General features: G+C 47.9%; 1 protein-coding gene across 1 annotated transcript; it reads right to left on the bottom strand.

The window, feature by feature from the left end:
* Positions 1-3550: 3550 nt before the first annotated feature.
* Positions 3551-31606, bottom strand: lrfn5a (leucine rich repeat and fibronectin type III domain containing 5a). Its single transcript, XM_023828745.2, has 3 exons — positions 29951-31606; positions 9770-11177; positions 3551-5035 (listed from the first exon to the last, which is right to left on the bottom strand). The coding sequence occupies exons 2-3, from the start codon at positions 11155-11157 to the stop codon at positions 4141-4143; spliced, it is 2283 nt and encodes a 760-aa protein (XP_023684513.2). The 5' UTR covers positions 11158-11177; positions 29951-31606; the 3' UTR covers positions 3551-4140.
* Between the last annotated feature and the right edge of the window lie 29342 nt (positions 31607-60948).

The following is a 60948-nucleotide window of genomic DNA, read 5'->3' as shown; positions in this document are numbered from 1 at the left end:
GTGAGTGTGGATGCAGAAACAGTCATTTCCCTGTTGGGGTGGGGGGCTGGTTTATCGGTGCTATGCTGCCTGAAACTGGGGCTCTTACTCTGCCTTCAGAGCAGTATCCCCCCCCTGCTCTGGCCTGCTTAAAGGCCTTGCATTGCCCCACCTGCTTACATTTAAAGGGATTATCATTTGCCATCAAAAATAACTTGACATTTGAAACCATATAAGCAGGTAGCTTTCATAACATCCGCATAAAGGTCATTTTGCCACAGATCCCTCTAAAAGACATCAGTAATTGTAACATATTAGTTATTTTTGGCTCTTCTGCACTGTCTCGCTATGAGGGTGGAGGAAGGGGGTGGGTGAGGGTGAGCTTTCAGCGCTAGTTGTGATACATCGCCGCGGTAACCTCTGTACAGTCCTTCAGCGCGCACGGAGAGGGGGCTGGATGGTGAGATCGTCTGGGGAATAAGAAAGTGAAAGTCGAGCCACCAGTCACAGCTCGTCCTGTCATTATCAGCCCGCTCCTCCGACGCTCCGGGCTGAGAGCGGGAACGCCTCGTTCTGCTGATGGAGGGAAATAGGGGAAGGCGTCCTGCCGATCGACTGGCGCTGCCGCTGTTTGGGACGGGCTGGGGCCACCAGAAGGCCTGTCACACGAAGCCTAGCCTGGCCACCACCTCCCAGGCTGACGAAGCCAAAGCTAAACACCATCAGGCGAAGCCCAGGACCGGCTGGGCGCCGCACCTGTTCCGCAGCCATCCTGGAAGGGAGTGTCACTGAGCTGTGTTTACAGGTGCTGCTCGCTGCCTCCTCTGTCTAATGAGGAGGATTGGCTTTACATCGTCTACCAGGCCGGATGCTTCACATCGCCTTTCACTCTGACATCACTCATTCAAAATAGCGCCATGTGTGTGTAAAAGACATCCCACCTTAGCTATATTGGTTTCAGGAAAGCAGATGAAGGACAACTGGGAAGGGGGGGGGGTGTTGGCTTGGCTTGGGAGGTATTAAGGTAATATTGTTTTTTTGTTCAAAATTATCCCTCCTCAGCAAATTTTACCTGGTTAATACCAGAATAGCATTGCTTTCTAAAATACTGCCAAAATACTATATACCGTGGTATAATATCTGGATGGTATGATGGTACTAAGATGACAAGACCACAGTTTCGCGGGAGTAAGGGACCCCCAGTCGATTTTGGGGGGGAATTCTCGGAACTTCCGGAGGTAGGAAGTCTGCCTGGTGACAGTGAGCGGAAGGAGAGCAGCTGTGAAACACATTGGGGTGTGGACAGTGAAAGTCGGGGGGGGGTGAGGAGTGGCAATGGTAGAAATTGCCACCCATGAAGGAAGCGACCTGATGTTTTTTACCATCTTCGGGTGATTATTTTTGCGGGGGCGATGGCACCAACACTGCATGGTCATTTCATTTATTTCTTCCTCTGCCATCCCGTTCCAGAATTTCATGACACTGACATTCAAGGCCTAAGGCGATCAGGAATCCGACATACGTGGATGTGCTTTTTAAAAATATCCAGAGTAGCAAATCTGACGTAGGCATTCAGCCCCCAATCTGAACCCTCCCTGTGGAGATGGGATAGTGGGGGCATGTGACAGGTGTATCTCTAAACCAGATGTGGGCGTCTTACGCCGTTAGCTGCCAAGATGGCGTCCCGTTAATCTGCCTCCTCTTTGATCAGACGCTGCCCTTCTGCTGTTGTTTGTCAGGCGGGTCGCAGAAACTAAATGTTCCTGCTGTCTCGCGTTGTCGTCTGTTAGCCCAGCGCGTCGGGCTGAAGCTGCCGAACGCTGGGGAGCCAAGACACTCGGTGTCAGATTCGAGCGAGATCATTCGGAAGTCCCGCTAATCTCTGCTCTTACTCCACTGTACCCGAGCCGGTCTCTGGCCCCCCACGTTAAGCTGCAGGCCAGCGTGCTGAATTACCAAGCCTGACCGTCTACATTATCGCTCTCTCATTCTGTCACTCGGGCTGAAGCACTTCGGGCTGCACAACGCCCTCCTGCCTCCTCCTCTATGCGACTGCATCGGCAGGATAAGGCTGTTTGGAGTGAAATCCAGCCTGGCTGAAAATCGGGGGGGGGGGGGGGCGTGGCATACAGGTAAAGCACTGGATCATTTCAGGAAAAGCTCTCTTCCGTCTTAGGGCAGGGGAACCGGTGGGGGGGCATTTATCCAGGGTTGGGGGGGGATACCGACGATAGCTAAAAGGAGAGATGGACAGTCTGACCCAAGCGGGTGCAGAAATGGGGCCAGATGGCTAGAGAAACACGAGTGTCAGGCAGTAGCCGTCTGTCTTATGTGTTAATAGGATAATTGTCTATAAATAGGCGCCTTGCTGAACTGGTGAGCTCCGGCCTGCCGAGGCCTTCCAGTGTGGGCGGGACCCGGGCTGCCGGCTCTGCGTCGGGGGGCTCCGGAGGCACCTGCAGGGGCTGCTGTCGGGCGTGGCTTTGAATGGGCGTCCTGGATCGGCCCTGAGCCGCTGGGCGATTTAAGGGGGAGGCGTCCTGTGTGCATCAATGGCTTCCCCAAAGTGAGAGGGCCACGCACTAATTAAAACAGAACTTCCACGATGGAGCCGCCGTATTCGAGTCTGAGGAATTCTGTCAGGACGAACGACGGGGCTGGTGTTCTCAAAACCGATTAATTAAATAATCATTTCATATCTGGGGGGGGGGACTTAATTAGGAACGATTTCCCCAGAGAATTTCTCAGTACATCATGTCAAAACCTTCTGTTTGTCCTCTGGTGTGTTGTGAGGGATGAAGAGAGCCAGCAGTGATGGCAGTGGATGGTCTCCTTAATTTTCTCTGGAGGGGACTGTCAGAATTTGGACACTGGGGGGTGGGGGAGTGCTACTCATTAACGAGCCGTTTCACAATAGCTGTTAAAGACTCTACTGTCACCCGCTGTAATCTGGCAGCGAGGTTGTCTGAATGGCTAGACTGTGAGTGCTTTATGTGCCACACGGGTTGACGGACACATTCATAGCCCTGTCATGTGGTAGAGAGGGCGGGACCTCAATCTACCCAGAGCAGAAAGAGGTCATAACACTCAAGGGTGACAAAGAACAGTGTGCATCTCTTTTGCTCTGAAGGCAGGTGCTCATTTGAGCTTCTTAATATTCTGGGTGAGGGTCTCAGAATATTTAAATCATTCTTAAAAAATAAGTAGCCTGAAATAGTGACGGTGAACTGAATGGAAACCATTATCTCAACAAAGCAGATGTTTTTTAAGCAGCACAAAAATGTAAAGCCTGCGAGAACATCATGGAGATACCCTCAGGACTCATTTTCACAGCGACCACCATCGGGACTCGAATGGCCAGCGCGAACCCCCCCCCCACGGGAATCCTTCTTTGGAAGTGGAATGAATAGAACGGACTTTAGAGCAGGCAGGATGTTTGCTGGGTGATCGGCTCCCCCCTCCTCCCCTCGACGGCTCTGTTTACCTGTCTGAATCATTGGCGAGGGGCCACACACGGATCTTGGTGTGGGGGGGTGCTCATCATGCACATTCACCACCATTACAGCATGTCCGTATTTGTATTTCATGTTTTATTTTACACAACATAACAACACAGCAGATGTTGTCTTCCTGTACAGCTTTTTTTGTTTACGCTGCCTTAAAAGAAAGGCAATTCCAATGTCATTGAAAAGAAGGCTTGAATTTTCCTTTAAAAAATATCAATTTTATACGAGGTCCAGTAACAAGTTTTAGTGTTTTTTTTTCCCGTTTTTGATTCTTTGTCTGTATATATGCAGGAAAAGGGTATTTCCTCGTTAAGAATGCTTTGTGTGAAATTGTGCCAGATCCCACACCCCCGGCAGAGGGGTTGGCCGTCCGGAGATGCCAATTGAAGGCACCAGATTGACTAAACTGACCAAATGAGCATACTGTAGTCCAAGCGGCTGGGTCCATTTCCTCTCTTGCTTGCTTTGTGTCATGAAATGATGGCAATGCCGTGTGACATCCGTGCTATTTCTCAGGGAGACCGCTTTCCACAGGAGGCTGAAGGTATCCATCCAAATCCTGGCCCGCACTGAGGCAGGCCCCCGTCTCCCTGGCAGCTCCCTGGGACAGAACGGAAACAAAATGGGGGATAGATCCAATGGAGGCAGTGAATAGTCACACAGTGCTTTCCAGTATCCACTCGGAGCTGGAAAAACCCTTCCCGCCATCCTGCCCCTCCAGCGGAATGAGCATCCCGTTCATGGACAGACTCCGCCTGTACCACATGCTTCCCAACTTCTGAGAGCCGATGTAGCAGTGATATTTGGACAAGTCCTCGTTTAGGGAGTATCTGCGTTTGGCCCGGACTCCCTCTGCTGGCAGAGTCAGGTACTTGGGAGAGCCCTTGGAGTGCGCTCTTCTGAAGACCGGCGTGTCCTTGATGCGGGCCACGGGCAGGGCCGTCAACTGCTGCAAAGCCGTGGAATTATTCCGGTTTGTGTTCTGCAGCTCGGCGTCGGTCAGGGAGTCCGCCGCAGCTTGGCGCTTTGGCTTCGAGGAGCCCGACAGTCCGGGTGTCCTACCTTGACTGGCCGCCGCACTTTCCGGCTGAGAAGTCTCGAACGAATGCGTCAGCGTGTCTGGCGGCCCCGGCGCCCCCTTGTGGCACATGTCATCCTCATGGGCCATGGCCTGCTTGGACGAGGAGGGCGTGACGGAGCATCCCTGGGATCCGTTGGTCTGAGAGTGCACGTTGGTCACCATGGCGCCCTTGCCGGCCTCGCCGTTGTTGCACACCTTGTAGCGAATCATGAGGATGATGATGAAGACCAGCACGGAGGCCACAATGATGCCACCGATAATAATGATCATGGTGCCGCCCAGGAACTGCGACTGCATGAAGTGGCAGCGGAGGTACTCGGACTCAGTGGTGAACTGGACGCAGCCCACAACCCGAGTGGCCGTCAGCGACGTCACCACGTCGTCATAGATGGCTAGGACGCACAGGTCATACTGAGTGCCCGCTGCCAGGTTGTTCACCAGGAAGTTCTTGCTGGTAGGAGGGATCATCCTGCAAGGAAGCACAAAGAGGCTGAACATCAGCATCCAGGACAGTGGTGCCGACCCTCTCAAGCTCTCTTTGTTATGTTTGAGTTGTCAGTAGCAGGGGTCTGACACAGGGGGGGTGCTACTCACCACCTGTGATTAACAGCCCCAGATTCCACTTCTGTGCCCCACAAAGCCAAATGTGATTCCCTAACAGCTCTGACATACCGTAACAGTCCAATGGCAGCAAGCCTGTCTGAATGGCTAGACTGTGAGTGCTGTAGCTGTTTAGCTGTTGGAGCTGTTTTTATCAGCCGATCTTATAAGGACTTTATGGGCACCTTAGGCAGCCGCTCGCTGTGGATCTTCTCCACCTGTGTGGAAATAGGCGGAGCTCTGCCAGGTCTGGCACGGTCTGGCTCTTACCGCGTCCTGCCACATAGACACCCACCCGCTCTCTCACCCGTGGAGAGGAGAATGACCAGCACACTCCGGAAGGAGCCCAAAAAGCGTCTTCCTCTCAAGACAGCTACGTGAACCCCATGCTTCCAGATTATTCTGCAGCACTTTGAAACTGGGGCTCCAAAGAAGGAGTGTAGAATTTAAAAGAGGGGGGCTACAAACGAAAAGTGGGAGGAGGCCATGAGCTGCTCGCTTTCTGGAAGAACGGCATCACAGAGTGACAGACCTGAAATCTGCTCTTATCCCTGCAAGACCAGGTCCTGAAACTTGACTTACTGAGGCAAACTTTCATCGTTTAATTTGTCTGTTTCACCAAACTTGTTCAATTGTGGCACCACATTCTCCTTTCTTATGCTTCCAGCATTAAAATGTGTGTAACTGAGAACTATGAATATTTTCACAGCAGTGAGGTACCATGTTTAAGGGAGCAGATCAGATCAGGGATCGGCTCCACTGCACAGCCTCTCTGCAGCTCTGAAGGAAGGAGGAGCTGAGGCTGACTTTGCTGGGTTATGATCTGCACATCATCCTGCCCATTTGGGTAAGTAGAGTTTAACTACCCTACATGTGTGCTACATATCTAATAGTACATACATGTGTGCTATATGTGCAATAGTACATACATGGTGTTACCTCCTCTACATGTGTGTTATATGTGTAATAATATATACATGGTGTTTACTTTTGCAACATATGTGTTACATGTGTAACAGTGCATATGTGGTGTTCACCTCCTATACATGTGGTTTTGTGTAATAATACATACATGGTGTTTACCTCCTGTACATGTGTGTTATATGTGTAATACTACATGCATGGTGTTTACCTCCTCTACATGTGTGTTATATGTGTAATAGTACATGCATGGTGTTTACCTCCTCTACATGTGTGTTATATGTGTAATGTGTGTTATATGTGTAATACTACATGCATGGTGTTTACCTCCTCTACATGTCTGTTATATGTGTAATGTGTGTTATATGTGTAATACTACATGCATGGTGTTTACCTCCTCTACATGTCTGTTATATGTGTAATAGTACATACATGGTGTTTACCTCCTCTACATGTCTGTTATATGTGTAATAGTACATACATGGTGTTTACCTCCTCTACATGTCTGTTATATGTGTAATAGTACATACATGGTGTTTACCTCCTCTACATGTCTGTTATATGTGTAATAGTACATGCATGGTGTTTACCTCCTCTACATGTGTGTTATATGTGTAATAGTACATGCATGGTGTTTACCTCCTCTACATGTCTGTTATATGTGTAATAGTACATACATGGTGTTTACCTCCTCTACATGTCTGTTATATGTGTAATAGTACATACATGGTGTTTACCTCCTCTACATGTCTGTTATATGTGTAATGTGTGTTATATGTGTAATAGTACATGCATGGTGTTTACCTCCTCTACATGTCTGTTATATGTGTAATAGTACATACATGGTGTTTACCTCCTCTACATGTCTGTTATATGTGTAATAGTACATACATGGTGTTTACCTCCTCTACATGTCTGTTATATGTGTAATAGTACATGCATGGTGTTTACCTCCTCTACATGTGTGTTATATGTGTAATAGTACATACATGGTGTTTACCTCCTCTACATGTCTGTTATATGTGTAATAGTACATACATGGTGTTTACCTCCTCTACATGTGTGTTATATGTGTAATGTGTGTTATATGTGTAATAGTACATGCATGGTATTTACCTCCTCTACATGTGTGTTATATGTGTAATAGTACATGCATGGTGTGTACCTCTGGTATGTTTGTGTTATGTATTTGTCTGAACTGCCATGTTACTGACGGCTCGGCCCGTTCCCATGATTCATGCATTCATCTTGCTGTTTCTGTCAGCCGGTCAGAGTTGCCCTTTGTTCAAACGTGGGAAAAATATCATTCCACTTATAAAATGACCTGGCTGACCCCAGTGACTAAAGACTTGTAATGAGCAGTGGTGCCGAGTATCCATCTCTCTGCCTTGCATGCGGGAGCCGCGGAGGAATCGTGCATGCTGCTGGGGGTTTATAAGAGAGAACACGTCAGCTGACATTCACACGCCGACACCCCCGCTGCACCGCTGTATGTGCCCTCTGCCACCTCCTGCTGGTGGGAAATTGTCAGTTTGCTGAATGCTCACTTTCCGCCACAGTGAGGTTGTGTTTCTATGACGTAGCGCGCCAGTGTCATCCGAGGTCGTTCAGCGGCCTCTCCCATCCCGAACAGTACAGTTATGGCGTCTAATGATGATGTCTAACGATGGATCTACGCCTGGCTAAACCATATGACAATGACTCGGATTCAATTAAGGCCAAGCACCCGACTGCAAGGTTTCTCGGCTACACCGTGGCCTGGCAAATCAGCTGAGGAGGTCTCAGCTGAGGAGGTCTTAGCTGTCTGTGAATTTTAGCCCTCTTTGCTTTTTAATACTCTGTAGGCACAGCACATGAAAAGGGGGCGGAGCCCTGACAGCCCCAAAGGGCATGCTCGCTAATGGGCATGGCTTTTCCTCTTTTGCGATAAGTTATTAGTCTTATAAGCAGTTTCTGTTCACTGTCGCCCCCACCCCCCACTCCACAGTAATGCTTCTCCCACCAGTACATCTCTCTCCTCTGGTAAGGAGGAGAAGGTGAACTATGACACATTTTAAGACCAGACGTTCCCTCATCAGAGCCTGAGAAATGGATTTCATTTCCCCGTGGCTTCCAGCCGCCCCAAGGCCGGGGGCTCATCCTGTCACAATAACCGCCCAGCCTGTCATGCGCAGGCAGATGCTGCCGCATGAACTGTGATACATCGACAAAGGGAGTCATTTGTCATGTGCATTATTTATAAACATTTAGCATTTTAACCGGTACAGGCTGCAACCAAGTGTCCTTCAGGGGCTACGCACTTGTTCGACTGCCTGTTTTTAAAAATCTTTGATTTAATAATTTTCGATTGCCGGGAGTGAGGGGTAGGTCTTTTTCTTTCATTAATAACTGATGATGGTAAATAAGATTCAGGTTCATTGTAATGAAGATGATCGTTATCGCCGTAATTCACACACTTTTTACAGGCCAAAAAACAGGGAGTTGATTCTGTGCATGTCGGACCAGGACCTGGGGCTGCTAAAAGATTGGGGGCAGTGTGCAGCTCAGCAGGTCAGGACGCTGTGCCTCTGATGGCAAAATCACCAGTCCAAATCCCAGGGTGGGCAGAGGGATTTCACCATTGGGCTCCTGAACAAGTCCCTTAACTCCCAAATGCTCCAGGGACCGTCTGACCCGGTATGTTGCTTTTGATAAGTGTCAGCTAAAACAAATGATAATAAAGCACTACATTGCCATGCATGTGTGAATTTGCTGACTGATGGCTATCCCTTTCTTAATGCATGGGTTAAAAAAAAAAATTAAATGACGATATCTGTGTGAATATTTTCCCTGCTTCTCAGCATCCTCTGTCACTATGCGGTTTCTTTCGCTTGTTCTGGCATCCTTATGTAAAGGGGTCAGCCTTCAACGACAGGCAGAACAGCATTTAAAGGAGGTGCTACTATGATTGTCTCCTCTGCCGCTCACAGCTAGCTTATTCCGCTTATTAGCTCACCTCTTACTGCTGGGAGTTAACATGTTTTATTGTGCTGCACCCATTGGATCATTCCATTATTACTAGCCAGTATCTTTCTTGCTTGATTAGAGCAGGATAATGCCTTGTATAGCATGAGGCTAATCAGGCCATACTCATCTGGGACCTTGATTTGAGCTGCATGACTCTGGAGACTCACTTTATTATGGTGAAAATAAAACGATAAAAATGAATTGGACTCAGGATTATGTTTCGAGCCATATGTTTGTGCCAGGTAGGAGTGATGGATTAAGGGGCATTTAAATATATCTTGTAACACCATGGAATCAGTAATTTTTTTTGGCTGGATTCCATTCATTGCTGCACCAGCAGCGTAAAAAGTGCACAGCTGACTGCTTGCAGATGGACATTAGTGTCACTTTGTGGTGCTACGCTAATTCAGATATGCTTTTATTGCTTAAATAGTAACCTTTCCTTTATAGCTCTTTAAAAGTGTGCAGTACAGCATAGTGTGTACAGCATCTGTAAGCTTAAGAGAAAGTGTTCTGCTTTCTTAATGTTTACCTGATGGGTGTTTATCTGTAGATAAGAGCAAACAAGTATCAAAAGTACATCCAATGTAATCCTTCGATTCAGTGCATCTGACAGTAGAAACTTTTAAGAAGAAAATCACTTAAGAATTTGTGGGCAAATGGTAAGGTTGCCTACCTGTAAACGAGAGAGTCATCGTAGGTGCCGTTGTACTGGATCTGGAACATTCGGATACCTGGAATATTCCTCTGGAAGTTGAACTTGACGAGGGCTGTGGAGGCTGTCACCTCAGCTATCACGACCCGCTTATCGGGGCTGGTCTTGGTCTCAGCTGTGTGGTTGCTGCCATTGGCACCGCCTTTGGTAGAGGTGGAGATGTCAGAGGAGCCAGGGTCAGGCTCCTGGATGTTGTTGGTGCTGTTGGTGATGTGAGGCAGCTTGATAATGACGAGGTCCACGGTCTGGTGGGCCTCGCCAGCAGGGTTGGAGGAGATGCAGGTGAACGAGCCTGAATCCTTGACCGTGCTGATCAGGATGTCCAACGTGCCGTTGGAGTACACCACAGTCCGTGTTGAGTTGGACACCAACTTTCCCTCTGGTGAGATCCAGTGGATGATAGGCTCAGGGTCACCCCGGGCCTTACACCGTAGGGTGGTTCGCTGGCCCTCAAGTACCCGCATCTCGTGGGAATACCTCGTGATTAGGGGTGGCTCACAGAGGAACTCCTCTTCAGGGATGGACCAGAAGTAGCGTCCGGACAGGTGGGAGGGCGTGGCGCAGGTCTCTAGGTCATCGTCACGGCTAAGTCGCCGCAGCCAGAGCAGCTCGCAGTTGCAGTGCAGAGGGTTTCCCCCGAAGCTTAACGCGAAGGAGGTGGGGCTGATAATCCCTGCGGTGGCCAGAACCTGAGCTCTCTGGAAGAGTGGGTCTGGTGGCAGCTTTTGGAGTTTGTTGGAGGTCACATCCAGGCGGTTGAGCTTCTGCATGAGGGAAAATGTGCCCTCTGGGATGAAGTCAATCATATTGTGGTCCAAACTGAGAGTGTGCAAGCTGATCATCTTCTGAATGGCCTCCCATGGTACCGTCTCCAGGTTGTTGTAGGACAAGTCCAGTTCCTCTAGAGCCAGGAGGTCATTGAAGGCCCCCAGGTGGATGTTGGTGAGCTGGTTGTTGTTCAGGATCAGGTGGTGCAGCTTGGACATACCGCTGAAGGTATCGTTGGATATCCGTGTCAGACGGTTGCTGTTGAGGTGCAAGGCGCGCAGATTCTCCAGGTCTGTAAAAGCGTGAGGTGTAATGAAGCTTATCGTGTTCCTGGAAAGGGTAAGGTCCACGAGCCTGGTCATGTTGGCAAAGTCTTTTCGCTTCACGCTTGTGACGAAGTTATCGGCCAGCCGTAGCTCCACAGTGTGCCGGTCGATGTTTGGGGGGACAAAGAGTAGCCCTTTTTTGGCACAGAGGGTCGCAAGGTTGGGGGACAATATCTGACAGACGCAACGCTTCGGACAAATCTGGGCTTTGACTGCCATGCTGATAACCAACAGATAGACCAGCAGGTTTTCCATTGTAAGTCAGGTTCAAACACCTGCAAGACAAAATAAAGAGGAAGGTCACATTTTGTGAAGGCTTCTTTGTTTTATTAACAATGCAAAACTGTGCATAATCATTTGACAAGTTGTGGTCATTCCTATAACACCACCAAGTAATTGATTATTTAACTATGTGCTGATTAGCATCTGTGCCTCTGTATTTTCTTCAATTCCGGAATTCCATTGCTTGTAGATAACCGTATTCTGTGGTCCAGCAGGATCAAAATGGAGTACAGTATACTGAAAACATGGCTCATTCCTAAAGAAAAATGATCTCATCTTAAAAATCTGTCAGAAATTAACAAAAGAAATCACTGTGTACTCCAGCCAGAAAAGGCCGTATGACAACAGCAGCCCTTCCAGGAACTCTGATGTTGAGCTTGCCTGTTTTAAGGTTCAGCCTCAGCTTGCTGGCAGGCCATCTGACAGCTTGTCTGTGCATCTAATTTGAGTCCAACTTGTCGGTCACTGAGAGTCACGCCTGGTTGCCTCGGCACCACATCACAAGATCTGCCACCTTTTCCTGATACGGACGCTGTATTCCTTCCCACCACACGCAAGCTGCCTGCATCTACGGACTGCACACTTCCATCTTGGAAAGGGACACTCTCCCCAATAGTTCCTCCCATTTGTTAGACATATATTGGTTCCTTGAACGAATTGCATTGGGTCATTCATTCCTGCATAGTTCCTAAGATGATTTCTGACGGCTGCTGTGACTTATACTTTCTTAAGCCTCTAAACAGCTGGCCTCTCCCCTTTCATTCATTTTAAAACTGTAATGTGCCCAGATTCATGAAGTCCATGTTCTGAACAATAGACTTATTCTATGGCAGTACTGGCATCACAGAAATGATGCAGAGGAACAGCTGATCATTTTCTCTTCTTAATATACCATCACAACAGCCCGAGTCAGACATGAATTAATAAATGAAAATGCAGTCATCTGGGATAAGTAATCAGCAGCGTAATGCATGAGGAATCTTCTTTGTAAGACACGACTCGTGGCTGCATATAGTAATTCCCTTCTTTGTCAAACTCTCTCCTTCATTCTGTCCAGAGCTATACTTTTGCATGCATGTGTCTTGGTGTTAATCCTAACGTATAATACACGTACATAACTATGTTGGTGCAATAAGCACGACTCCCCTGGATGGTATTTAGACCTTATCAGCAATCAGCAGTTGACAGAGTTTCTGTCCTGGGCAGAATGTTTTTGAATTGGGTTGACATTTATGCTTTCCTAATCTTACATTTAAATTCAGAAAATAATATGGTCTGTCTCTTTATTTGGGAGTTCCATGATAAGACAAAAATACAATTATGAAAGATCATAGATAAGATGTAACAAGACTCTCGCTGTCTCGTTGGCTTTCTTGGTGTGAGGATCATCTCAAGCAATACAACGTTTCAGAGCCCACGAGTCAGATTTCAGACAAAATGTGGCCCCAGATGACATGGAAGCAAGCTCCTTCAGCTTCCTCTCTCCTCGGCCAGATCTCTGTTGTGCGCTCTGTGCACGTGGAGTTAGCACACTGCTGCTAATCATCAGGGAGCCGCATCTGCTCATCGTGTCTGCCATAAGAATCAACAGAAATGAATACAGCCACACTGCCTACTGCTTGACATAGAGTGTGACATCCCCATTGACAGGAAGAACATCTGCAAGGAGCGTGGACAAAGATCCCTAATACTAGAACACATTTACACAATGTCTTCTGAGATGTTCTCCGTTAGTTTAGGCTTGTCTCCTGTCCATCCAGTCCAATTTAGTAGGGCTTCTTCAGTTTTCATTTTATATAAGACAATGTAAAGATGTTCACCTCTTAGAAGTCAGTGAATCCTGAGCCCACATGACAGGGGTCTGGCTCGATTCTAAAACGAGCCACTGATGTTTGTAGGAACATTCAAAGTCACGTGGTGGAATGGACATCTCCACATGGCCGCTAGCCACAGAGATGCGGAGTGGACTTCCATTACCTGCTCGTAATTCTTCACCATTGATTTTAGTTTTTTCCCTCGTTTCCGGGCTACGCTGCTGTTTATGTGAAGTGAAACATAATGGTCCAGTGAAAGATGAGATTATAATGGCTTGTATACTAGATGGTTGTGTGCTTTAATACAAGGGCTTCATTGGAATATTAAACATGTTTGTCTGAGCATCAGACTCGTTCTCCCCATTTTTCCCATGTGTCAGAGCACCCGCCCTGAAATTTACGACATTGAAGGCATCGGCTTTGCCATTGCTTATGAGTCCCAGCCAAAATATTCATCATCCCCCTGAAATGACGCTGTCGCAAAGGCTACGAGCTACATGCTAAGGGCCTCGACTACATGATATGTTTACAGTGGCGCAGATTGCTCAGATACAATGAGGGTGTTGGTGCAGTGCAGCCTAGATTTATTAGACCTTCCGTGTAGCCTTTTCAGTAAATCCACATGACAGACATGCGGAAATGAGTCTTCTCGGGAGTGTAACTCTGAGATGTTTATTGGAAAGCCGATAGGTGCATATGCCTTGGTTGTTTTACCATGAATTCTGGTGATTTTAGATATTTCGTGTGTCAGAAAGCTCAAAAGCGGCAGCGTTGGATTTCACTGAATACGTTGAGATCGACCATGCGTGAAATCCAGGGGAGGATAAGCTGTTTGTGTTTGTTTTCCGGTGAAGGCTGCTGGGTTTGCTCAGAACACTCAATGGGAAATCGAGTATGGAAACAATGGGGTGATAACATGCTTGAATTCAAGCTCAAAAGATGTAACATCTTGCAAGCATTTTAAATCAGTCCCATCAAGCCAGCTTATGTGGACAGAATATGAAGATGCCCCCCCCCCCCCCCCCCCCACGTGGGCTGTTAACAGGTGACCAGACAATGGGTACAGCCAGGTATCTGTAGACCTCCTGGAATTTTACTTGCATGGATGTGCCCAGTGAGCGTTGCCGTTCCTACCAGCAGTTTCAGAATAAATTGAAGGTTGAGCCATAACTGCTCTCTCTGCTCTTAACGATGGCGAACGTGGCGAAGACGGCAGGCCGTGTGATGCGAGAGCGTTTTTGTGATTCACTGTTAGGCGCTCTTCAAATGAATGTAGAGCGGAACGCAAGACACTTGCGGTATTTGTTTTACTTCAGAGTTAATTATACATCTTCAGAGCTTTAAATAGCAATTTGCACCAACAGTGTTTTCTTTGTTAGTCAAATGCAAGTTAAAAAAGTACAGCATCTGACTCTGTAATTAAACTAGAGTGCCGCAGATGTAACGTGTCCCCGAAGTTCTGAGGCTCTGCGCGTCCGTTTATCTAACCTGAAATTATACCTCGTCAGCGGGCTCAGCTTTCATTAAAAGGTGGCACGGAGGGCACCCATGAACATAACTTGGACTGTGAGAGCAGGCACGTCAACAGGCACAATCGCAACTGCCTTTGTCCTTATCGTGCTTGTGCCAACATTCTGCCTGTCCACGGCACTTCACCGCACCTGTGTTGACAGCAGCATATGACAGCAAACTGATTTTGTTTGAGAACGGCTCTGTGAAATGTTGGGTGGTGATTTGGGGTGGACCTGTGTAGCTGAGTCCTGCCTCTTTTGTTCTTCTATTTGATTTTGATTTTTAAACACGCACTGCTTGTGAATCTTTTACACTTCCATCAACTGCAAAAACGCCGCTATCAATCCTTACAATGTGTCAGCTTCACCCAATCTCACATCACGCCCCTGGAGTATGGAGCTGAAAGGAGACAGGGGGAGCGGGAACATGCATTTAACTGGAGGTTTCATTGGATGACTTAAATTCAAGGGCAAAACAGCAGGACCCCCAATGGGTCCAACTAAAGTACCACGTGACCCGCTGCCCTTATTCCACCCCTGTAAGAAGTCTAAACCTCACTTGCAAAGGAGAGCCGTGGTCAGTCTCTATCCAGTCATGAGCTCTCCTGAATGGCAGGTGCTTCCACACAGGGCCAAAGGCACGAATAGCCAGCCTTCAGAATTCATCACGCTGCATATAGCAGTAAACGCTGGCCTATGCGATCTTTAAACCTGTCTGTTTATGTGGAGAGACTCAGACCGTAAAAATCAGAACACAGGGAAAAAAGGAATGGTGATGAATCGTGATTGATGGGTGTTTCGTGGTCACATCAGGGAATCTACTCAAGGTCTATATGATGGTGCTTGGATATCAGACGGGGAGACGATGGCAGTGCTTTGGATCAAGGGAGAATAAAGACCCTCTGTTTCTCTGGGAGGAGGTCTGCTTACTGGGATGATCCAGACCCACAGAAACACCCAGAATGACTGTGCTCCCCACATCCTGCCCTCGGTGACTGTTGGGGGAACTCGAGTGGCGTTTAATATTAAGAAAATCCATAAGTCTCTTTCCGATGTGGGGCCAATCGAGGCTGATCTGGTGACAAGTGGGATAAAATGGCATTTCCCATTCCAAGTGGGTGGTTTTGTTTCCAGAAATCGGCGTCTTACGGAGAAACAAAATCTCCAGGCGCATTGTGTGTGTGTGTGTGTGTGTGTGTGTGTATGTGGGGGGGGGGTCCACAGATAGGGGGCGCTCTAGAGCACATCACTAGCCATATGCGGGAAATGCTCACTTGAGACAAAGCTGGGATGCAGCCTTAAAAGCCTCACTCCCCACGGCCAAACAATGGCTCTTAGGAAATCTTTTAAACTATAATTAGAAACTCTGAAGCAAACAGATGCTTTCTGCTGCCTCTTATTCAACACCAAAGAGCCACATAGCTTGCGGTTGTAAGCTAAGTGCAGCCCAGTCCCTCACTCAAGTTTCATGCCATTAAATGGCTGGAAAGCAATGACAAAGTGGACCATGTCACTCCTGTCTCCCAACTGCACAGTTAGAACCTGCATCTGCCCCTCTGCCCCTCCTAGCAGTATAACTCCCGTTCCCTAACTGAACAGTTAACTGAATACCTCCCTCACTTAGTAGTATAACTCCTATCCCCTGATTGGACGGTTAGGCCTGTTGTCTGACGTTCATAGCAGCATAACTCCTGTCCTCTGATTGGATAGTTAGGACCTGTTATTGGCTTTTCATACAGACTCTTAGAAGATTGATGTCACTCTATCTTAAGTGACAATGCTGCGTTTTCTGTCATTATTTATAACAAAGCTCTATACCCTGATACACTTACACCCCCCCACACACCAGACCCGTCAGCTCACTGTTGCCTGTGGGGGGGGGGGGGGAGTCTGCACACACCAGGGACTGTGCTGGCAGTCGGGAGGCACCGAGAAGCCAGGGCCATATGCAGTGATGGGGGGGCAACACGGCTCCACGCGGCTGACTAACATGGAGTGGGCTGCGCTCCTGTAGTCAGGGGAGGCAACTCCCTGCCACGCGTCAGAAAAAGTCGCCGCATTCGTGCCACGTCGGATTCCACCGTCTGCCCGGTTTCAGCCTGTCTGCCACCGGGATGACAAATGCCAGGCGCGGGCTGATGACCTCACACGCCGGCGCCGGAGCCCTAAAGAGTACCATAGGCACGTGAAGGAGCAAACACCGTAAATAGCTGCTTAATCGCTCCCACGAGGATCTGGATATGAATTATAACATCCAAAGGCCTTGGGATGGAGCTTATTATTAATAAAGGCTCATGGGAGCAGTGATGCCGCATTCTAAACAGCAAGGAACGGTGCATGTTGATAACCTCATTTTCTGTAGTTTTGAGGGTCAGTCTTGAAGCACATGGTGATGACCTCATTCCCCGTAGTGTCGCGGCCCAGTGCTGAGGCACACAGTGATGACCTCTTTCCCCTTAGTGTTGCAGCACACGGTGATGACCTCACGTGTAGCCAGATGGTTCTTCCCTGCTCTGTCAGAGACAAGGTTTGTGATGATTCTTTGATGGAAACTCTGTGGTTTGCCCTCAAGGTCCCTCCCAACCACGGGCAGAGGCATCTGAGCCATACTGAAAGCAGCCCCCGAGATCCCACCCCCCCCCCACCCCCCATTATCGAGCATCAGATACATTTTCAACAGAGAGCATTTCACTGAAATGCCTGCCTGTCTTCTCAGACTGCTGGCTGCTGAATCCTTCTGGAAAAATCCGTGGTGGTGAGGGGGGGGGGGGGGTTGCAGCTGAAGGAGGACGGCTTGTCACCAGCCCGCCGCACGCTCACACCCCTGTATGTCACTCGTCCTGTATGTCACTCGTCCTGTATGTCACTCGTCCTGTATGTCACTCGTCCTGTGCTCCATTGGAATCGCAGCTGCGAAACACCTAGCTGTATAAATATGCACAGGTCACATGATGCCATGGTTGCCATGGGTAATGATGTCCCTCCAGCACTAAGAATACTGATGAAGGTGAGCAGACGATGGAGAGGCCGCAGAAGCGGAAGGACGCCCCAACGCCACACTTCACGTGGCTGAACATGCGTGAGTCTGCAGCACTGAATTATTAATACTCTGGTATACGCACCAAAGGGTCTGCATCAAGAAATCAGACGGAAATAAATAATTTACCAAGTGAAACCATCATCAGAGAGTGAAACCTTCATGCCGAGTCTTTACGTGTGGCAATCACGAGTTCCTGCGTCAGGTTCGGGGTCCTTGCTGGGTGATGGGAGACGCTGATTTGTGGTGTGAGTAGTAAGGCAATTTGGGCCCTGGAGACTGGAGATGCGGGTAAAACCAGGGGTCCCTCCCACCTCACTGGAGTCTCCAACACGTCTTAAGGAATGAACTTGCCATACAGGGTTGGTTAGAGTAACAGTAGTGCTCTGAGGTCCTCTCTCACCCACAGAACCATACAGTACGGGGGCAGAGCCCAGATTATGAGCAGAAACAGACACTGTTTTCAGACTACTAGACTCTCCAGAGGGAGAAACTACGGACTAGGCAGGGCTCACTCACCAAGAATAGTTTTGGCATCCCTAAAAATTTTGGGATTGTCGGGTGGTTTGATGGGGGTGCCTTGCCCTGAGTGGGCAGCAGGGGGTGCCCGGGCGGAGCTGATTGGCCGCCTCTCCCAGACTGCCCCGCCAGCAGATCTGCCTTTAAGATTACACAGTATCTCTCTTCCTGTTTCCCCCTCGTTCTGCACTCACCGCACTCTGAACTTATCGTCTTACTGAGCTGCGGCTGCTCCTCGGATGCCTCTATCGATTCGGCGTTTACAGATTGATACGAACCTTTAATGGACCATCAGTTTAAATGACGCCCCATCGCCGGCCTGCGTGCCAGTCAGATATATTATTCATTTTAGTCTAACGACTAAATAAAATATAAATGCGTTATGCTCCTTTAAGAAAGTGAATTTTGTGGAGGGGACGTGAGAAAATCGTGCAAAAATGAGGGGGTCAAAATCGTGAACTCACTGTCACCCAGTGTGAGCAGGAGCCAAGCACAGCGGCCCAGACCTCCAGGGCGGGATGCAGGCCGCTGCCCGGGGCCCGATCAGCACAAGGAAGCCAGGCAAGTCATGAAATAAAAAATTATTCTCATATATAATTTAAAAACAAGAATATTTACACAAAATTCATCATAATACAAATATAAATCCATACACATCAAATTTAAATGTTTATGTGCAGGCAGAAACACGGCCAGCTCTAGCTGTAGGCAGAATCGGCCTAGGCCCCCAGAATTATGTGAAATGAACAACAATTTTCTTGGTGCAGGGGGTGCGCCCAAGTCAAGTTTGGCCTAAAGCCCCCAAAGAGGTAGATCCAGCCCTGCAGGCCTCATCGCGGGGCATTGGATCTGCCACACGTTACACCTGCGTTTCAACAGAGCGGTACGGAGCCGCAACGGAATCGACGACTGACGCATTTTTAAAATGCAGCCAGACAGTCGTGTCATACAGACGCAGGGAAATGGTGAGACGGAAGGAAGCTTTCAGGTGTCCTGCGCTCGTTTTAAAAATGTTAAACCCAGACGTTGCCTCATTAGTCTGACGGAAAGGTAAACAGGACTCAAACAACAGCTTGACGAGATTCATAAGTTTTATCGATCCGCAAGAGAGCACTTTAATTCCGAGTTCTCACTGAATATTAAATCAGGGTGCAGGCCTAGAACTCCTGGGGACGACGCTTATGATTAATCGCGTGACTGTTTTCCAGTGGCTGCTGGTCAGCGCTGATGTATGATGCACGTCCATTTTGATATATTCCCCTGGAGATGCATAAATGGATGGGGAATGTAGGGCCAGGTTTTAATTCCTCCTGTGATGTTTCCGTGTCCCCAAATGGCAGCCCTACATCCCATCATACGCCCATCAAAGCTCCTCCAATAGCGTGACGGCAGGTCCATCACACGTCTTTAAAGCGGGTGGTGATGCTCGCCTCAGCAAGTTTGTGCCTGTGATTGGAAGGTCACTGGTTTGAATCCCAGGGTCACCAGAATGACTTCATCATCGGGCTACTAAGCAAGTCTCTTAAGCCCCAATTGCACCTGGAATTGTCTGACCTTGCCTCCTCAAAGATGTGTGCCACGCCGAATAAAAGTGTCTATTAAATAAATTAAATGTGAAAACTGATTGTGCACTGCGCCTGGGCATTAGGCCGGGAGTGCGATGTATGGGCTGTCCTTTTGCTGGCACCGCTTCTAGTCTGATCATCTCCATCTTTTTCCTGTCTGCTGGTTGCTGTGGCCTCCTTGCACCTCCCCTGACCTCTGAGCTCAGGGCCCGGTGCGCGTCGCTGGGCAGCAGGCACCCGCCATGGAGAAAACTGTAAACACAACGGCAGCGGGGCTCTGGGAACAGCCGGTCACAGCCTCGCTGCTCCCGGACGATTGCCCTCCACGGAAGGTCAGCCAAACAGCCCACACGGGAACGGCAATGGATGTGTCAGGATGTCCCTGCTGTCTTATTCGCTCGGGCCCATCAGCCTCGCGGGTCACCGGGCTCCTTCGTACGTGAGAATCTCTGAATGCGGCTCCGACACGCAGCAGGAGACCCTGCCGGGCTTGATACTGGCTGGAGGTGCGCAGTGTCAGGGAGGAGCAGCTCCTGGCTGGATACCGCGGGGTGCCTCTGTAGCTCGCAGTAATTTGGAAGGTGTTAGTCCCTGAGCTTCTCTGCGTGCTGCGCGACTGCAGCATGATCTCTGGCCTCTGAAACTCTCTGAAAGGTCTGGGGTTAGCAGAAGTTACCCTGTACCAGGCGATTGGCCTAGTATTGCCACGCCCCCCTACGCCTGGTCTCTGAGTCGATCAGATACACTGGCACCAGCATCAGTAATGACACTGTGCGGCTGTGATATGGAGAGCTCTGAAGAACTACAATGAAGTTAGATTCATCCCCTGGCTTCTGTCTCTGCTCCTCAGCTGTGCATTAATCTCACTTGTTTGAGGAGGCAGTGGTTGAGCTGGTGGCAGAGGCTGGCATCCTGGCAGAGGCTGGCATCCTGGCATCAGCGGCGCTCGCGTCTGTGATGAACTAAGTGATGATGAGCGGCAGCCCCTTTGGCCCCGCCCCCTTCACTATGATTGGACATCCTCTCAGAATCATGGCAACATGACTCAGCAGAGTGCGGTCCGCTAACTTGGACTTGGAGATGATCAGAGGGATGCAGCAGGCAGGCAAGGGGGCCAACACTGACCTGATCCATGGAAGGGGGTCGGGGGGGGGCTTATGTGGTCAACCCATCCCTGTGTGTCGGGCACGTTCTCTCATCGCGGCGTATTTGGCTCTGGGTTCAGCCTGTTTTCTCCTCCTAGCACTGTAGAGGGCACCAGTTAGCAGTTAGCATGGCAGATAGCACTGCTGATCTGCCTGGGACCACTAATCACCCAGCTGTGTAAGTGGATCAGACTAAGTAGTATTATTATCATCATTACTAATTACCACCGCTGCTGCTTGCTGGCCACGCCTGTGGCTTCCTCCCTAACAAGTTTATGCTGCTGCTCCCTCTGTAGCACCTCCTGATGCTCCGATGCCTGCGACTGCGTAGCCTAGCCTCAGTCAATCATTTTAACAGTGTGTCCTGTCAGTCTGACCCTCCCCCCCCCCCCAGTAATACATGGCTCGCTGAAGGATAGCGGGCCAGCGGGAGACCGCGTCACGCCGTGTCCACGCGCGGCCACCTCTGGAATAATGACCTATTTCACGCCTGCGTCATGCCCGCGGCTCTTTGGCGTTTTCAAAATGCATGTTTTTTAAAAAACTCCTTAGATCCTGACCTGTAAAGGTTCATTATCAGCACTTGCAGTGATTTCGAAAAGTGGGATTTAACAAGCATTTGCTGCTATGATGTATCAGGGCCAGCTGTTGTACCTTTAGACAGTGAGAAAATATCAAAATACAATACAATAATAATACAATACAATAATAATCATAGTCAACTTATGCTACGTGCATAATACGTGCATATAGCCTTAATATTCCACTGATTTGAAAGAAACGCACTGTCAACCTCTAATGTCTCTTTTGTACAGTAGATGTTCAAAAATTAGCGTGCTATTGTTGAGGCTGCTTCAGCATGATGTACTGATTGTGCAGGATGGATGGACCGATTGTTTATAATCCAGATTTTACTGTGTATGCACATGCAGCAAATCAGCTGGGCCCTAGTGGGGGGGAAGGGGGGGGGTCTGGGTGGGCAGGCACCCAGAGGTGCATCATATCGGGCCACCAATCCAATTACGTTCCAAATTTTTTAGGGCCCTCTTGGAATCGTCCTTACTCTCTCCCCCTCCCCATTCACGGTGCCCTGTGGGCTATGAACACTTCTTCCAACGTTCCCATCACCTGCCCTGATCGACAGCCCCAGACTCGATTCGATTTCACGGCCCCCAAGGTGAAAACACGGCCCTCACCCAAAAAACAAAAAAACCAACTATCATCATAACAGAAGGCACACTAATAGTTTACGTAAACGCAGGGATTACCGTCATATTAAGGGGTTTAAGCGTGCATTTGCTATGACCTTCCACCTCTGGCCAGTGCTGGTAGCAACGCTGTCAGCTTATCGCGGCTCAGAGGAGGGACCCACAGGGGGCGTCTTTCAGAAGTGAACTCCCAGCCCGCTCTGCGTCAGTAACCTGGACCGCGTCCAAACAGGACACAACAGCCCTGCCTCTCAGAATGAGGAACACATCCACTGTATTCACTCGCTGAGCCAAAGTCCGGGGACCAACCAGAAATAACACAGACTGGACTGTAAGAGCACAAAGGCTGGTGCTAATGGAGGCGGGGCAGTGTGTTCAAATGGCGGCTGTCTATTGGCTGCCTGAAGATATGACATCATAACATCATGTGGAATGGAAAGCTCTCCCTAGTGCTGGAGCTTTTAAACTTCAGGAGTACTGAACCAAGCCTGCGGCTTTCCACTGCCAAACTATCAGCCTGTACCAGACGTGAGTGTTTATCTAAGAAACATCGTGCGTTAAGTCTCATAGCAAATCTTATATTTTTCGCGCAATAATCAGCATACAATAAAATCCATTATCATCCCAGGCCAGGATAGCAGGGAAAACAGATGCAAATGATCCCTGCATTACACGTGGACGTATGGATTAGCCGGCTTGCTTTCTGGTGCATTCCTGAGCATCTCACTCCTTCCTTGCTCTTATTGATTCCATTAGATCTCGATAGGCAGCAAATCATACAAAATCACTCATGAAAATGCACATAAACCCAATGACCCTAACCAGGATATGCAGGTAGAAGATGAGTGGATGTAAATCCACGTTGTAAAAACATTCATTCCAAATTTTATAGCAGTACAGTTATGTGACTCTAACTGGGATACAGGCAGTTGCTGATACGATGTACATTTACAGTTCATTTAATTTATTTATAGCCAAATTAATATATTTGTCATGAACTTGGTTATATAAGGATTTATTCGTAGCTGTGAACAGAGCAGAGTAATTATATCTCGGTATTAAACAATATATTATTCTTATTCTGGGTCGATTTTGTCACAGAATCTCTGTGCTCTTGTGCCACGGTAAACCATGACGGCATCTAGCTTGTTCGTGATGTCAGCAGTGAGTGGTGATGACATCGCTGCTCCACTGGAGATGGGGTCAGAGCCCTGAAGCTCCACTGAATACTGATCGACTAGGAAGGGCCCACAGAAGACTCATGAAAAGCTCCTAACTGAACATCCATCATGTCTCTGAGACACATGTGACCCTTTTAAGTGCCTCATGAATTCTGGATGTAAAAGCGTGTTTACATTTTCAGGGGCTAGGGTGGTAAGTGGGGGGGCGGGGGAGAGAACAGCCTGTGGGCTTGTGCGTCCAGAGACCCTACAAACTGCTCCCCTACTCCAGTGCAGGATGTCTGATCCTCACACGAAGGCTGTTGGACCTGACTTTCTGAACTCCTCGGGATATAAACATGCGTGTTTGGTGCATGCGCTCGTGCGTCATGTTAACATAACCGTACAGAGAAAGGCTGCTGGTAACCACAGAGGAGTCCATCTGGTCAACGCAGATCCAGGTCTGTAGGTCACATGGCAGACAGACAGACAGACAGGAGACAGACAACAGGCAGGAGACAGACAGACAGACAGACAGGAGACAGACAGGAGACAGACAGATAACAGGCAGGAGACAGACAGACAGACAGGAGACAGACAGACAGACAGGAGACAGACAGATAACAGGCAGGAGACAGACAGACAGACAAACAGAAGACAGACAGACAGGAGACAGACAGACAACAGGCAGGAGACAGACAGACAGGAGACAGACAGGAGACAGACAGACAGACTGACAGGAGACAGACAGACTGACAGGAGACAGACAGACAGACAGGAGACAGACAGACAGACAACAGGCAGGAGACAGACAGACACACAGGAGACAGACAGACAGACTGACAGGAGACAGACAGGAGACAGACAGGGGACAGACAGACAGACAAACAGGAGACAGACAGACAGACAGACAGGAATGCAGGGAGCCCATTCTTGCCCCTAACCCCCACATGATTGTGCCCCAAAAATAATCACCCAAAGATGCTAAGAAAGATTAGCCCATTAGCCCGTTTTCTCCCAGGGGTGTGGCTATGGATCATCCGCCCACCCAATGGTTCGTGTCCCCCTCCCCAATGAAAATATTATGCAGATTTGTACAGGCACCAACACTGAGGAACCTGCTCATTACTGTGATATGGATCAAAGATGCTGTCAGAATGGTTGCTGGTCCTGGGATTTCACTTGGTGAAACACAGACTCCACGCCGACCCGTGCCATCAGCCATGGAACTGCACAGCACGGCCGCCTGGCTGCTGTCACTGCAGGTGACCCTGACAGTGCGCCTCCTTCAGGTGATCAATAGTCCGACAGCCAGCGGTGCCACTAGACATTTTGGGCCCTATGAAAGCATATCATATTGGCCCCCAAACCCAGACCAATCCAATTCTCTTCCAAACTTTTAGAGCCTCTGTCACTCAGGGGCCGTTGGAATTACCCTAACACACCCCCCCTTATGTCGCCCCTCCCTACAGCTATGGAGAGGCTAATCTAATCTAATCCCATTAAGGGGCACTGGGTTGATGTGTAGAGCACATTGTGCACTTGGAGGGGTATGGAGCGGCCATTAATGATGTCCCCTCGTGGCTGACGTGACACACTTTCAAGATGGTTCCTGCCGTCTGAGGCGCTTTCATCTTCTGATGTCACCTGAAGGTGACCTGTTTCCATGTCGTTATGCAAGAGGTCCCCCTCCTGGAGGGTGGCCCAAATGGTGCCTGCCTGATCTATGATCTGTGACGTCAGTCACGTGACCAGACCGTACCCCTGCCGACCGCCTTGCATTAGCCCTCTAAATTGTAATCTCATTTCCCCGTTTTGCCACTCGGCTGGTTTGGCAGCCCAGAAATCTATGCTTTGAGCTGCCGCGGTCAGCAGCTTTACCTGCATGTCACCCTATGATCCCGTGTAGAACAGCTGGTTGTCGTTAACTAATTGGCTAACTCTGCCTCTCAAACGGCTAATTAGTACGGGCCCGAGCAGCATGATAAACTCCCTAATAATGAGCGTCGAAATGAATTTGTCTGCTTCAAACAGGATGGAATTCTTTGATTTCAGTATTGCCTGCATTTGCCCAAAAGCTAATATAACCAGTGAGAGAAAAATGGCTTTTCCAGTCGGCAGCGTACAGGGCAGGGCAGAGGCTTATGCCGATTGGCAGACGGGTAGCTGCCGGGCTCTAGCTGGTCTTCTCTCACTGAGCCGGGCGTTGAACCTGCCCCTCTCCCACAGCTCCATTTTGGAGATTTTTCACTCTGCATGTGTGTCAGCTGACTATTGTTGCTGGTTTGTAACCATACAGACAGTGCAACCTTTCATCCGGAGTCATTTTGCAGTTGTATCAGGCTTTTCTCCCTTCCCCGGTCTTTTATGTATATCGTTAACCCAGATCAAAATAGGGCAATTAAACTACTCCAGCTGCATCACAAAAGTGATCCATTAGCACACGGCACCGAGCCCGTTCCTGTCAGTTTCTCGGGGCCTCTGGGAGGGGCAGCCATCTTGCTGCTATCTCTGACATCACTATGCAATATAGACTCTCAGTGTTATCTGTAGCACCACTGTCCTATGAGTCTCAATGCTATTTCTGCCATCACTATCCTGTGTGAGTCTTAGCGCTATCTCTACAATCATTATCCTGTGTGAGTCTTAGCACTATCTCTACAATCACTATCCTGTGTGAGTCTTAGCGTTATCTCTACAATCATTATCCTGTGTGAGTCTTAGCGTTATCTCTACAATCATTATCCTGTGTGAGTCTTAGCACTATCTCTACAATCACTATCCTGTGTGAGTCTTAGCGTTATCTCTACAATCATTATCCTGTGTGAGTCTTAGCACTATCTCTACAATCATTATCCTGTGTGAGTCTTAGCGCTATTTCTACAATCACTATCCTGTGTGAGTCTTAGCGCTATCTCTACCATCATTATCCTGTGTGAGTCTTAGCGCTATCTCTACAATCATTATCCTGTGTGAGTCTTAGCGCTATCTCTACCATCATTATCCTGTGTGAGTCTTAGCGCTATCTCTACAATCACTATCCTGTGTGAGTCTTAGCGCTATCTCTACCATCATTATCCTGTGTGAGTCTTAGCGCTATCTCTACAATCATTATCCTGTGTGAGTCTTAGCGCTATCTCTACAATCATTATCCTGTGTGAGTCTTAGCGCTATCTCTACAATCACTATCCTGTGTGAGTCTTAGCACTATCTCTGCCATCACTGTCATGTGACAGTCTCAGTACTATCTGTGAAATCACTGTTCTGTGAGTGCTGTCACTGTGATGTTAGTGCTGTCTCTGCCTTCATTGTCCTGTGATGGTCTAAATGCTTTCTGTGACATCACAGTTCTGTGACAGTCACACTGCAATCTCTGCCATCACTGTATTGTGAGAGTCTCAGTGTTATCTGTCCTGCAACAGCCTTACTGATATTTGACATCACTGTACTATGATGGTCTCAATGCCAGCTTGTCACACTGTTATGTATGAGATCAGTGCTCTCAAGCGGGGTCTGCCCAAAATCCTGAAATGGACCAATTATCTGTCAAGCAGAGCTGCCCCTTTTCCTGAAGCCAGGTTGTCACTCTTGACTGATGTTCCCCAATTCCAGTATTGGTGGACCAGAAAACAACACAGTTTGTGGATTTCCCTGCTCAAACACACCTTAATCAGCTCATTAGCAGGTTTAGTAGGTGTGTTTGAGAAGGGAAATCTGCAAAATGTGTGGGATTCTATCCCTCCAGGACCGGAACTTGGGATCCCTGCTCTGACTATGTGGTTTCAAACAGTGCTGCCCATGGTCCTGAAACAAACCATCTTCGTGAGAGCTCTCAGAAGCGTGCCCTGGCTGTGCTGTCCATGGTCCTAAAACCAGCCTATCACAGTCTATACAGCTGAAAGTACTATCTTAAGCCTATCTGTGGTATTTCTGCTCCCTGGAGGGGCTGTCACTGGTCCTGAAACCTGTAACTTATGGAGCTGCATGTCTCAGTGAGTTAGGAATCTGTATCCATGCCCAGGAGGTTGTGGGTTCAAATCCCCACAGCCAGCAGAGTAATAATTAGACCATTAGGAACTTGAGCACGGCCCTTAACTCTAACTGACCCCATTCTCAGATCCAAAGCTTTTTTGGACGAAAGCATTTGCTAAATATAAAATGTTAATGTAAACCCGTGTCCTGCCACTGTCACTGTCACTGCCACTGTCACTGTCACTGCCACAATCCCTGGCAAAGCCATCCATGCAGGGGCGTGGGAACCAGGCTTCATTTGGCTTCATTTATCCCAATAAACAGAGCACTGTATTTATATCCACCACCCCCCAATATAAAACTCTCTCTTACACCATTGCGTGCATGTGATCGTGCCGCTACTCGCTGCCACAACCCTGTACGAGCCAGTGAAACACCTGACTGCAGTATTCCACACCCTGGCAATCTGAAGGCACATGGACGGCATTCATGCTAATCAAGGGGGACCTGCTTAATCACTGTGCATAGGTTCCACGATGAACACACAGTGAACATTACCCAGAATACACTGCATTTGGTTACTGTCTAAGTACAGGTGATCCGATCCTTGTGTGTCTGTGTGAGAATGTCAGCACCCGTTAATATTTGCCAACTGGAACTGTCAACTGTCACCTCCCAGACACATCGCTGCTGCCATGGCAACTCGAGCAGAAGTACGACAGGGATGGCGCTGGGGCCTTTCAGTGTGCATCTGGTATGTGCCCCTGTCTCAGCACTGAGATGTGAGCAGAGGACATTTGCATCCCACATGTATGACTCTCTTATGTTTTGATCCCTGCCCCGTCCCCATTTCAGACACAGGAGGCTTTTAAAATGCTGTTCTGTTTCCCTAACACCAAACTGGGCCACCATTTTCTTCCATTTTCTCAGTTAAATGCTGCTCCGAAAGCAGGGATGGGGTGATTCCAGTCAAGCTGCTGTTTTCCGTATCGGTTCGGCTAATTAAATGACCCCGTAGTTCCAGTGTTACAGCTGGACGACCCAGAGCAACTTCAGTCTCCTTGAACCGAACCGGACCCGATGCACGGTGGGGTTGCTTCCCGCGGTTCCCATTAAAAGACACGGGTGTAGCCGGAAGATCTCGTCTGTATGTGGCCTGTGGAGATTCAGTTCATGTGGTTTACCTGTTCATACAAACACCAGCGGCTTTGAGAGGTGTGTCCCAGAACGGAACCCAGCTGGTGCTCAACCCAATCTCCAGCTGGTAATTCGGCATAACTCTGGCTGTTTGCTGTACTGCCATGCCTTCTGAGTTAGACTATGATCAACACTGTTATGTTAATATTATTATTATGTACCATTCCGTGGTTTTGATGACTTGTATATAACATTCAGTAGTCGGCTGTCTCGCAATAATAGGCCTAATTGAAAAGGTTAATACGAAACTCAGTTTAACTATCATCATTTTTGTTTTTAATATTACTGTTATGTAAGATCCCGCGTTTTACACATGCGGCTTGTATCTGCGCTTCAGCGCTCGGCTGCCTCTTCCCCTCCCCATTCGTATTACAGCCTAAGCGAAAGTGTTAAATTAAAATTCACTGAAACTGGTGAGGACGGCTTCGCACGAAACCTATTCGGAAATGTGTAATAATTAGGCTATAAAGCACACCCCATGCCCCAATTTGTGCCTATTTACAACACAGGTGATTAAATATAAATAAATAAATATATATATATATATATATATATATACATACACACACACACACACACACACACACAAAAGTATGGAGAAGCCATGGTTGACCGCAGCATAAGAAAATGGGGTTTGTTGGACCACGGCTGCTTCAGCGGGATGCCATGGGGGGCTGATGTGCGTCAGTTTCAAGGCTGTGCTTCCTTCCACTGACAGCTCGCTTTCATCGTTTTATTATAATTATCTTTATCCGAGTTATTTATATACCTCCGGTACGACCGATCGCTTGCACCGTGTCCAAATAATTACCGGTGTGAAAGTCGATATTGTGACACTGAATCCGTACGCACGGATTTCTGTCGGATTGCACCGGGAAGGCAGAGGCTTCGCCGTCCGGAGCTCATTTTAACTTGAGCTTTGGCGGTAAGGGGATAATGGTGCCGAAACCATCTGCACAGATGTCAGGTCCCCGTCCTTGTAAAATTACTTTATTTAGCCGAGACTCCCGTTTCTCCCCCGCTTTGACTCAACACCCGAAATGGGTATAAACACGGTATCTGACCGAAGCGAGGAATCGCAAAGAGAGGCGATGGAGGACTGTCGATCATGACCGCCCCCCCCCCCCCGCCCCACTCCCCAGCACCACCACCCCGCAACCATATCTCCATGCCCATCCACCCCTCCCTTAGGGATGGTCATTAAAACACTTACAAGTAGTCCCAGGATGGTTAAACCTCAATACAACGTAGATACCGAGTCCCGGTGACGCCCGACGTTAATTCCTTCACTCCCCGATTCGGAGCAGTGAGTGGACCCCGAATCACGGACCCCCAAAAGCTCCGTTTCTTAGGGTCCTGGTCTTGTGAAAATGCATTTTGACCTTGCAGCGTACCTGCAACACTCCCGTAAACGCCCAAAGCCCTCGACTTTTAAAAAGGCACGCATCCATACCCTTGCTACTGCAGGTAACCCGTTAAAAATAAAGAACAACCGTCCAGTGTCCAAACGTCCACAAGCGCTAAAGCAGCCCCCACCTTTTCAGCGGTGTCCCAAACGTCGGCGTTTTCCGACAATATAAGACTCACCTGCACGCTGCATTTTAAAGCCGAATAGGAACAGAAATGGCAAAAGTTTACCTTGATGAAGGAACATCAGCCCTGCTCAGAGTACCAAGGGTCCGGGGATTCTTGTCTTCTCACTTGTCATATTCCCCCATATTTCAATTCCGCTTTGATTGCAATTCCCACTAAATTTCGCCGACTCGATGCGTGCCGCTTCTCAGCGCGCGCGACGCCGCACTTCCCATCTCTCTCCCCTGCGCTCCAGACACACCGCCGACCGGGGCGAGATAATGCCTATGAATCCGCCGGTGCCCTTTATAAAAATCCAAGGATGCCGTCGAAGAGGGACAGTCAGATTCCAGCGGGGATCTCCAGGAGCCTTTGGCGGGGCGCTGGTGCGTTTTCTCCCCTCCGGATCGCCGTTGACAGAGCCATCCTCCCGCCGCTTGCGCCGTCAGCCTCCTTCCGCATTAAAGAAAACGTCTCTGCGGTGAGAGCGATCGGGTGGCCGAGAAGAGCAGCTGGGATCAAATGTGGGCAGACAGCCCCGCGCGCCGGCGCACCTCCTCCCGCTCCCCCCCGGCGGAGTCTCCACGCCGCGTTAATGCACAGAGTGCCGGGACGCCGCGTTAATGTCCGCCTGCCGTCCGCCGGCTCCTCAGAAGCGCTGCGCCCCCACGCCCCCACCCCCTGCGCCCAGATCGCAGAGTTTAATGTCTGCGGCTCCGCGATGGGCGACTGGTGATTTACCTAACAGCGCTTGTCCCCGAAACACAGTCAGTCCGTGCCGGTAAAAAGCTCACGGCACAAGCAGCGGCACCGTGTTATCCCCGGTGAGTCATTTTTCCAGAGGTCCTTTGCTCATGCATCCTAAACGTCGTTCGAGTCGCCTAACAAACTAAGACATTACAGCAAGAGGGCTGTGTGATGGAGGCGATTTTTTTTCCCTCGCTCCCAGTTGAAAAAAGACGCAACACGGATTGGTCCGCACTAACCCTCACTCTCCCGATTCATTGTCTTTCCCCGGACTTGCTCAGATGTGCCCATAGTTAGTCTTTTAGAGGCGAGAAAAGCAGTGCCGATGCGCTGAATGAAAAGGCAAAAACAGCCAGTCGGGGAGGACGGTGGAGCTGGACGGCGGGGTACGCGCGGCGGATAGGCGGGCAGAGCGCCGCTGGTGTCCGGTGTGCGGATCTGCCGAGTGCAACTTCACAGAAAAGCAGCCGTTCGTGGTTTGGGAAAATCCGGGGGAAATGCTCCTCCTAAGGAAACTAATTAATAACCATGTCAGATGGAATGATGGCGAACCATAACTGCTGTAGCATTCAGTCTCATTAAACTAGTACTTTCTTCAGCTGAAATGAAGATTTGTCTTGATTTAGCTACGTAATCAAGACATGTTTTGAGCTTTTCTTTATGTATTATTTATCTGCGTCTTTTGTGCGTTTTATAAATTTGACCTGACGGGATTAGAGTTGACACGATCTCAGCCGTGCTCTCATCGTGATCACTCGCTCTTTCCAGGAGTAGCGCATTTGCACTTTCCAGTCGGATTTCGTCCGCACTCGTTCCCGGGACGGGCTCCGTGTCCCGGGATGCCGACAGAGACCCCCATACCGCTTAGGGCAGTGCCGGTCACCATTCCCCGGTAATACGTGTTTAGCCCATGCTGTAAAACGTCCTGTTGACTCTCTTCCCCGGCCCCGCTAATCTGGGTACCCCGCGTCGCCTTGGAACCATCACCCAGTTCAGTAACTGGTATTTATGAGGCAGGCAGGGGTCCATCTACTGAGGGCGGGATCTGCACTGCTGAATGTCTTTAAAACACGCTGGTTTATCCCTGACGCCATTGCCCGATGACTCTGCCGGGCCTCCTGTCTGTTTATCTCTCTCGATACCAAATACTCGTGTTTTTTTTTTTGCAGATGTCACACACTCGGGGTCCATTTTTATGCACCGTTATGTATGATGGTATTTAATAGGGGCTTGGAGTGCGGAAATCTCTGACCTGTATTCCCATATTCAGCAGCTGCACGGTGTGGAAACAAACCTTCGCGTGGCATAATCACTCGGAAAAATGTACATTCCACGGAATAATGAAATACAAATCTCTTTTGTAGCTTTGGGCTGTTCGGTAGCTATTGACTATAGTGCACCTTGCTTATTATAAACCCAGAAGCGTTAAACGGGCCATTAACCCAGTCAATTTCATTACGGAGCTGTTCAGTGTCCAGAGCGCGGTGTGTATTGATGTGTCCAGTGAGGGGGGGGAGCTGTTGTCTTATTCTCTGTAATGTTTTCTTGGTTGTGTGCCGTTAGGAGTGGATTTATTTACAGACCAGAAGAAGGGAGGGACCGTATTCTCAGCCACCCCCATGAACACTAAAACACCCAGGCCAGCTAGATCTCAGCAGTGATGTGACCCCTCCCACCAGCCTGATCATGACCACAGAGAAGTCTTGTAATTATAGGGACCCCCCCCCCCCCCCACACACACACACACACACACACAAATTCTTACACACCTATAAAAATACATGCAATACAGTTGATTGATGACTGAAACATACTGTTTTGTCAGTGACTGTAAATCTCCATTAAAAACAGTAGCCTAGGGTGTGTGGATCAGAGGAGTTGGTGGGGGGGGGAGAGGGGGGGGGCTGATGGGGGTTGTCCCCTAGCATCATGAGGTGTGCATGTGAAGGAGCTATTGAGATTAAGCGAGGTTAGGGCGGGGTCTTTGACAGTACGATGGCGCAGTGGTGTGACCGATCCGCCAGAGCCACATCAGCCTCGCTACACTGCGTCACTAAAGTCACTGCTTTGCCTAAAAGGCCCATTTGCATACTTCACATATTTAATTATTTCACTAATGTTCAAATTATTGTTGCAAGGCTAGTGTACATGTGTTAACAACAGGTGTGCCTCCCTTTAATCATTGAACAAGGAGGGCGTGTGACCTCTGGGCTTGTCTGATTTACTCTGCGATGCCTACAGCCCCTCCCCCACCCACGCAGGATCCACAGGAAGCATGGTGCCCCTCCCCCCCCCTTGTTAGTGTTACCTTATAGGGGTAAATATCACCTTAGCAGTGAAATACTGAATTCTGCACTGAGATAAATAAATAGCATCTGGTGTGTGTGATGCTTTACATGAAATCCAGCTCCACCCCATATCAGACTGCGGGGCTCGATGCCATCCTGCCAAATTTAACTAAGACCTCTGCTGATGAACATGTAGAGAGGAATAATTTCTAATGTCAATTAATCAGTTTCTGCAGTGTCAGGCAGTGAAAACGTGACCTCAAATACACATTTTCCATTCAGAAACTGTTATGCATAGAGCATAGAATATAATAGTGATATATATCTACATATAGATCTAACACGCACATATATTCAGTTCATACACCTGCATGTACACAAATACCATGTAGTACAATTGTGACGTGACACTAACAGACAGGAGGCAGACCCTGTAATGCTGGAGAGCAGGTGTTTATTAGAAGTGCCGGGTGCAGACAAAGCCAAAAGGGGAACCCAAAAGCATGGTCGGGACGGGAGCGGGAGGAGTCAGTCCTACGAACAGGCACAGGACGAGACGATGAAGGGGAAGAATGAGGGCGATGGGTCAGGAGTGCAGGACAGGGCAGGAGGGAGAAGCAGGCAGGGCAGGCGGGGAAGACAAAAGACAGAAGAATGCTTGGTAACGTTCCTGATCATGGCAACAATACTTCGCAATGGTTGCGAGGGTTCATCCGCTTTAAGAAGCGGAGTACTGTTTGCCAACCCAGTCCTCGGGGAACCCCAGACAGTCCACGTTTTTGCTTTCTCCCAGCTCCCAGCACACCTGTACCACCTATTCGATGTTCCTGATTGGCTAGGAGCTGGGAGGGAGCAAAAACATGGGCAGTCCGGGGTTCCTCGAAGACTTGGGAAACACTGATCTAGACACACAATGCTCCTTATCCAGAAGCATTCTAACGTCAACTTTATGGTGATGTTTAGGGAGTTTATTTGTTTTTCCTTCCATGTTTAATAACCGTTATACAAATAAATTTGCAATAACCTGGTGCCTCGCAGTGAAGGCTTGCAGTGTAATGCAGTGTATGCCCTGGGGTTACTGCTGGTTTACTGCAGTGCGCCCATAATGGCACATCCACTAACTGAGACATAAACCTCAGCACACGTTGCTCTGTCGTGGTGAATTAAGGGGCTGAAGACACCAGCGTGCTGAATAATACTGACCGCAGATCTGCTAGAAAGTCCGAAGACCCATAACACGCATTTTGATGTATTATTCTATCATTATTCCATTCTTGTAAAAAGATACCAGTACCTAATAGTACCAGTAACTATTAGAATTGCTGTTTACTTGGATAACGGATGCTTTATTTAACACTTAGATTTTAATATAATTCAGTCAGTTCCTTTGGTTTGTCGTTGTATGATAAACAGTTCTCTTTGGAAATTGCCTCTTTTTCTACAAGTGTCGTGGCCCACATGTTAAAGAGAGACATATATTGAACACAAATATTCAGATATGAGGATGTTTTTCTTATGTAATTCATGGAGTGTGAATTTGCAGTCGCGTCTATTTATAGCGTAACACTGTTGTGAACCCTAACTGACCAAAATTTTCTGTATTTAAATTAGACTTCCCATTAATATTTTTGGGTGACTAGTTTATGTGGATCCCATTGTCTCGCTCTTCTTTACAGAAGCCATCTTCTAAGGCTTGGTGGCAGCCTGTACACTAGCAGGCCGTCCTGTAGCATGGGATGGTAGCAGCGTAGCGTGTGTGAGTTCCGTGCATGAGTGTGCATCTGCACGTCTGCTGGCAGCAAGCCCCTTTGGCGTTACGTTTCTATTTCTACAGACAACAGGCTGACGGTTGTGGGTAAAGTGTAGCAGGCACATCCGGGAGGGAGGGCAGAGCCGCCGCTACGTGAAGAATATCGGACTCACGCCGCGTGCGGCCCTCCCCCTGACCGCAGCTGTCATGTCCCCCCGGTCTCAAAGATGGGAGGACCAGTGCTTATGTAAGCATGCTCACGCATCTGGGGACCGGCTGGTGAGTCACTCATGTGCAGCGCTGCTCTCTACTGCAGCCAGAAGATCTACTATCAGCTTGGGCGAATCGCGCGTCACCTGATATCCTCCACTTACCTGTGACTGTCCCTTTATTCTCGCCGTTGCTGTGGTTCGAGGTCATTTATGCTGGATCGAGGGGCTGATATCAAGATCAGCTGTGGCATTCTTGTGAAGCAGTTGAAGCAGGGATAGCCCCGGTCTCTATTATTTATTTATGTGTGTATTTCTTATATAACACAATCTCACTGGGGAGTATTATTTACAAACATAAATTGTTACCATTGAACCACAAAATGAAGATGAATTATTGTAGTTTTTTTTTGTCCTAGGCTCCCATAAGTCACTATACCAAATTACATTGGTATACCTTGGAGAAGGTATTGATAATTATGCATGCTGCTCTGTTTTTGTCTAACCTGACTTTGCCATATTTTAAACAGGCCGCGGGCTCCATTAGGCCCAGCAGAAGTTGCATACTCTAAGCCTGAGGCATGCTCACACTTCCTGTTTCCCGTATTTTCCAGCCTCTGAGTCATTAAAGGGAATTAAGGTGGAATTAAAGGGGAGGGTTGCAGCTTCAGCTCCTAAGAACCGAATGCTCATCGCTCATGCTCGACGTGCCCCGTTGGCGAATGGCTGTGCAGTCACATGCTGCAGAAGGTAAAGAATTTAAGCAGAAGTATAACGTTCAACTGTTCTTTATCTTTTTTGTTTAAAAATAACTGGTACGACCCAAAGGACAGTGGAGGTCTAATCATCTCCAAAGCCGTCAACGTTCACAGTTCTCCGACGTCAGCGATTCTCCAGTTCTCCAGCCGGGGTACACGGCCCCGCGACCTTTGACCCCTTGTCTGTCCCTCACTCCCCATTTCTATTCCTGGTTTCGCCCCTTCGCATTCTCAAACGGGGGTTTGAACTCGTCACATCCTTCCCTCTGGCAGTCACACTCTGTCCCCTCCCATATTTTGAAGCGCCTAGTGTTTAACTGTCAACTTCGTGTTTTTTCTCTCTATGCAGAAACCTATATTTAGAATTCACTGATAAGAGCGCTTACCGAGACAGCGATAAACCAGCTGTAGCTTAATGCAGCTATCGAAGCTATTGAATTAGTAGTGAGTACCACACTAACCCTTGTCAGGGGTGCTGCATGACCGTCGATAAAGAATTCCTAAATGCTCGGTGCACATCTCTCCTACGACTCTTGACTGACATTTTTTCGCTTGTCTCTTGCTCACTCCACCTCCGTTGAATTTGTTTAAATGACAAAACTTTCTGACATGGTTACCAAATTTAGGACCACGCCAGAGTTTTTGAAGGTTCTTCCAGGAGTTTGGCTATGCGTGGGTGGCTGCTACGTCTGGGATTGCCACCTCCCGGTCGACAGCTGCCCAGCCCCCTCCCCCGTAACTCAAACTGTGACCCACCCAGCGTGCCCAAATGCCCACCCAGGGGCATTTCTAGTTAATGAAAAAAATCAGGGGGTAAGTCAAGTTTGCCTGCCCCTGAGTTTTCTTTTTCTTTTTTTTTTTTTAACTAAGACTGGCATCATGGGTAAAATACTCTGGGCCCGGGTGATTGGACATAAGGACGCCCATGTTCCCACCCCAGGATGACGTCCTTGTAGCTGAGAGGTGACTGACAGGTCTAGGTGGAAACCCCAGCTCACTAGATCTTTTAGAATATTTGTGTTATAGTTATATAACACGCATTCTTATTACTAATGGGCATTGATAGGTTAATGTCCATCACTACACCTGGGATACCTAACTGAGATATTTGGCACATCTACTGATACAGTAATTTGTATTTTATTGCAGTTTTACTTCATTAAAGCAGGAGGGTTAAGAAGTCAATTAGGCTGAATAGACGACGGAGATAACATCTGTTTGCTGCTGATGCTCATTCATATCATCAAGCTCCATTAGATCCAAGGGTTTGTCCTGCCCCGTCAGGTTGGAGTTTCAGTGTTCGGATGAAAGCTTAGTGCGTGTGATGGTTGGGAGAAGGAAAGGCAGCCACTCTTTCTGGCCCTCTTTCTCCTAACTATGAGCATTTACCCTAGATTGGAGATTTCATGTTCAGCCTGTCTGGTTACCCATAATGCACCAGCCTGTGTTTAATCCTGTGGGAGCTCCAAGCCAAAACTTTATTGACCCAGAGGTGTGTCTGTTTATTTCTGTTTGTAAGTCACATAAGGCTACACGTTCGCGGAGCTGGCTGAAACTCCACAATTCACAAGCAAGTTTCTGATTTTGATTGCCCGTAGTGTCTGATTGTGTACGTGTGTGTGCCATGTGACGGACTGGCGTACTGTCCAGGGAGTCCTCAGCTTTGTCCTGGAGTCGACTCCAGGACCCCTGGGACCCTGAATTGGATAAGTGGTTGGAAGATTAAAGGATGGATGGATGGATGAAATTGCACATTTTGAATAAGAAAGTGCAAAGTGAATGGATACATTTTTCAATACAAGTTACTAAAAATTAAAACCCTTCAGTCAGGCCTGGAAATTAAGCTTGTCCACTCGCCTCAGGCAAGTCATTTAGATGAAGGGCAAGTACAGAAAACGCAACAGTAGCCTTCTAGCTAGTTTTAAAAAAAAAAATCATGTTGGATTACATTTTTTTCCTGTTGGCTAGAAGCAAAAATTCTTAACTTCCACCTATGCTTTCAGTGTCTTAGTTCAAGTCTGACAACATCACTGAGTCTTTTTGGATCTTCTGTTTGGTAGAGACTTGTCACACCTGGGTCCACTGCGTTTCTAACATTTTTCATTGCAGATGAGCTCGCACTGACTTCCATTATGTGGGGGGGGTGTCCAGTTTTTGAAGAATACTCCTTTTAAATCACTCCAGAGATTTTCTTTAGGATTGAGGCCTGGGGTCTGACTGATCCATTCCAGAACATTGATCTTTCTTTTTCATGCATTCCTTGGTTAATTTGACTATGTGCTTCAAATCATTGTCACGTTGAATGGTTCATTTCTTCGTGAACTGCAGTTTTTTTGGAGAGGGCAGCAGCTTTTCCTTCAGAACATCTTAGTTTTCGGTGCAGGCCCTCTTCCCATCCATCATGACTTGAGCTCCAGTCCCCGCTATAAACGGGCAGCCCTGGATCATGAGGCTCCTACCACCATGCTTGACAGTAGGAGCCGTGTTCTTTGGTCTTTGGGTAAAAGCAGCATATTTTGATAGTATTGATGCTACATTCTCAATATACAAAGCTCCAAAGGGTCACAGTGACCCCCTTAAATTGCTCTGGTCCATCTGGAAAGGATAACAGACAACAAAAGCAAAACAAGTAAGATACAGGCTACAGTTGCTCAGGGGAAGCTATGGTTGCGGTCAAGAATTTCCTGTCCATGTAAGCAGATTCAGTCCCTTGGAAATCCATGATTCTCCTCCTTCCCAGGATCGTGCCATGAACCAGGTGAGTATTGGGCTGCCATCATGTGATCCTGTGAAGACTTGTGTAGAGGGTCACATGAGGTCACAGGCCCTCAGATGTTCTTCTCTGAGATACTGAGATCTGTTCTTGTGCTCCTGAAGGTCCAGCTTGCATCCTGTCCCAACTATCATGGGTCAAGAGACAGATATTGTTGGAAACTCACCTCAGTCTGTATCAGCATTTATAATGTATATCTGTCTTCATTTGATACCCAAAATGGAAAATTTATCAAATATTAAGTAGCAAATATTAGGTGAATGTGCGGATAGTATTGAGAGTAAGTATAAAATAAGCTCAGTATTGGTCGGTTTCCAGCCTGGTTACAAGGCTGTTAATTTTACTGAGCCATACTTAACATTAAGATGATGTCATCTTTAATGGCCAGTCTTTCCTTAAGGATCAGTCTAGTCCGGGGGGCTGCCTCACTGGGTCTGGGGAGATCAGAGAAAGCCATTTCTTGGAAGGACTTCCTTGTCTTCTATGCTGCTGGGAGGCTCATTGTCTGTGGCTCTGTGCATCTGGGACACCGAAGACGGTTTTGCTGGAGCCGCCATTTTCTGGACTGAGAGGGGAGGTGAAATATCTAATTTAATATGGTGTCGTGTCAGACCCGCACCTCCAAGATCTTTACACACACAGAACCACGGGCGAGTTATTTTACGTAAGACTTTCTGTATGAAAGATGTTAGTTTGCGGCAGCTTGAGTTACGTGTGACATTAGTGTCACCCCTGGCGGACAGCTGCAGGGCCTGCTAATGAGCAGTCAGGATGGTAGGGGCCATGGGCAGGGTGCCCTGTCACCCCCCTGGGAGGGCTCTAATGAGGCCCATGTGGCTGGCGATCTCCCCAGGCAGAGCTGGACTGACTCTGGGGCCAGAGCCCCCAGCCACATCCGGCTCAGGGGTTGCAATTCCCCTCCCAACATCTAGGCTTACTGCACTTGGATCTGCACTCAAAATAGATCGATACCTACACGACAGTAATCTCGAAAGCAAGCAGGAGCTACTTGCATTTTCCTTTGTTCAATGCGGAATATTCACCCGGCTCCTTGTTGGATCTGTTATCGCCACGCTTGGCTGATATTTGGCCCTGTAGAGTTCTTGGTATGGACTCCATACAGCTGTTTGGAAAGTGGCATCCTCCTAAATTTGGGGGAAGAGAAGCCATGGGATGTCTATCTCAGCAGTGAGTCATGTGCGGGTCACAGGAACCGGCTGCGTTTAGCCTGGAAAACGGGACCGTGACCTGCGGGCAACATCAGCCGGAATTAAAAGGGTCGTCTACGTGCAAAAATTGATTAATGACAAAGCGCTTGGTTGTAATGTAGGTGCTTATTCTTAAAGTAGGAGCAAGCAGCTTGGGAAAGTCTCTGAAAGGACCATTTGTTACTCAAAATGTAAATGCAATTTACTAATCCAGGTCAGAGCAGTGCTATACGAAATGACATGTCTGAAATACAGTAACATTCATACAGGCATGGAGTAATGTTTATAAATCAGCTTTTAGGGATGTCTTTTAAATAATAATGTTGTGTTTGAAGTGCAGAGACGTTTGATTACCGTGCTGCAGTCTATGACAGATTGTGCTACTAATGGAAGTGGAAAGACGGGCACGGCTGCCCTTGTGACGTCAGTGACCAATCAGGGCTCGGCGTGACCGCCGCATGATTAATGCTCCCATCCACAACAACGATGGCACAGTATGATGCTTGTTCACAATGTGTTTTAATTCCAACCGGGCCGCTGATTGTGAATTTTGTGTCATAGGTAAAGTCCCTGCCAAGCATAATGGGGATTGCAGACAGTATAAATGACATAAAAATAAGATACATTTATTTAGCTATAATTATTAAGACTGACGTTTCCTTTCTAACAAAAGTGTCGATCCTCACCTGCATAGTTTCAGGTCTCCACAGCATTCTGATTAACAGTTTTCAGCTCAAGAAGAGCCTCACAAGCACTGCTTGATGCTTGGTGAACCAGTGACCCATCAGCTGCCGTGAGATCAGCCCATCGAAGCCGAGTCTTCTTTTAGCCCTAATACAGGCAGGACAGGCACGCTAAAATGTGACAAATGTACCAAAATCAATGTGCATTTCACATTTCCTGTGTGTTATTATTAATCAGGACTATGGATGACATTTTCCTAGCAAAAATGTCACTTTTGAGCCTGAAGAATCTCTTCTTATCCGTGTTTTGCTGTCTGTAATGATTTGTTTGCATTGCTGAGGAGACACAAGCCAGCAGGAGATGTGGTCTTCAACGAAGGTGACCGGAAATGTGCAAAGATACGGTCACAGAACGCACCAGGCTGATTCTGCGCACGTCTTTCCCGGTGTCGCCGCGACGTGACCGTCATTTCCGAGCCATGGAGCCGCCTCACAGACGCGTGGCTGCCACTCTCCAGCGGGTCGCCCCGGGTCCTGCTTGCTCCGTTAATGGGAACCATCCCGCTGATGATGCAGTTTAACGGAGGGCACGGGCCTGTCAGCATCACCTTCAGAAGTTATGCGTCGCCCATAAGTCTGTCTTCTGCTCTGGCTGCAGAGACACTGTGTCAGTTGATTAAATGGTTCAGCCGGAGCCTTTTTCCCAAAACGTTCACGCTTTGTGCCAAGATGAGCACAGAAACATCGTTTAGTGGTTAACTGACTGCATTGCCTAAGATCAATGCTAATATTTGCACTCATGTTGTAGTTACTTAAAACAATCACACACACACATATCGGTACACTTCCTTCGATTCAAAATACAGGTGATGGAACCAACATTTTCAGCCATTTTCATCTGCTGGTTTTCTTAATATACCGAATGAGATTAGAGAGTTCTGAGTGGCGTCAGAAGGCTGGCGTCCTCAAGGTCATTTTTCACCGGAGTCCTCCGCTTGATTGGGGCGGCAGACGGATGGTGTGCGGAGGATCAGTTCATAAAGCTTCCGATCTGTACGTCTGACAAACAGCTATGATCTCGGGAGACGGCCAGGAGCCTCAGCACTAAGCGGATTGCGAGGGAGGCGGCCTGCTGTAGCCGGTGATGGATACGGTGTCTCTTCGCAGGGTCCGGCCCGACCCAGACCGCATGAGAGGAAGCGCAGGGCAGAGCCACACAGACAGTTTAATTATGATGATTTAGAAGATGGCGTTCTGAAGGGATTATGAGGAGTGACACAGTCACAACAGCGGCCCGGCGGGTCCAGGCTGAAGGGGGTCTGCCACTCATAGATTTAATGCCGCGCCCTTTTGTGAGGGCTTGTAAATATCCTGGCCCTTCATACCCCCACCCACCCACAAACTTCATTGCTCCTGCCAAGCAAGTCTATCTATCTGTCTATATGTTTATTTATTTATTTGCCTGGAATCGAGAAGTCATGCGGCCAACAAAACGGAGAGGAGGAGAAAAACAAGATGGAGGGGAGAGGGAAAACAGAACAGAAAGGAGAATGTAAACAGAGCAGAGAGGGAAGGAAAGACAGAACAGAGAGGAGGAGAAAAACAACAGAAATGGGGAATATAAGCAAAAGGGAAGAGGAGAGGAAAAATAGAACAGAGAGAAGAAGAAAAGCAGGAAGGAGTGGAGAAGAATAACAGAAGAGAGGGGAAGAAAGAACAGGAAGGAGAAGATGGCAGAATGGAGGACAGACAGGAGAGCAAAAACACGACGGAGTAGCAGAAAGACAGAACTGGGTGGAAAAGATGACAGAATAGATGGGTAAAGAAAAACAGAGAAGAAACAGAGAACAGAGAGATATAGAATCAGAGTGGAAGGTGGACAGCATAACCGGCCAGATGAAGCTGTCGGGAGGGCTGATGTCCCCCCCCCACCATCTCTCGTCACACTAATCTGCTCATTTATATTATTTTGTGCCAAGCGGTTGCAGCTTCAGCCTGGAGCTTCAAACCCTGCGAGAAGCCAATCCACCGGCCAGCATTACTGGTGGCAGCAAATCTCTGCTCTGGTTTAGCCAAGCTCCTTCCACCCAACACCTTTGCCTTTGGAAATGCTTAAATGAGTTAATAATGAATATTTAATTAACAGCCAGGGCAAAGGTTTAATTGTGAGGCAGTAGTGTGTAATTGTCTGTAAAAATGAGCTGTATAGGTGTATGAGAGGCTCTTGGGAGTTTTACTTACACAAAAATGTTCTGAGGACAGAACGAAAAATGGTTGATCCAGAAAGAGAACCAATCAGATTGTAGAGGAGGTCGGTCCAATCAACTAGATGAGGCAGGACCAACGAATCAGATGTCTTGGTCCTGCCTCCTGTAGTTGTTTGGACCCACCTCCTCTACAATCTGATTGGTTATCTCTCTAAACCAATTGTTTTTTCTTCTGCCTTCTACTTCAGTACAGTTTTGTGTAATTAAAACTCCCATGAGAGTATGAAAGGTGTATAGTCCTAAGTAGTGGCTGACTGTGTTAAGGGACTGCTGTCCAAATCAGCCCTAACCCCCCCCCCCCCACACACACACACACACACACACACACACACATATGATGGGACCACATGGGCTTTCAGAGATCTGCTCCCCCCCAAAAGCTTCCTTTTCACTTATAAATGCAGTGTGATGCTCCATAGACCTGCTGGCTTCAACATGCATGCATTTATGTGCGTCCGTAAGTATGCAAGATGACGCTGTGTTCACGTCCAAACGCTGGAGGGCCGTCTGCTGCCTTTTAGCACTTTAGCTGAATGGATGTGCGGAAGGACCATCTGTAACGTCCCTGCATGTTCCAGGGGAGGTGGGAACCTGGAGGATGGGGTGGGGGGAGGCAGAGGAGCAGAGACGCCTTGTGCTTGTAGGCTGGACAGTTTGGTCTAGGCAGGCAGTGAATCTGGGGCAAGGCGCCATTGTGGAACCACAAGCCTGTCGCACAGGGGATAGGGCATGACATTTATTTACTGAGCTTCAAGGAGAGACCAGACCCTTCACATGTATTAGTGCTGCAGAGAAACCAAGGGGGAAAGAGTAATAGTATTTCTCTATACACTGAGGGTCATTTAGGGATTTACCGACATAATAATATGCATTTACAACAGACTCGTCCCGTCTGTTGCTGTTTTGCTGCTCTCTTGTTGTCCTTCTGGAGTTTAATTTTTTTCAGTGAGCATCTACAGATGTTGTTTGAGAACACAGACCTTGGGGAAAACCCTTAGCATCCTGGTTATAAATACGTACAGGCCGAAACAGCATCTCCTCCAAAACCTGCCTGGATTTTCACTAATCTTTGGTCATTTCAGAAAGTGCTGCGGTTTAAATAATTTCCGGGGCACCCAACAAGGCCACTGCATCACCAAATGGAAATTCCTGCTATCAATAATTACAAAAGATCTTCTTCTGGTCCCTCCACCACATGGCCACAAATGAGTTATTAATGTGCTTCGATTCTGAAGATTGGCATCTATGCCAAGATGAGAGAATTCTGGAAGTCGGGGTGCAGAAAGCATTTCTGTAAAGGGGATGTGCTAAGGCTGGCTTCAGGAACCATCCAGCAGCCAAGCACAACATAAACTGGGGGAAAAAAAATGTTTTCTGAGATCCTGTTAGGCATGATGGATGGAGACTTGTGTGGGAGCATATTGAATGTGAAGTCAGTGGTTAAAACTTGTTACCTGGTTGAGTAAATACTGTTCTTCAAGTGAAATGGGAAAAATTGCATTTTCACCCAAAGCTCAGACAAAACCTTCCGGTTTCTGGTCAAACAGAAACCTAGCAACCTCAAAGTGATTGGTGAGAAATAAATGCTCAGCGTTAAAGGCAGGCAGCCATGCTCCTAAGCATTTTGCGGCAAAAATGGCTGCAATTTGTCCTTGTGTTTTTGTCAGGTGTGGGGGTTCCTGTCTCTCCCCAGCTGGAGATGCTTGCTGTCTTTCACCCCCCCCCCCCCCACCTTGTGGCCGGCACCTCCCCCACAAACAAGCCCCTGGAGAGATTACACAGCAGCTACCATGCTTTCAGGGCTGGATGGCGAGTCAGACTCAGCACTGCAGAAGAATGTCTGAGAACCTGATGCGTTTGTCACCTGATACTGCTCCAGTGGGCTCAGTGACTCAGTCACGGGGAGTCACAACTGTTGTCACTGAAGTTACTCAGTCAGTAGACTCATTTCTGTGCTCTATCCAGGTCAGCTACTCTACATGTGACTGGATGTCAACGGCATGTTATTAGATATCAGCTGCATGTGATTGGATGTCAGCTGCATCTGATTGGATGTCCACAGACCGTATGCTTTGGTTTTTGTCTCCTGGCTGTTCTGTAAGTGGCAGTTTCTCCATAGTGTCGCAGTGTGAGCTGTTGGGTTTCACTAGATGTGGTGTAGATGTATTTTCATATCTCTCTTTGTCCAGCCAGGCTGGACTCTCCCAAGTGCAAAGCCCACAAAGAAGCTGAACGTAGATGCCAGCGAATGTGGGACTTAACGTCAGCACACAGTCACATGGAGAGGAGAAGATAGCTGTCATTATCCTTCTAAGTAACGGTGTGTCCTGGTACTCATATTATCTGCAAAGATAAAAGAAATGAAAATCTATTTTCCATTTCAGTCATCTTTATCATTCATTCTAGTGAATTTGCATGGGTTAGATCTAAACTGACATTTAATTCCAGATAGAAGTAACCATTAATTTTATTTAAAATAATTTTAAGAAGAAAATATGCCTGCAGAATATTACTGCGGTAGGCAGCCCTGCTGAGACAGAGCTGCACGGAGCGCTCTTTGCTCTCTGTATATTATTGCGGGCTGATACTGTAGCATCTGTAAAAAAACGACCTGTGACTTATGAATGACAAACCCCAGCTCCGCTGAAATATGCAGGAAGGTACTTAGTGAGCTCCTCTATTCTCCCGTAGAGCCGTATTTTCTCATAATGCACAAACTACAAATAAGAAAAGTTCTCCTCTTCGTCACGATGCCCCCCCCACCTGACAGCCGCTGGTTTATGTTGAGAATAACCCACGGGAAGGTGGGTTTAAATGGTCCTCCCAACACTGTCAGTGTGCTCCTCCATGTGTCCGGATGCATAATTCAGCCGCATGGCTTTATCTCAGAAGCTGAGCCAGGTTTGGAGCTTCCTTCCTAAATTGCTGCTTTATTGTTCGTACTGCTCCCAGTGTGTCTTCTTTATTGGTGGCTCTGATAATGTACGCGGTGGCTAATTTCATCAGAGTGCCTGGCCACATTTTTTGGCAGGCTTGACCCTCGCCCTGCCCGCTTGTCGCCAAGGTTACCGCCAGGTCTTCAGCTTGCTGAGCGTTTGTTCGTCCAGAGTGGCTTGCCGTCCTACTGGGCTGCATTGATCTATGTGGTGCAGCATTTGCTTTATGAATGGGATCCTCATTGCCAGCTGACATTGGGCTTCCTGTTAGCTCTTTGGCCCTGGATTTGCATTCTTCTGCTACACATCTCTACTTATTGTTCAACTTGCTCAAATGTTTAATGAAGTACAGATTCCTTAGCCATAGTGACTGCAACATGCCGGAAATTAATTTGGGTACTTCTGTGCTGTGAAGAGCAGATAGGTGCAGGTTGCTGCAGAAGTGGCTGCAGGCTTTGAGAGCCAATCCAATCATTAGCGCCCCTCTAGTCTATGCCTGCTGTGATAGCCCAGCGTGCTCTTTGCTGCTGGTGGACAAAGCAAACACCTGCACTGGAGCAGCTTGGTCTGATGTGTCATGGGATCTTCCTGGTCCTCCTGGGACCTGCTGATGAATCTCAATGGCTTCTTCCTGCTTGAGGCCACTGTGAGCTTCTCTGACGTCATGTTGAATGGTGTTGGGCCCCTTAATGGCTGGCACCTCCATCACACTAATCCACCTTCTTGTCTGCCCTCTTTGATTGATGGATTTTCCTTTCCGATAGTCCGAACACTGCAGCTCTGCCGAAGACCTGCTGTGATTTGTTGGATTAAGTTGTCGATCAGATCGTGTTGCTGTTTATGGTACATGGTGCTGTTGGAATGTCATAAATGATGAGAGTATAGCGATATAGCTAGAATGAAGTGGTTCACAGTGAAGGTCATCTACTGGGCAGTCAGGCACAACCACGCCTCCCCCATTCTGCTTTCTGGGAAATAGGGTTATCTGGCCCCTCCACAGTGGGGATAGTTGGAGAGAAAATGTGCTTATTTTATGAAAACTGTCTCAGTATTCTCTGTTTTAACTTTGCTTGAATAGCCTTCACTGCCAAAGAGATACTCTATGCATTTCTCTGCCCTGGGACATGAATAACACCTTTGATAACCCCATTTATCATACATGAATTATTTACCACTGCTCTCGGAGATGGCGTTGGTGTCTTTGGTGCAGACTGTGACGATGTCATGGCTCATTTGGCGTGCATGAGGACTGCGTAGTGCACAGTGCCCCGGAGCAGTTACTCCTGCTTGGAGTGAGGTGATGGCAGAGGTGTAATTGGGCCAAGGACAACAGGTTCTGCTAAGACGGGTTGCAGGACCTGATATATCCCACTTGGATAAGATTCCTGGGGGTTTTTACCACACTTTCAGAGATCATCATTATAAACATAAGCCCATTAGTAAACAAGGTACAAGACTAAATGAAAGCAGAGCCTTTAGCTTATAGAAGCTTCCGCAGGCGTGTTCTGACCATTCAGGATGTCTGTGAATGTCTCTTATCGCTCTTCTGTTTGTTGTTGGGTCTTCTGTCTGCACTGTTTAATTTGTTGACTCTTCATAAAAGCCTGGAGTTCTTAGAGTGGGGGGATAGGGTTTCGTAAGATAGACGTTTGTTTTGTGGTGGCAATCAAAGACTCAAAGCTAAAAAGAAAAAAAAAATGCAAGATAACAGGGTACGCATAAGATGATCCAAGGTTTGAGACCTCTCAGGAACTGACAGTGACCCTTTGCTGAATCGTAGAGCTGTCAAATGGATGGCTCTTCATTCACACCACAGCCGCCCTGACAGAGATGATGTTCCAAAGAGCTCTGCATGGTCTTATTGTCTGTCATTTTAGGGCTCGTCCCTATCTGTGTAAATGACAGCCTAAGGAGTAGTTAGTTAGCTGTTGAGTTTGTGGGAGGAGTTACCCCCAAGGTGCTAAGCTGTTGCTGGTTGGAAACGAGGGGTGTTGAAAAGGAGCAGCTTGGCTCTGTAGAGCATTCTGGGACTTTTTCCAGAAGGGGAACCGTGAGTGGGAAAATGAGATTCATTGTATGAGTGGAATTACACAAACGTACATAAACTCGTGCTGTCCCCGGGACCCCTCTGAGGGCTGTGGCTCAGTGGAGGCATGAGTCGTTTGATTAGCAAGCTGTTATTCTCTTTCCACATATAGCCAGAAACAGGAAGCCATTGGTGAAGCTGGTAAGCGGCTCTCAGTCCCAGTGTTGCTGACATCAGCAGAAGGCCGCGACGTAGGCGTGACTCACAGAGCTGAGGGTCGCTACATTTAGGCAGCGTCACAAGCGAACAAATATGCCAATCGGACGCTTATGGAAACGATGACGATCGCCCTTGTCAGCACGAATTAGAGAGCTCTGAGCGGGCGGCTCCTCTCACGCCCCTGTGCCCACCAGCGGTATTGGCGCCATGTTGGTCTTGAGCGCAATAGCTAGACATCAGAGGACGCTGCGTTCGCTCACCGCGGTACCTGCCAGAGCCCAGGAGGCACAGGGCCGCGTCGCATGAAAGCGAGGCAGCGTTTGTCTTGGCAGACTGACAGCCAGCCAGGTGTCGCACTGCAGCCAGGGAGCAGAATCCTGCTCAGTCACGCATCTCAAAGCACATTACAAGGAAAACACGTGAGGCAATTAAACAGCGCTCAAGAACACAGCTGAGAAAATCAGTGATAACGGGGGGGGGGGGGACAGTAGGGGGCATCGGCTCTTGGGTTGCGGTGAAACGCTGTGCGTGAGGTGTTTCAAGTTTAACACCATTATGAGGCCTGTAGCTGTATTAATACCATGTTAATCTCTAAGTATTACCTGAGAAATGACTAAAAAGTTCAGTTGAAAGTTAATTGCCATTTGCACTTGCGCATGTAATTTGGCTGCAGATTCCCAAATGTTCATCACACCATTTAGTCTACAGCATATGATGCTCAGTAAATTTGGAGAAAGGCCTTCTTTGGAGATCTGCTCCTCCCTGGGGGGTCTTCTTTAAGCAAACTTATGTTGTGCCTGTGCCCAGGTGGGGGCAGAGCATGTAGCAGTGGTGGGGGGGAGTTCCTCATCAACAGTGGGCTAACTGGGTGCCCTGCTGTGGTACCGTCAATGAAAGGAACCAGAACACCACAGCCGCGAGTATTAGCATGAAATACAAATGAAGAGTCCGTTTACGTAAAGTATGGCTAAAACGGGTCGATTCCGGTCTCTGTGTTCTCTTACTGTAAAAAATAACCCAATTTTGGCTCCGTCTGGCAGGTTATTTCCTGACTAACCCCAGGGGGTCTGGACAGATGCTGCCGCGCGGTTCCGCTTGACTGGAAATAATGCAGAGGCTCGAAGTGTTCTGGGGAACTTTACCGTCGGACGTCGGCGTGGCACCCGTCTTCTGTGCCGAGCAGCGTCCACTTCATGCCGTTCATCACCGTGTTTTTAAAGAATCCCTGCTCTTCCCCAGCTAACCGTTCGCTCTGAATGGAGAGCTGACTCGTTAAAGCCTGTGAATTATTTAGCGAGACACACATTTATCCGCTCAAAGAACACTCATAACTCTCATGCTCTAGCCAAAGCCACTATTTCTGTCCCGACCCACGACTTCATTAGGAAAGTGTTCGTCTGGCAGAGAGAGCCTTTCTGTGGAGCTCTGCTGGGCCCACGGGGGCCCGACTGTCTGGAGGAACTGATGGCGGAGGAGCTGAAATATGGACAAGCGGCCGCACCAGCAGGTAGACGCCTGGAGATAGCGAGCGGCTAAACTGACTGAGAGCTCCGCTCTTTCAATCAGGGGTCTTTTCACAAAAGGCAGGAGAGCAGCATCAAGATCAATCATGTGTCCTGGAGTCGGGCAAATCTATTGGGGAGCCCCAGCGGTGCTCGAATGCAGAGTCATTTTCTAAGCACGTAAATTGTAAAGCTGGAAAACATTCTGCAAAAAAATGGAGGCTGTGTCAATTTGTGGAAGTTAATGTCACTTTAAAAATCTTGCGGCGGATTCGTAGTGTCACCAAAATAACTGTAATCTTGCAGGCCCACCGTCATCTCCTCCTGAAAAGCTTTGCGAAGAAAGCAATCAGCTTTCCTCCCGAAGGTTTGGGTGTAGAAACTCTATTCAATGTCAGTAGTTTGGAGGGTGAAGCAGCCAGCCGTGTGGGGACCACATGTGAAGGCTGATCCGTGTCTGCCGCCTGCCGCTTCCTGCCCTCCAAGCGGGGCTGTCGGAATATGCGGAAACCCTGCTTCGAAATCCATAAGGAAAGTGATTCGGGGAGATGGCAGAGAGGGCCAAGCAGATATGTGACACACGGGACGTGTACGGACTTCTTAAAGGGACACTGCCAGGTAAAAGTGAAGGTAACTCACGTCTCGCTCAAGATGTGCACACATTCTCGTGGTGTTTATAATAATATTAAGATCACAATGGAATTTATTGATCCCAGGGGGGAATTGTGGTGAATACAGCAGGAAGAACGTACATGTAGTGTACAGAGGAGCATACAAATAGAGCCAGACAGGTATGTTGCAAAGACATAGTGCAGGCAAGTAAACATGGTGCAGACAGATTTAAAAAGCACACAGTACACAAATAAAACATCGTGAAAAACTAAATATTGTGATATTAGAAATTAATGAATGAATATTTATTGAGGATTAAATAGTTGCCGTGTGGTTACTCCCTGAGAAAGCATGACTCCGACCCGCCTAGTGCGCCCGGCGACAAGGGCAGGTCATGTCGATGCACTGCATTTCAGCCGGCTGCAATAAGAGGGGCTGTCGTTGCCCAGCTGTTCCTTGCCATCCACACCCGCCATCCTGAAATGCCTCTGAGTCCCTGGCCGTACGCACGCCGGCCACACTGGGATTTCGGTTGGCCAGGCTCTCTCAGCGGCACAGCCCTGGCATTGCCACTCTCCCCTTGCTACGCTGGCTCACCCGTTACCTAGGCAACCGTTTTCTCCCTCAGCAGATCCATTTTTCTGTCTGTGATTCTCTGAAAGAAAGTTTCACATGGTGTAGGAATAACAGCTTCCACAAAGAGGGCATAACAGGGAATACCAGCCCTCAGAAGGTGGCCACTCTGGAGTGCTTTTGAAGCTTATGTGAACGAAAGAAGACCAGATGACCACGCTGTGTTTGTAAGCATGTGTTCTGTTAGCCGCAGTGGGTATTAAACAGCAGTCCAGGCACTTCCGGTGTGTCCTTTACATGTGGGACAGAGCCTACATATGGGGCAAAGCAATCAGATATCAGTAAGCCCAGGACCATCATGCACCAACAGGGAATTGATGCTGGAGAAGTACCTGCAGCAAATGCGTCGTTAGGGCCTCACTATTACAATCAGTTTGTGTCAGCAGGAATGCAGCCTCAGCAAGATGCCTACAGGAAACGCATCATTAGTCAGGCACTGACAGGTAAGCAATGCAGAGTGAGGCACTGACGGATAAATGGCAAGAGCGAGGCACTGACAGGTAAGCAGTGTGGAGTGAGGCATTGACGGATAAATGGCAAGATCCAGGCACTGACAGGTAAGCAGTGCGGAGTGAGGCACTGACGGATAAATGGCAAGATCCAGGCACTGACAGGTAAGCAGTGCGGAGTGAGGCACTGACGGATAAATGGGAAGAGCGAGGCACTGACAGGTAAATGGCGGGAGCAAGTCACTGATGGGTAAGCAGTGCGGAGTGAGACACTGATGGATAAATAACAGGAGTGAGGCACTAATGAATAAATGGCAGGAGCGAGGCACTGACAGGTAAGTGGTGGGAGCGAGTAACTGACCGATAAGTGGCAGGAGCGAGGTATTGACCAGTAACTGGTAAGAGAGAGACACTGACGAGTAAGAAGCAGGAACAAGGCACTGACCAGTAAGTGGTGTGAACAAGGCACTGACAGGTAAATGGCGAGACCGAGACACTAACCGGTAAGTGGCGGGAGCGAGGCATAGATAGGTAAGCGATGGGAATGAGGCACTGACAGGTAAGTGGCGGAAGTGAGGCACTGATCAGTAAGTGGCAGGAGCGAGGCACTGACCGGTAAGTGGCGGGAGCGAGGCATAGATAGGTAAGCGATGGGAATGAGGCACTGACAGGTAAGTGGTGGAAGTGAGGCACTGACCAGTAAGTGGCGGAATTGAGGCACTGACAGATAAATGCCAGGAGCGAGGCACTGACAGGTAAGCTCTGGGAATGAGTCACTGACAGGTAAGTGGCAGGAGTGAGGCACTGACAGGCACAGATGGGACTCCTCTCATCACTCAGCAGCATCCCTGGCTGAATTATGCGTAAACCTGAGTTACCCGTCAGAATAAAGGAACTAACCGATCAGCTATGAGAACATGGTGCTATGAACTGCTGTGAGACTCTCACTGTACTCTGAAGCTTAAGCTCTGTCTCGTTTGAATAGATAAATCGTAATAAAAATTAATAACTTCATGCTTTTCTTTGATAAGATAAACACAAAGCTGAATGAACACCTGGATTCATCCAAAAATAGCACTCTTCCCCCATCCCCTGATTCCCACTTTCACTAGTATAATTGACTACTTAACTGCAACCTCTCCTGATAAGCTCTCACTCCATCCCGCTCATTCTCATAACTCCAGCTTAATGCTATGTGAGTCACATTTGAATTAAGCTCTTTTTGCGATCTATTTAATTAAGACTGCTTGACAGTCAGATGGCGTTACCTGGACCTGTATGAAGTTATGCAAAGCCTCAGCCCTGATCCGTCACAAATTAAATTCGTAAGTGTGGTTCTGTTCACGCACCTTTGAGTGCTTTGTTAGGGAACACAATCCTTGCAGAAATAGTTAATGTCATTAAACCTGTTATTTCCATATGAGGAAGCCAGCATGTCGCGTTATTTATGTTGCGGCCCCTATTCCGAAAGCGTGAGAGATGTTGGCATTGTCTTATCAGCTGGCCTTCCAGAAGGTTCTCATCTGGTCCATAAGTCAGATTGGTGCCTTATCCATAGGGCAGTTCTTGATCATTGGGATCTTGATGCCACTTTCATGACTACAATTGATTAAACAGAAAGCTGAACACTGCTTGTTTGCATCTCACAGAGGTTCACTTAGGTTGAATATTTTATTCATTCACTTTATTTTCAACTATATAGACTCCCCCCCCCCAAGCATGTGGATGATTAGGTGTGAGGATTGGAATGACCCAGCTGAACTTGGACATCTAAAATGCTTGACGTGTTCATAGAGACGTGGTTTGTCCACCTGAGTCTCTGCTTTCCTTCTCAAAAAAAATCAGGAAGCAGGTCCTGATCACAGAGCAATAAGCATCCTGGATTGATAGCTTCTCTGGATCAAAGACGACTCTCCTTCCATTTATCCGAAGAATCTAATCACGGAAGGATAATATCCCAGTTGTTTGTTCCCTCACCACTGGGGAGCATCAGGATAGCGAGGTGATCTGTCTTCGAGGTAAGAAGCACATGGGAAGTAAACACTGGGGGAATACAGAGGAGAGGCTCTGTTTGAGGGTTATCTGTCTTCTAGAATTTACTGTGTTCCATCATTTGTTGCCTCCTTATGATGCTAAGGTTGACTCTACCCAGTGTGCATGTAGATGATGATTTACCAAAGTTACATTGTCCTGCCGATTTTATTCCTCATCATAAATTACACCAATCAGCTATGACTGATGTTGCATAGATCCCCCCTCATGCCATCAAAGCATTGACTTCGCAAGACCTCTGAAGGTGACTTGTGGTATCTGACACCACGACCTTAGCAGCAGATACTTTAAGTCCTGTAAGTTGTGATGTGGGGGCTCCATGGATCGGACTTGTTTGTCCAGCACATCCCACAGATGCTCGATTGAATTGAGACATGAGGAATTTGGAGGCCAAGTGATTGCCTTGAACTGTTTTTCATGTTCCTCAGACTATTTCTCAACATCAACAGACCAGCCTTCGCTCCCCACACACATCAAGGAGCCTTAGGTTCTCATGACTCCATTGCTGGTTCATTGGTGGGCCTTCCTATTTGGTAGGTATTGACCATTGCATACTGGGAACTTCCCACAAGACCTTCTGCTTTGAAAATAGTCTGACCTAGTCGTCTGGCATCACAATTTAGCCCTTATCAAAGTCATTCAGATCCTTACACTTCCTCATTTTACCTGCTTAAAATACATCAACTTCAATAACTGACTGTTCACTTGCCTAATATATAATGGCACCCTTGACAGTTGCCATTGTAATGAGAATCAATGTTATTTACTTCACCTGTCAGTAGTTTTAATGTTATGGCTGATTGGTGTATATTTGTGCAAATGCATGCGATAGGTACATGAGACACTTTTAATGACTGATTACAGCTGATAGCGGACGACTGTCTTGGCTGAGCCATTCAGGCGATCCCATCCAGGCACTGGGTGGCCAGATAGGCTGGCTGGAGCTGAGTGTCACTCTCTCAGTGCTGTCATGAGCCAGATGCCTGGGTACCACTGGTGGTCTGTGAGCCTGGAAGCAGATGGCACTGAGCAGGAGGCAGAGGAGGACGTAAAAAGAATGATTAAGCAATTTAATTTCTAAACAGCTTGGGTGACACAGAAGCAGAGACGGCCAGGTGAGGCAATGTGGCATGAGGACGGGAGACATTCGGCTCCCGATCGCGGTTACTAGGGCTGCTCGCACGTGACAATATCTTGGTCAATATGCTGACCAGTGTTCAGGATCCATTCTTCACAGGTGCTTTAATGAGCTGGGTGGCCCAGAGCCTCATTTCGAAGTGGTTTCATTATTTAAATAATATTAAGTACCAGAATTATCAAATTAGTACAAGTGGGAGTCCTTTGTGAAATTTCTCTTGTGGCCGTTTGCTGTGCAAACATGTTTCTTCAGCTTTCATCAGCGAACGTGGGTCTATTCATTCTGGAAACGCCTCGGTCGCTCTCGCCATCAGTCGCGCCTCCGTGGCAAGGTACTTGCCGGCAGGCTAATGGGCGATTCAAACGGACTCTCAAAGCCGAAGCGAGACGACTGCGTTGTTTCAGATGCGACTCACATTTTGTACGCTGCACCAGCCCTTAATTAAGCCCTGGCTTCGTCAAAGGCTCTCCTGTTAGGCTTGATGTCCTTTTGCATTTTCACAGATGCATTTTGCGTGATGAGCTGCAGGCCGGATAAGCTCCGGCCGGATCGGCCTGCAGTTTTACCGTGGCCTTTCAGTCCCGTCGTCTCTGATCTAGAGCCATGCGCTTGCAGGAGAGAAGCATAGATATTGCAGCCCACATTTGCATCAAAGTCGCTCTCTTCCAATAGACTACCAGAGCTACTGTGTGCTGGATTCAGTCTGCCTGGCCTCTCATCCTATAGCTAAATATCCCTTTTGGGTCAAGCGGGATCGGAAGAGCCACGGTCATGCTCAAATAAAGTCTCCAGGGCACAGAAACTCAGTACCAGTGCTGAACGACTGTAAAACACTGTAGCTGTTTTTTGTGTCTGGCAAAGAAGGCCCACAGGCTTCCTAGTCATCAGGCCTGCAGATTAGTGGCCGGCTGTCATCACACATTTGATTTCAGTGACATATAGGAGGTGCTGTGTTAATGAACGCCACCATTAGCCGCTCACTCGTCCTGAGAGGCTAATCCCCGCTAATGTGCTGTGTGCTAATGCATTCTGGGACTTGCTGAGACAAACCTTCATGCCCACACCATCCCCATGTCAGAGGCCAGGTAATTAAGAATGAGGGAGAGCGTTTACGACAAGGGGAAAGTAATTACTGGGTCCCTTTTGATTGGGCCGTTCCACTCAATGCTCATCTGCCCCATATAGTCAGTGTCTTCTAAGGAGAGGCCTGTAGGTTCATCTCCAGTTCCTCTCTCCGTGAATATTCTTAAATGATTTGGACCAGTGACTGTTGACCTGGGCACTGCCCCGAATCGTAGGCAGTGCCATTAGCGATCCAGAGGGTGCCGTGGTAGTCTGACCAAGGAGGAAAACAAAAGAAGAAGCAAAATTTCTTGAGTTGGGGGTCGGGCACAGGCCCGGGTGGGGGGGGGATTCACTGGCAGCAGAGTGTTTGGGCCTAGCTGTGAGGGAGACCAGGCAGAGCATGAACGCCAGCCTCTAACCAGCATTCTGAGCCCCGCTGAGTCGAGAAACTGTCATTAATTTCCTCGGTTGTACAGTTACAATTATACGTAAGAGAGGAAACTAGCAAAAGCACTTTCCGGAGGAGGTCGTTAAGTATCGTTCAGTGATTCCTCCTTAAATCCCAGGACCTGCTTTGCTCGACTCCAGCATGCTCCAGCAGATTATGAGCCCTTAATGAACCTGCCAGCAGGTGAAACGAAGGCCGTTTGGGGTGTGACTTATTGCCACGGCACAGACAGGGTGCATTTCAAATATGCGAGGCTCTATTGTAAATGGAAATGGTATCCTTTAAAACATTATGGATTATGCCATGCATGCTAATTTCAGAGTGTAAAACCTGAAGTGTGGGACGAAGTCTTGGGTGGGGGAGCAGCAGAGTAGGCCGGTGGCACATTTATGGGTTGAAATGCCAGTGGAAAAGTGGCTTTGCTGGAGCCATTGGATGGAAATGACCATTAGTGGGTCCCCTGTGACAGGAACTGCATTTATGGGTAATGATGACTATACAGATGTTAATGATGTCAGTGATGCTAATGATGTGGCTGTTTCTGTAAGTCATATGGTCATTAATTGAAAGTACCTTGTCACATGCATGTGGAATTGAAGTATATACACACTGGGCAGATATGGTTTACTCATCAGATCTAATTCAGTCCTACTTCCATCCTACAATCTTAAAAGACAATTTAAACGTGGCACGGCTGTTTATGTGAAGCTTGCAGATCTAATTAGGGTGACTGGAATCCATTTTTAAAGAACGGGAATATTTTCCATAATTGACATGGACATCAAAAATAAATTGTCTTATATTGTACTTCTCAATAGGTAATTTTGAAGATATTATGGAACAGAAGTGGTATTGTTCCAGCAGACCTTGACAATGATGCTGCTTTTTCTTGATGCCTTCTCAAGACCCACCCAAGTGACATTGTAGTGTGAGGCTTCCTTGATTTCTTCAAACTAGAATGTGAGACAGGTCAACATCACGCCAGTCAGCCCACTTCTGTGCCTGTATGCTAATCAGACACCGATTACAAATTCTCTCCGTATAGGTCACTCGTTTTTGCCCATGAGCCATTCAAAGTCTAAGTGTAGCTGTCCACAGAGAGTCTTTCTACTGATTTGTACCTCGAGATGAACTGGGCGATTGTATCTTATTAATTATGATACAATAAGCTGCCACTAATTAAGCACAATTAAGAGCTGAAGTGCAGTGAAGCCCAGGGCCTCTCAGTGGACAATGGTGCCCTGCTGTTGTACTTTCATAGAAATATTTGACCTGAAGCTTCCATCCATTCATTCATGGGCAAACGTCTAATCCAGTACAGGGTGCTGGGGTTTAGATGGCACCTCAGAAACAATTTGTGCAGTATAAAAGTAGCACAGTCACATCAGTTCACGGCTGCATTCTGTGTTAGAGCCTGGCTACTGTGCATTATCTCCTGGAAAGGCTGTGATTTGACTCCTAAGAAGGAACATGATAGACAGACGCTGGCTGGAGATGTGAGACACTCCCAAAATTCATAAACGAGATTCGTTCTTCATCACCGAAGAATGCTTGTCATTTTGCAAGCAATTCATTTTACCTCTTTCCAATATTCGTTTGGTAAATTACACATTAGTTCTGTCTCCTTTGACTTCTCTTGTACGTGGGAAATTTAGGTACGATGTGTTCGAGTGGTTCTGATGTTTTTATGTTCGAACCATTATTTACATAACAGGTGCGATTCCTTGTGATACAAAATGAGTTTGTTTCTCATTACGAGCTGCTGGGACTCAGACGCATGATTTTTAAAGAAAGGGAGGTATCACATTAGCGCCATGTAATACTCGGGAGACTCCAGCTCGCTAATGCAGCAATCCTGCAGTCGTTCTCTGTAAATAACGGCCTTACAAGCACACCTGTGGGCCAGTGCCGCATTGGGAACCCGGCCGAGTTCACTGAGGCCTTTCCGGATCAGCCATCCCTGACACAAAGCCCCGTCTGTCTCATTTCTCCCCTGCCGACTGCATGTTCCTGAAGACTTTCCCCTTGTTCGTAGGGCACAGCTTCACTGAGTGCCTACCAGTCTGATTTCCCCCTTCGCCTGACTATACCAGAGATTAAAAGTCCCGCCAGATGCCAAAATCCGAATTAAAACACCTCGCATGTGAAGAATAATGCATGACTCTGAAGGCCTCTAGCTCACTGCAGCGATCCATCGAGAGGGTTCGTGTGTGTCATTAAGATTTCATCTTCAGCCAGGCCCTCATGGTCACCTTCAAGGGATGGTCACTGCGTCTCATGAATAACAACTTGGCTGAGAGTAAATGATGCTGTGGCCTTTTATGTAGACAATCCCGAATCCGCAGATTTCACTATCTGAACCGCCTGTTTGTATTTATTGCCGGCTTCTCTGTGTATCAGTCCATTTGTCCACTCTGTCTCTGGCTACCTGTCAGTGTCCCTCCCCGTTTTGCCACTAGGTGTCGCTGGCCATCCCGTTTTGTCACTCCCTTTTTGATATTCCTTGAGTGTCGCCCTTGCTCCCTGGTTTGCTTTTTAGCTCTGTGAGTTGAGTGTGTGGCTCAGAGACTAGTATCATCCAGTCGTGGGTTCAAGGCTGGCTTTTCATCAATTTATTAATAATTATTGGTTTTCTATTTTTCCTGTGTTTGTTGTGTTCTACACTCAGTGACAAAAAAGTAAAGCATTAAATGAATCCACACGCTGTGAAAGGTCACGTGACTGTTTCACAATGATTCAGATCAGATCAATCGGACAACAGAGTTGGCAGTATGGGCACACTGCTGGTCCCATGTCTGGTGCGGAAGGAAGTTGTATAGCCATTGGATCCTCTCCTGCAGCAAGTTGGCCCATAGCTGTTGTAACTGCGCCTCGAGATCCTGCAGAATGACACTGGATTTCCTATTAATAGTCTTTTATTTTAAGGTCACAGGCAGTCGTCTAAGCATTTCACTGCATATCATACTACCGTATGTGTGACAAATAAAAATTTGAATTTGAATTTGATGTCCGAGCTGATCCCACACATGATCGATTGGGGAAAGATTGGAGGAGCTGGCTGGCCACAGGAGGACCTCAACATGACGCAGGCAGTACATAGACACATATGCCATGTGTGGACGGGTGCTGGCTTGTTGAAAGACTGTACCAGGGTGCTGTCTCAGGAGGGGTAAGACATGCGGACGCAGGATGTCACTGACATACCGCTGTGCCGTCAGGGTCCCCTGAATCACCACCAGAGATGACCTGAAGTCATATGCTATGGCTCCCCACACCATGATGCCAGGAGTAATGCTGGTGTGTCTCTACACAACTTAGGCAGGATTGGTCCTTTCTCCTTGGCGCCACCATATGCGCACATGACGGTCATCCATGCAGAACCAAGATTCATCACTGAACATGGTACGATGCCACTCATCATCAGTTCATGCCTTGCAGTTATGGCACCACTACAAATGCAGCAATCTCCGCATTGGTGTTTACGGCAGCCTATGCATGGGACGGTGAACCCGTAATCTGGTTGATGCCAGTCGTCTAATGCAGGATGACACGGGGTGTTGTAGAGGGTCCAATACCTGTGTCCGGATGACATTCGTAGATGTCATGGAGTTCTGTAATGCTTGGCACACAATATGACGATCGGAACCTTCACAACGTGTGTGGGTGCCCTCACGTAGCCATTGGTTCCAATATCGGGTGACTGTGACATCTGCATGCCCCACATGCTGGGCAATTGCACTATATGACCACCCGGCATCATGCAAAGCCACAATGCCACCCCTATCAAACTCCATCAAGTGCTGGTAATGCTGTCTAATGTGTCTATAAGGCATCTTCTGTGTCTGGTGATTAGTTGTGCCAGGTCCTTGCAAATCATATCACTAGTCTGCACATGTACCAGATTACATCCAAATCACTTATGGGTGCTTAACTCCTTTTGTCAGTGAGTGTATTTTGGTTTTACAGGCATTGGTTTGCGCTGCTTCTGCGCTTGTTTATTGTTAGCAAAGTCCCTTCACCTGTTGCCTGCTTCTCTGTACTCTGCTCATTGGTTAATTGTCATGTGCCGCACCTGCCCCCTTGTTAGCCGGTTATTTGTTTGTACTTAGGTGCCTGCATCTGCTGTGTTCTTTAGTTAGTTATTGTACTTTGTTTTGTGTGTGTTACTCTGTCATTTTCTTCAGTTCTGGTCTCTGGACTGTCCCTGCCTGCTGTTACCTTGCCTGTTATTACTTCACTTTTTTTAGCCCTTTTCTCGTTATGTCGAAGTTCCTTTCTGTGATTAGTTAATGGTCTTACGTCTGTTTTCCAGTTTGTTTTGACCCCTTGTCATCCTGCTGTTTTGGTGTTTTGCCCGTGTGTTCAGTCTATTCAATAAACCCCTGTTGTCTTGGAGCCACTAAGTGGATTGTCACCTTCTTTCTGCCTGCACCGTGCCCTGCTGCCATGACAGCTACCCACAATTCTTGAACCTGGAACCTTCCCTGGTGTCCTAGGGCTTACATTTCCTGTGGACAGCTTATTGATGCAGCTGTGAGACCCAGCTAGATCGAGGGTGCTGGCTTCAGGCCCATGTGACATCAGTACAAAGTCAGTCTGGGTGCTTCCTCTGATCGACAGCCCTGCTTATGCTGTGCCAGAGGATGGCTGTCGGATTCCTATTCTGTTAGCATTATGGATTGTGCTGCCATACGTACAATATGGTGTTTTGAGGCCAAAAAGATGGTTCTATGCATTTACACAAGCTTATTCTTTTTTCGGAATGGGAGTACTAACATCTCGAAGGTTAACGCAGTGTGGATCGGGACGTTTCTGAATCCCCCAACAATCCGTCCGCTTTCATCTTAGCCTGAAATCTCTCACAGCTTGGTTTGTTGAGTGCACGAAAAGATCTAAACCCACTTTTCCAGTCGATGTTTTCCTTAGGCTGTCGCTGCAGAATAAACTTCACCATTCGGCAGCCAAGCGCTTTTATGCTTCAGATGAAAACTCTCGCCGAGCACCAATATTCTTCCGTTTCGCCTGGTTCGGAGTCAGAGCCTTAATGGACTTCTTCACAATGCCTCGAAGAATGAATCACTCTGCAGTAATAACTCCTCCAGAGGCAAACAAATGAGCCTCATTCAGAGTGATTCCAGGAACACTGGTGTCCCCTTTAACCTGTTCAAGTCAGACTTTGTCATCATACCATTCAGAATGTCTCACATGTTTCATCATCCTGCTGATGGTTTTGATAAAAAAAAGCACAGATTTTGCAAATGTTCTGTTATCAAATGCTGCTGTGTGTATATATATATAGGC

This window comes from Paramormyrops kingsleyae, chromosome 14 (genome assembly GCF_048594095.1).
Source record: "Paramormyrops kingsleyae isolate MSU_618 chromosome 14, PKINGS_0.4, whole genome shotgun sequence".
Classification (NCBI taxonomy): domain Eukaryota; kingdom Metazoa; phylum Chordata; class Actinopteri; order Osteoglossiformes; family Mormyridae; genus Paramormyrops; species Paramormyrops kingsleyae.
Note: the sequence above shows the minus strand (reverse complement) of the source record. Positions and strands in the feature narration are given on the sequence as shown.

Coding starts and splice junctions, on each gene's coding strand:
- lrfn5a (XM_023828745.2), bottom strand. CDS start 11,157: ATGGAAAACCTGCTGGTCTATCTGTTGGTTATCAGCATGGCAGTCAAA. Junction 5,036..9,769: donor GATGACTCTCTCGTTTACAG/GTAGGCAACCTT, acceptor GCTTCCTTGCAG/GATGATCCCTCCTACCAGCA.